The 56,114-nt window shown below is 45.3% G+C and overlaps 1 protein-coding gene across 1 annotated transcript; it reads left to right on the top strand.

Moving 5' to 3' along the window:
- Positions 1-15,564: 15,564 nt before the first annotated feature.
- LOC115126473 (PDZ and LIM domain protein 5-like) lies at positions 15,565-46,930 on the top strand (the record flags this gene model as incomplete). Its single annotated transcript, XM_065015453.1, has 9 exons — positions 15,565-15,592; positions 29,477-29,661; positions 33,640-33,821; positions 33,911-34,062; positions 37,459-37,469; positions 38,183-38,227; positions 39,393-39,547; positions 42,138-42,174; positions 45,203-46,930. Coding segments are annotated over 9 exons (892 nt in total), but the record flags the coding sequence as incomplete, so codon positions are not given.
- Positions 46,931-56,114: the final 9,184 nt, after the last annotated feature.

Genomic DNA, 56,114 nt, shown 5'->3' with positions numbered 1-56,114 from the left:
CTGACTGTCTGGTATATACAGTACAGACTATACTATTTACGGACTATACACTGACTGTCTGGTATATACTGTACAGACTATACACCACACTGACTGTCTGGTATATACTGTACAGACTATACACCACACTGAGGTCTGGTATACTGTACAGACTATACACCACACTGACTGTCTGGTATATACTGTACAGACTATACACCACACTGACTGTCTGGTATATACTGTACAGACTATACACCACACTGACTGTCTGGTATATACTGTTACAGACTATACACCACACTGACTGTCTGGTATATACTGTACAGACTATACACCACACTGACTGTCTGGTATATACTGTACAGACTATACACCACACTGACTGTCTGGTATATACTGTACAGACTATACACCACACTGACTGTCTGGTATATACTGTACAGACTATACACCACACTGACTGTCTGGTATACTGTACAGACTATACACCACACTGACTGTCTGGTATATACTGTACAGACTATACACACACTGACTGTCTGGTATATACTGTACAGACTATACACCACACTGACTGTCTGGTATATACTGTACAGACTATACACCACACTGACTGTCTGGGTATATACTGTACAGACTATACACCACACTGACTGTCTGGTATATACTGTACAGACTATACACCACACTGACTGTCTGGTATATACTGTACAGACTATACACCACACTGACTGTCTGGTATATACTGTACAGACTATACACCACACTGACTGTCTGACTATACACCACACACTATATACTGTACAGACTATACACCACACTGACTGTCTGGTATATACTGTACAGACTATACACCACACTGACTGTCTGGTATATACTGTACAGACTATACACCACACTGACTGTCTGGTATATACTGTACAGACTATACACCACACTGACTGTCTGGTATATACTGTACAGACTATACACCACACTGACTGTCTGGTATATACTGTACAGACTATACACCACACTGACTGTCTGGTATATACTGTACAGACTATACACCACACTGACTGTCTGGTATATACTGTACAGACTATACACCACACTGACTGTCTGGTACATACTGTACAGACTATACACCACACTGACTGTCTGGTATATACTGTACAGACTATACACCACACTGACTGGCATATCTGGTATATACTGTACAGACTATACACCACACTGACTGTCTGGTATATACTGTACAGACTATACACCACACTGACTGTCTGGACTATATACTGTGGCACAGACTATACACCACACTGACTGTCTGGTATATACTGTACAGACTATACACCACACTGACTGTCTGGTATATACTGTACAGACTATACACCACACTGACTGTCTGGTATATACTGTACAGACTATACACCACACTGACTGTCTGGTATATACTGTACAGACTATACACACACTGACTGTCTGTATATACTGTACAGACTATACACCACACTGACTGTCTGGTATATACTGTACAGACTATACACCACACTGACTGTCTGGTATATACTGTACAGACTATACACCACACTGACTGTCTGGTATATACTGTACAGACTATACACCACACTGACTGTCTGGTATATACTGTACAGACTATACACCACACTGACTGTCTGGTATATACTGTACAGACTATACACCACACTGACTGTCTGGTATATACTGTACAGACTATACACACACTGACTGTCTGGTATATACTGTACAGACTATACACCACACTGACTGTCTGGTATATACAGACTATACACTGACTGTCTCATATACTGTACAGACTATACACACACACTGACTGTCTGGTATATACTGTACAGACTATACACCACACTGACTGTCTGGTATATACTGTACAGACTATACACCACACTGACTGTCTGGTATATACTGTACAGACTATACACCACACTGACTGTCTGGTATATACTGTACAGACTATACACCACACTGACTGTCTGGTATATACTGTACAGACTATACACCACACTGACTGTCTGGTATATACTGTACAGACTATACACCACACTGACTGTCTGGTATATACTGTACAGACTATACACCACACTGACTGTCTGGTATATACTGTACAGACTATACACACACACTGACTGTCTGGTATATACTGTACAGACTATACACCACACTGACTGTCTGGTATATACTGTACAGACTATACACCACACTGACTGTCTGGTATATACTGTACAGACTATACACCACACTGACTGTCTGGTATATACTGTACAGACTATACACCACACACTGACTGTCTGGTATATACTGTACAGACTATACACCACACTGACTGTCTGGTACATACTGTACAGACTATACACCACACTGACTGTCTGGTATATACTGTACAGACTATACACCACACTGACTGTCTGGTATATACTGTACAGACTATACACCACACTGACTGTCTGGTATATACTGTACAGACTATACACCACACTGACTGTCTGGTATATACTGTACAGACTATACACCACACTGACTGTCTGGTATATACTGTACAGACTATACACCACACTGACTGTCTGGTATATACTGTACAGACTATACACCACACTGACTGTCTGGTATATACTGTACAGACTATACACCACACTGACTGTCTGGTATATACTGTACAGACTATACACCACACTGACTGTCTGGTATATACTGTACAGACTATACACCACACTGACTGTCTGGTATATACTGTACAGACTATACACCACACTGACTGTCTGGTATATACTGTACAGACTATACACCACACTGACTGTCTGGTATATACTGTACAGACTATACACCACACTGACTGTCTGGTACTATACTGTACAGACTATACACCACACTGACTGTCTACATATACTGTACAGACTATACACCCACACTGACTGTCTGGTATATACTGTACAGACTATACACCACACTGACTGTCTGGTATATACTGTACAGACTATACACCACACTGACTGTCTGGTATATACTGTACAGACTATACACCACACTGACTGTCTGGTATACTGTACAGACTATACACCACACTGACTGTCTGGTATATACTACACCACAGACTATACACAGACACACTGACTGTCTGGTATATACTGTACAGACTATACACCACACTGACTGTCTGGTATATACTGTACAGACTATACACCACACTGACTGTCAGACTATATACTGTACAGACTATACACCACACTGACTGTCTGGTATATACTGTACAGACTATACACCACACTGACTGTCTGGTATATACTGTACAGACTATACACCACACTGACTGTCTGGTATATACTGTACAGACTATACACCACACTGACTGTCTGGTATATACTGTACAGACTATACACCACACTGACTGTCTGGTATATACTGTACAGACTATACACCACACTGACTGTCTGGTATATACTGTACAGACTATACACCACACACTGACTGTCTGGTATATACTGTACAGACTATACACCACACTGACTGTCTGGTATATACTGTACAGACTATACACCACACTGACTGTCTGGTATATACTGTACAGACTATACACCACACTGACTGTCTGGTATATACTGTACAGACTATACACCACACTGACTGTCTGGTATATACTGTACAGACTATACACCACACTGACTGTCTGGTATATACTGTACAGACTATACACCACACTGACTGTCTGGTATATACTGTACAGACTATACACCACACACTGACTGTCTGGTATATACTGTACAGACTATACACCACACTGACTGTCTGGTATATACTGTACAGACTATACACCACACTGACTGTCTGGTATATACTACAGACTATACACCACACAGACTATACACCCACACTGACTGTCTGGTATATACTGTACAGACTATACACCACACTGACTGTCTGGTATATACTGTACAGACTATACACACACTGACTGTCTGGTATATACTGCTACAGACTATACACCACACTGACTGTCTGGTATATACTGTACAGACTATACACCACACACTGACTGTCTGGTATATACTGTACAGACTATACACCACACTGACTGTCTGGTATATACTGTACAGACTATACACCACACTGACTGTCTGGTATATACTGTACAGACTATACACCACACTGACTGTCTGGTATATACTGTACAGACTATACACCACACTGACTGTCTGGTATATACTGTACAGACTATACACCACACACTGTCTGGTATATACTGTACAGACTATACACCACACTGACTGTCTGGTATATACTGTACAGACTATACACCACACTGACTGTCTGGTATATACTGTACAGACTATACACCACACTGACTGTCTGGTATATACTGTACAGACTATACACCACACTGACTGTCTGGTATATACTGTACAGACTATACACCACACACTGACTGTCTGGTATATACTGTACAGACTATACACCACACTGACTGTCTGGTATATACTGTACAGACTATACACCACACTGACTGTCTGGTACAGACTATACACCACACTGACTGTCTGGTATATACTGTACAGACTATACACCACACTGACTGTCTGGTATATACTGTACAGACTATACACCACACTGACTGTCTGGTATATACTGTACAGACTATACACCACACTGACTGTCTGGTATATACTGTTACAGACTATACACCACACTGACTGTCTGGTATATACTGTACAGACTATACACCACACTGACTGTCTGGTATATACTGTACAGACTATACACCACACTGACTGTCTGGTATATACTGTACAGACTATACACACACTGACTGTCTGGTATATACTGTACAGACTATACACCACACTGACTGTCCACAGACTATACACACTGACTGTCTGGTATATACTGTACAGACTATACACCACACTGACTGTCTGGTATATACTGTACAGACTATACACCACACTGACTGTCTGGTATATACTGTACAGACTATACACCACACTGACTGTCTGTCTGGACTATATACTGTGTACAGACTATACACCACACTGACTGTCTGGTATATACTGTACAGACTATACACCACACACTGACTGTCTATACTGTACAGACTATACACACACTGACTGTCTGGTATATATACTGTACAGACTATACACCACACTGACTGTCTGGTATATACTGTACAGACTATACACCACACTGACTGTCTGGTATATACTGTACAGACTATACACCACACTGACTGTCTGGTATATACTGTACAGACTATACACCACACTGACTGTCTGGTATATACTGTACAGACTATACACCACACTGACTGTCTGGTATATACTGTACAGACTATACACCACACACTGACTGTCTGGTATATACTGTACAGACTATACACCACACTGACTGTCTGGTATATACTGTACAGACTATACACCACACTGACTGTCTGGTATATACTGGTACAGACTATACACCACACTGACTGTCTGGTATATACTGTACAGACTATACACCACACTGACTGTCTGGTATATACTGTACAGACTATACACCACACTGACTGTCTGGTATATACTGTACAGACTATACACCACACTGACTGTCTGGTATATACTGTACAGACTATACACCACACTGACTGTCTGGTATATACTGTACAGACTATACACCACACTGACTGTCTGGTATATACTGTACAGACTATACACCACACTGACTGTCTGGTATATACTGTACAGACTATACACCACACTGACTGTCTGGTATATACTGTACAGACTATACACCACACTGACTGTCTGGTATATACTGTACAGACTATACACCACACTGACTGTCTGGTATATACTGTACAGACTATACACCACACACTGACTGTCTGGTATATACTGTACAGACTATACACCACACTGACTGTCTGGTATATACTGTACAGACTATACACCACACTGACTGTCTGGTATATACTGTACAGACTATACACCACACTGACTGTCTGGTATATACTGTACAGACTATACACCACACACTGACTGTCTGGTATATACTGTACAGACTATACACCACACACTGACTGTCTGGTATATACTGTACAGACTATACACCACACTGACTGTCTGGTATATACTGTACAGACTATACACCACACTGACTGTCTGGTATATACTGTACAGACTATACACCACACTGACTGTCTGGTATATACTGTACAGACTATACACCACACACTGACTGTCTGGTATATACTGTACAGACTATACACCACACACTGACTGTCTGGTATATACTGTACAGACTATACACCACACTGACTGTCTGGTATATACTGTACAGACTATACACCACACTGACTGTCTGGTATATACTGTACAGACTATACACCACACTGACTGTCTGGTATATACTGTACAGACTATACACCACACTGACTGTCTGGTATATACTGTACAGACTATACACCACACTGACTGTCTGGTATATACTGTACAGACTATACACCACACTGACTGTCTGGTATATACTGTACAGACTATACACCACACTGACTGTCTGGTATATACTGTCTGTACAGACTATACACCACACTGACTGTCTGGTATATACTGTACAGACTATACTATACACCACACTGACTGTCTGGTATATACTGTACAGACTATACACCACACTGACTGTCTGGTATATACTGTACAGACTATACACCACACTGACTGTCTGGTATATACTGTACAGACTATACACCACACTGACTGTCTGGTATATACTGTACAGACTATACACCACACTGACTGTCTGGTATATACTGTACAGACTATACACCACACTGACTGTCTGGTATATACTGTACAGACTATACACCACACACTGACTGTCTGGTATATACTGTACAGACTATACACCACACTGACTGTCTGGTATATACTGTACAGACTATACACCACACTGACTGTCTGGTATATACTGTACAGACTATACACCACACTGACTGTCTGGTATATACTGTACAGACTATACACCACACACTGACTGTCTGGTATATACTGTACAGACTATACACCACACTGACTGTCTGGTATATACTGTACAGACTATACACCACACTGACTGTCTGGTATATACTGTACAGACTATACACCACACACTGACTGTCTGGTATATACTGTACAGACTATACACCACACTGACTGTCTGGTATATACTGTACAGACTATACACCACACTGACTGTCTGGTATATACTGTACAGACTATACACCACACTGACTGTCTGGTATATACTGTACAGACTATACACCACACACTGACTGTCTGGTATATACTGTACAGACTATACACCACACTGACTGTCTGGTATATACTGTACAGACTATACACCACACTGACTGTCTGTACATACTGTACAGACTATACACCACATGACTGTCTGGTACAGACTATACACCACACTGACTGTCTGTATATACTGTACAGACTATACACCACACTGACTGTCTGTACAGACTATACACCACACTGACTGTCTGGTATATACTGTACAGACTATACACACACACTGACTGTCTGGTATATACTGTACAGACTATACACCACACTGACTGGTCTGGTATATACTGTACAGACTATACACCACACTGACTGTCTGGTATATACTGTACAGACTATACACACACACTGACTGTCTGGTATATACTGTACAGACTATACACCACACTGACTGTCTGGTATATACTGTACAGACTATACACCACACTGACTGTCTGGTATATACTGTACAGACTATACACACACTGACTGTCTGGTATATACTGTACAGACTATACACCACACTGACTGTCTGGTATATACTGTACAGACTATACACCACACTGACTGTCTGGTATATACTGTACAGACTATACACCACACTGACTGTCTGGTATATACTGTACAGACTATACACACACACTGACTGTCTGGTATATACTGTACAGACTATACACACACACTGACTGTCTGGTATATACTGTACAGACTATACACCACACTGACTGTCTGGTATATACTGTACAGACTATACACCACACTGACTGTCTGGTATATACTGTACAGACTATACACCACACTGACTGTCTGGTATATACTGTACAGACTATACATCACACTGACTGTCTGGTATATACTGTACAGACTATACACCACACTGACTGTCTATACTGTACAGACTATACACACTGACTGTCTGGTATATACTGTACAGACTATACACCACACTGACTGTCTGGTATATACTGTACAGACTATACACCACACACTGACTGTCTGGTATATACTGTACAGACTATACACCACACTGACTGTCTGGTATATACTGTACAGACTATACACCACACTGACTGTCTGGTATATACTGTACAGACTATACACCACACTGACTGTCTGGTACAGACTATACACCACGCTGACTGTCTGGTATATACCGTACAGACTATACACCACACTGACTGTCTGGTATATACTGTACAGACTATACACCACACTGACTGTCTGGTATATACTGTACAGACTATACACCACACTGACTGTCTGTCTGTACAGACTATACACTACACTGACTGTCTGGTATATACTGTACTATACACCACACTGACTGTCTGGTATATACTGTACAGACTATACACCACACTGACTGTCTGGTATATACTGTACAGACTATACACCACACTGACTGTCTGGTATATACTGTACAGACTATACACCACACTGACTGTCTGGTATATACTGTACAGACTATACACCACACTGACTGTCTGGTATATACTGTACAGACTATACACCACACTGACTGTCTGGTATATACTGTACAGACTATACACCACACTGACTGTCTGGTATATACTGTACAGACTATACACCACACTGACTGTCTGGTATATACTGTACAGACTATACACCACACTGACTGTCTGGTATATACTGTACAGACTATACACCACACTGACTGTCTGGTATATACTGTACAGACTATACACCACACTGACTGTCTGGTATATACTGTACAGACTATACACCACACTGACTGTCTGGTATATACTGTACAGACTATACACCACACTGACTGTCTGGTATATACTGTACAGACTATACACACACTGACTGTCTGGTATATACTGTACAGACTATACACCACACTGACTGTCTGGTATATACTGTACAGACTATACACCACACTGACTGTCTGGTATATACTGTACAGACTATACACCACACTGACTGTCTGGTATATACTGTACAGACTATACACCACACTGACTGTCTGGTATATACTGTACAGACTATACACACACTGACACTGTATATACTGTCAGACTATACACCACACTGACTGTCTGGTATATACTGTACAGACTATACACCACACTGACTGTCTGGTATATACTGTACAGACTATACACCACACTGACTGTCTGGTATATACTGTACAGACTATACACCACACTGACTGTCTGGTATATACTGTACAGACTATACACCACACTGACTGTCTGATACAGACTATACACCACACACTGACTGTCTGGTATATACTGTACAGACTATACACCACACACTGACTGTCTGGTATATACTATACACTGACTGTCTGGTATATAGACTATACACCACACTGACTGTCTGGTATATACTGTACAGACTATACACCACACTGACTGTCTGGTATATACTGTACAGACTATACACCACACTGACTGTCTGGTATATACTGTACAGACTATACACCACACTGACTGTCTGGTATATATACAGACTATACACCACACTGACTGTCTATACATACACCACACTGACTGTCTGGTATATACTGTACAGACTATACACCACACTGACTGTCTGGTATATACTGTACAGACTATACACCACACTGACTGTCTGGTATATACTGTACAGACTATACACCACACTGACTGTCTGGTATATACTGTACAGACTATACACCACACTGACTGTCTGGTATATACTGTACAGACTATACACAGACTATACACACACTGACTGTCTGGTATATACTGTACAGACTATACACCACACTGACTGTCTGGTATATACTGTACAGACTATACACCACACTGACTGTCTGGTATATACTGTACAGACTATACACCACACACTGACTGTCTGGTATATACTGTACAGACTATACACACCACTGACTGTCTGGTCTGGGTACAGACTATACACCACACTGACTATACACCACACACTGACTGTCTGGTATATGGTACAGACTATACACCACACTGACTGTCTGGTATACACACTGACTGTCTCGTATATAGACTATACACCACACACTGACTGTCTGGTATATACTGTCAGACTATACACCACACTGACTGTCTGGTATATACTGTACAGACTATACACCCACACTGACTGTCTGGTATATACTGTACAGACTATACACCCACACTGACTGTCTGGTATATACTGTACAGACTATACACCACACTGACTGTCTGGTATATACTGTACAGACTATACACCACACTGACTGTCTGGTATATACTACAGACTATACACCACACTGACTGTCTGTATATACTGTACAGACTATACACCACACTGACTGTCTGGTATATACTGTACAGACTATACACCACACTGACTGTCTGGTATATACTGTACAGACTATACACCACACTGACTGTCTGGTATATACTGTACAGACTATACACCACACACTGACTGTCTGGTATATACTGTACAGACTATACACCACACACTGACTGTCTGGTACAGACTATACACCACACACTGACTGTCTGGTATATACTGTACAGACTATACACCACACACTGACTGTCTGGTATATACTGTACAGACTATACACCACACACTGACTGTCTGGTATATACTGTACAGACTATACACCACACTGACTGTCTGGTATATACTGTACAGACTATACACCACACTGACTGTCTGGTATATACTGTACAGACTATACACCACACTGACTGTCTGGTATATACTGTACAGACTATACACCACACTGACTGTCTGGTATATACTGTACAGACTATACACCACACTGACTGTCTGGTATATACTGTACAGACTATACACCACACTGACTGTCTGGTATATACTGTACAGACTATACACCACACTGACTGTCTGGTATATACTGTACAGACTATACACCACACACTGACTGTCTGGTATATACTGTACAGACTATACACCACACTGACTGTCTGGTATATACTGTACAGACTATACACCACACTGACTGTCTGGTATATACTGTACAGACTATACACCACACTGACTGTCTGGTATATACTGTACAGACTATACACCACACTGACTGTCTGTACTGGACTATACACCACACTGACTGTCTGTATATACTGTACAGACTATACACCACACTGACTGTCTGTATATACTGTACAGACTATACACACACACTGACTGTCTGGTATATACTGTACAGACTATACACCACACTGACTGTCTGGTATATATACAGACTATACACCACACTGACTGGTACAGACTATACACCACACTGACTGTCTGGTATATACTGTACAGACTATACACCACACTGACTGTCTGGTATATACTGTACAGACTATACACCACACTGACTGTCTGGTATATACTGTACAGACTATACACCACACTGACTGTCTGGTATATACTGTACAGACTATACACCACACTGACTGTCTGGTATATACTGTACAGACTATACACCACACACTGACTATATACTGTACAGACTATACACCACACACTGACTGTCTGGTATATACTGTACAGACTATACACCACACTGACTGGTCTATACTGTACAGACTATACACCACACTGACTGTACTGTACACCAGACTATACCACCACACTGACTGTCACATATGTCTGTACAGACTATACACACACACTGACTGTCTGGTATATACTGTACAGACTATACACCACACTGACTGTCTGGTATATACTGTACAGACTATACACCACACTGACTGTCTGGTATATACTGTACAGACTATACACCACACTGACTGTCTGGTACAGACTATACACCACACTGACTGTCTGGTATATACTGTACAGACTATACACCACACTGACTGTCTGGTCTATACTGTACAGACTATACACCACACTGACTGTCTGGTATATACTGTACAGACTATACACCACACTGACTGTCTGGTATATATATGTACAGACTATACACCACACTGACTGTCTGGTATATACTATACAGACTATACACCACACACTGACTGTCTGTATATACTGTACAGACTATACACCACACTGACTGTCTGGTATATACTGTACAGACACCACACTGACTGTCTGGTATATACTGTACAGACTATACACCACACTGACTGTCTGGTATATACTGTACAGACTATACACCACACTGACTGTCTGGTACAGACTACACTGACTGTCTGGTATATACTGTACAGACTATACACCACACTGACTGTCTGGTATATACTGTACAGACTATACACCACACTGACTGTCTGGTATATACTATACACCACAGACTATACAGACTATACACACTGACTGTCTGTATATACTGTACAGACTATACACACACACTGACTGTCTGGTATACTGTACAGACTATACACCACACTGACTGTCTGGTATATACTGTACAGACTACACACACTGACTGTCTGGTATATACTGTACAGACTATACACCACACTGACTGTCTGGTATATACTGTACAGACTATACACCACACTGACTGTCTGGTATATACTGTACAGACTATACACCACACTGACTGTCTGGTATATACTGTACAGACTATACACCACACTGACTGTCTGGTACAGACTATACACCACACTGACTGTCTGGTATATACTGTACAGACTATACACCACACTGACTGTCTGGTATATACTGTACAGACTATACAGACTATACACCACACTGACTGTCTGGTATATACTGTACAGACTATACACCACACTGACTGTCTGGTATATACTGTACAGACTATACACCACACTATACACCACACTGACTGTCTGGTATATACTGTACAGACTATACACCACACACTGACTGTCTGGTATATACTGTACAGACTATACACCACACTGACTGTCTGGTATATACTGTACAGACTATACACCACACTGACTGTCTGGTATATACTGTACAGACTATACACCACACTGACTGTCTGGTATATACCGTACAGACTATACACCACACACTGACTGTCTGGTATATACTGTACACCACACTGACTGTCTGGTATATACTGTACAGACTATACACCACACTGACTGTCTGGTATATACTGTACAGACTATACACCACACTGACTGTCTGGTATATACTGTACAGACTATACACCACACTGACTGTCTGGTATATACTGTACAGACTATACACCACACACTGACTGTCTGGTATATACTGTACAGACTATACACCACACTGACTGTCTGGTATATACTATACACCACACTGACTGTCTGGTATATACTGTACAGACTATACACCACACTGACTGTCTGGTATATACTGTACAGACTATACACCACACTGACTGTCTGGTATATACTGTACAGACTATACCACACACTGACTGTCTGGTATATACTGTACAGACTATACACCACACTGACTGTCTGGTATATACTATACACCACACTGACTGTCTGGTATATACTGTACAGACTATACACCACACTGACTGTCTGGTATATACTGTACAGACTATACACCACACTGACTGTCTGGTATATACTGTACAGACTATACACACACACTGTCTGGTATATGGTACAGACTATACACCACACTGACTGTCTGGTATATACTGTACAGACTATACACCACACTGACTGTCTGGTACAGACTATACACCACACTGACTGTCTGGTATATACTGTACAGACTATACACCACACTGACTGTCTGGTATATACTGTACAGACTATACACCACACTGACTGTCTGGTATATACTGTACAGACTATACACCACACTGACTGTCTGGTCTGTACAGACTATACACCACACTGACTGTCTGGTATATACTGTACAGACTATACACCACACTGACTGTCTGGTATATACTATACACCACACTGACTGTCTGGTATATACTGTACAGACTATACACCACACACTGACTGTCTGGTATATACTGTACAGACTATACACCACACTGACTGTCTGGTATATACTGTACAGACTATACACCACACTGACTGTCTGGTATATACTGTACAGACTATACACCACACACTGACTGTCTGGTATATACTGTACAGACTATACACCACACTGACTGTCTGGTATATACTGTACAGACTATACACCACACTGACTGTCTGGTATATACTGTACAGACTATACACCCACAGACTGGTATATACACCACACACTGACTGTCTGGTATATACTGTACAGACTATACACCACACTGACTGTCTGGTATATACTGTACAGACTATACACCACACTGACTGTCTGGTATATACTGTACAGACTATACACCACACTGACTGTCTGGTATATACTGACTACAGACTATACACAGACACACTGACTGTCTGGTATATACTGTACAGACTATACACCACACACTGACTGTCTGGTATATACTGTATAAACTATACACCACACGCTGACCTTTATTTTTCTTGTAGTGTTGTCTACAGGCACTCAATCGAGATTACCTGAATATTATAGAAGATGATTAATAAACATGGACAATTCACAACAGTCTGGGCTACATAGCAATATCAGAAGCAATGGATATGAAATAGTTGAGTGGGTTTAAAAGCTCAGAGAGCGAGGAGGGAGGGGGGGTGGACTGCTGGTGCCTGTAGACAACACACAAGGTCAGTCTCTAACTATCCTCTTGTACCTGTTGCGCACAGCGGCTGTTTTAATTACGTGTCGTGTTAATTTGTTTGCACTGATGAAGGCATAAGGCAGAAACGTATTGCTGTTTGATTTTATTTTATTTTATTAGCCCGACTTTCACTGGTTGTATTCTGTTGAACATGGATTAACTCAGCGTTATTTGGTGCATCTCTGCCTCCTTGAGTGAGTAATTCTTCTTCATGGGTTTTGAGTATGTAGTTTTGGAACTCATACATATGTTTTCTCTCCCGGCCGCCTTTCATTCTAGCCTGAAGCGCTGACCCTCATACTGGCTTTCCACCTGTCTGACAAAACGGGACATTTTAGAGTGGCCTTTTCTTGTCCCTCGGCACAAGGTGCACCTGTGTAATGATCATGCTGTTTAATCAGCTTCTTGATATGCCACATCTGGTGAGGTGGATGGATTCTCTTGGCAAAGGAGAAATGCTCACTAACAGGGATGGTAAAACAATTTGTTCACAACATTTGAAAGAAATAAGCTGTTTTTTGGGCATATGGAACATTTCTGTGTTATTTTATTTCAGCTCATGAAACCTGCGACCAACACTTTAAATGTTGCGGTTTTATATATTTTTTGTTCAGTATAAATGAAGGTTTTATAGGATCTACTACTGTGACTTTCTAACACTTCTTTTCCCATCTTTTCTTTCAGAGCTTTCCATGCGGTTGGCGATCAGAAGGTAAGAGTGTCTAGCTACATCCCAAACACCACCCTTATTCCCTGTATAGTGCACTACTCTATCTGGGATGCATCCCAAACACCACCCTTATTCCCTGTATAGTGCACTACTCTATCTGGGTTGAATCCCAAACACCACCCTGATTCCCTGTATAGTGCACTACTCTATCTGGCCTGCATCCCAAACACCACCCTTATTCCCTGTATAGTGCACTACTCTATCAGGCCTGCATCCCAAACACCACACTTATTCCCTGTATAGTGCACTGACTCTATCAGGCCTGCATCCCAAACACCACCCTTATTCCCTGTATAGTGCACTACACTCTATCAGGCCTGCATCCCAAACACCACCCTTATTCCCTGTATAGTGCACTACTCTATCAGGCCTGAATCCCAAACACCACCCTATTCCCTGTATAGTGCACTACTCTATCAGGCCTGAATCCCAAACACCACCCTATTCCCTGTATAGTGCACTACTCTATCTGGCCTGAATCCCAAACACCACCCTATTCCCTGTATAGTGCACTACTCTATCAGGCCTGAATCCCAAACACCACCCTTATTCCCTGTATAGTGCACTAATCTATCAGGGCTCGGGCCAAAATTAGTAATCTACACATGGAAAAGGGTTTCATGTCTGTGTTGTCTTAACCTCACACCTCCTGAAACACTGTGATGCTTCTGCAATGTGAATCAACAGATCCCTGTCTTCACTAGGCAGTAAAGAAACAGTCCTGTCTGGTCTTCACTAGGCAGTAAAGAAACAGTCCTGTCTGGTCTTCACTAGGCAGTAAAGAAACAGTCCTGTCTGGTCTTCACTAGGCAGTAAAGAAACAGTCCTGTCTATGACAGTACTTAGATAGTCGCCCCCTTCAGGCTGTTTATTGCATTGTGGTGTCGGATGAGAGGGAATCACTTTGTTTGTCTTCTAATGGCCTCCCTTAACAACATACCACCATCTCTTCCTCCTCCTACCACCACCTCCTCCTCCTCCTACCACCACCTCCTCCTCCTCCTCCTACCTCCTCCTCCTACCTCCTCCTCCTCCTACCTCCTCCTCCTACCGCCTCCTCTTCCTCCTCCACCATCTCCTACCACTTCCTCCTCCTACCGCCTCTTCCTACCACCATCTCCCTCCTCCTCCTACCACCACATCCTCCTCCTCCTACCACCACCTCCTCCTCCTACCTCCACCTCCTCCTCCTACCACCACCACCTCCTCCTCCTACCTCCTCCTCCTCCTCCACCATCTCCTCCTCCTCCTACCACCACCTCGTCCTCCTACCGCCTCCTCTTCCTCCTCGACCATCTCCTACCACTTCCTCCTCCTACCGCCTCCTCTTCCTCCACCATCTCCTACCACTTCCTCCTCCTACCGCCTCCTCCTCTTCCTCCTCCACCATCTCCTACCACTTCCTCCTCCTACCGCCTCCTCCTACCTCCTTCTACCGCCTCCTCCTCCTACCATCTCCTCCTCCTACCGCCTCCTCCTCTTCCTCCTCCACCATCTCCTACCACTTCCTCCTCCTACCGCCTCCTCCTACCTCCTTCTACCGCCTCCTCCTCCTACCATCTCCTCCTACCGCCTCCTCCTTCTACCATCTCCTCCTCCTCCTCCTACCATCTCCTCCTCCACCATCTCCTCCTCCTACCATCTCCTCCTCCTCCTCCTACCACCTCCTCCACCACCTCCTCCACCACCTCACAGTTAAATTAACTCCATCATAGTGATTTAATCCCCCATCAGGCTGTCTGCTGGCTCGTAGCACACATTGCATAAGCATCAGACAGGAGTTTGATGTGTTGAATGAAATGATTATAGTATTAGTTAAACAGATGTGTGTGTGGCCCTAAAGAGCTTTGCACAATCCCAGACTCAAGAATATGTCAAAAGGCAACATAAACTTTCATTTCGACCCAATTTATTCATTATCGTGCAAAGTTCATAGTTCGAGCCCTAGTATATAAATGCCTGTATTATTTGAATTGAGGACCATACAAGTAAACGTGGCTGTCCTAGTCTCTCTGACACGAATGAGACATCCCAGCTGAAAAAAAACGCTGTACAACTCAAAACGTTCAGTGAACATTTTGGAATCTATTTAAGTGTGTTAAGTGTCATAGCCAAGCTGACAGAGACAGAGGAAGATCCTAGCCAAGCTGACAGAGACAGAGAAAGATCCTAGCCAAGCTGACAGAGGAAGATCCTAGCCAAGCTAACAGAGACAGAGGAAGATCCTAGCCAAGCTGACAGAGGAAGATCCTAGCCAAGCTGACAGAGGAAGATCCTAGCCAAGCTAACAGAGGAAGATCCTAGCCAAGCTAACAGAGGAAGAACCTAGCCAAGCTGACAGAGGAAGATCCTAGCCAAGCTGACAGAGACAGAGGAAGATCCTAGCCAAGCTAACAGAGACAGAGGAAGATCCTAGCCAAGCTAACAGAGGAAGATCCTAGCCAAGCTGACAGAGACAGAGGAAGATCCTAGCCAAGCTAACAGAGACAGAGGAAGATCCTAGCCAAGCTGACAGAGACAGAGGAAGATCCTAGCCAAGCTGACAGAGACAGAGGAAGATCCTAGCCAAGCTAACAGAGACAGAGGAAGATCCTAGCCAAGCTGACAGAGACAGAGGAAGATCCTAGCCAAGCTGACAGAGACAGATGAAGATCCTAGCCAAGCTAACAGAGGAAGATCCTAGCCAAGCTAACAGAGACAGAGGAAGATCCTAGCCAAGCTGACAGAGACAGATGAAGATCCTAGCCAAGCTAACAGAGACAGAGGAAGATCCTAGCCAAGCTGACAGAGGAAGATCCTAGCCAAGCTGACAGAGACAGAGGAAGATCCTAGCCAAGCTAACAGAGACAGAGGAAGATCCTAGCCAAGCTAACAGAGACAGAGGAAGATCCTAGCCAAGCTGACAGAGGAAGATCCTAGCCAAGCTGACAGAGACAGAGGAAGATCCTAGCCAAGCTAACAGAGACAGAGGAAGATCCTAGCCAAGCTAACAGAGACAGAGGAAGATCCTAGCCAAGCTAACAGAGACAGAGGAAGATCCTAGCCAAGCTGACAGAGGAAGATCCTAGCCAAGCTGACAGAGACAGAGGAAGATCCTAGCCAAGCTGACAGAGACAGAGGAAGATCCTAGCCAAGCTGACAGAGGAAGATCCTAGCCAAGCTAACAGAGACAGAGGAAGATCCTAGCCAAGCTGACAGAGGAAGATCCTAGCCAAGCTGACAGAGACAGAGGAAGATCCTAGCCAAGCTGACAGAGGAAGATCCTAGCCAAGCTAACAGAGACAGAGGAAGATCCTAGCCAAACTAACAGAGACAGAGGAAGATCCTAGCCAAGCTAACAGAGACAGAGGAAGATCCTAGCCAAGCTGACAGAGACAGATGAAGATCCTAGCCAAGCTGACAGAGACAGAGGAAGATCCTAGCCAAGCTAACAGAGGAAGATCCTAGCCAAGCTAACAGAGACAGATGAAGATCCTAGCCAAGCTGACAGAGACAGATGAAGATCCTAGCCAAGCTAACAGAGACAGAGGAAGATCCTATCCAAGCTGACAGAGGAAGATCCTATCCAAGCTGACAGAGGAAGATCCTATCCAAGCTGACAGAGACAGAGGAAGATCCTAGCCAAGCTGACAGAGGAAGATCCTAGCCAAGCTAACAGAGACAGAGGAAGATCCTAGCCAAGCTAACAGAGACAGAGGAAGATCCTAGCCAAGCTAACAGAGACAGAGGAAGATCCTAGCCAAGCTGACAGAGGAAGATCCTAGCCAAGCTGACAGAGACAGAGGAAGATCCTAGCCAAGCTGACAGAGACAGAGGAAGATCCTAGCCAAGCTGACAGAGGAAGATCCTAGCCAAGCTGACAGAGGAAGATCCTAGCCAAGCTAACAGAGACAGAGGAAGATCCTAGCCAAGCTGACAGAGGAAGATCCTAGCCAAGCTGACAGAGACAGAGGAAGATCCTAGCCAAGCTGACAGAGGAAGATCCTAGCCAAGCTGACAGAGACAGAGGAAGATCCTAGCCAAGCTGACAGAGGAAGATCCTAGCCAAGCTAACAGAGACAGAGGAAGATCCTAGCCAAGCTAACAGAGACAGATGAAGATCCTAGCCAAGCTAACAGAGACAGAGGAAGATCCTAGCCAAGCTGACAGAGAAAGATGAAGATCCTAGCCAAGCTAACAGAGACAGAGGAAGATCCTAGCCAAGCTGACAGAGACAGAGGAAGATCCTAGCCAAGCTAACAGAGACAGAGGAAGATCCTAGCCAAGCTGACAGAGACAGAGGAAGATCCTAGCCAAGCTGACAGAGGAAGATCCTAGCCAAGCTGACAGAGACAGATCCTAGCCAAGCTGACAGAGACAGAGGAAGATCCTAGCCAAGCTAACAGAGACAGAGGAAGATCCTAGCCAAGCTGACAGAGACAGAGGAAGATCCTAGCCAAGCTAACAGAGACAGAGGAAGATCCTAGCCAAGCTAACAGAGACAGAGGAAGATCCTAGCCAAGCTAACAGAGGAAGATCCTAGCCAAGCTAACAGAGACAGAGGAAGATCCTAGCCAAGCTGACAGAGACAGAGGAAGATCCTAGCCAAGCTGACAGAGACAGATGAAGATCCTAGCCAAGCTAACAGAGACAGAGGAAGATCCTAGCCAAGCTGACAGAGACAGATGAAGATCCTAGCCAAGCTGACAGAGACAGAGGAAGATCCTAGCCAAGCTGACAGAGACAGAGGAAGATCCTAGCCAAGCTGACAGAGGAAGATCCTAGCCAAGCTGACAGAGGAAGATCCTAGCCAAGCTGACAGAGGAAGATCCTAGCCAAGCTGACAGAGGAAGATCCTAGCCAAGCTGACAGAGGAAGATCCTAGCCAAGCTGACAGAGACAGAGGAAGATCCTAGCCAAGCTAACAGAGGAAGATCCTAGCCAAGCTGACAGAGACAGAGGAAGATCCTAGCCAAGCTGACAGAGGAAGATCCTAGCCAAGCTAACAGAGACAGAGGAAGATCCTAGCCAAGCTGACAGAGACAGATGAAGATCCTAGCCAAGCTGACAGAGACAGAGGAAGATCCTAGCCAAGCTAACAGAGGAAGATCCTAGCCAAGCTAACAGAGACAGATGAAGATCCTAGCCAAGCTGACAGAGACAGATGAAGATCCTAGCCAAGCTAACAGAGACAGAGGAAGATCCTAGCCAAGCTGACAGAGGAAGATCCTAGCCAAGCTGACAGAGACAGAGGAAGATCCTAGCCAAGCTGACAGAGGAAGATCCTAGCCAAGCTAACAGAGACAGAGGAAGATCCTAGCCAAGCTAACAGAGACAGAGGAAGATCCTAGCCAAGCTGACAGAGACAGAGGAAGATCCTAGCCAAGCTGACAGAGGAAGATCCTAGCCAAGCTAACAGAGACAGAGGAAGATCCTAGCCAAGCTGACAGAGGAAGATCCTAGCCAAGCTGACAGAGACAGAGGAAGATCCTAGCCAAGCTGACAGAGGAAGATCCTAGCCAAGCTAACAGAGACAGAGGAAGATCCTAGCCAAGCTGACAGAGGAAGATCCTAGCCAAGCTGACAGAGACAGAGGAAGATCCTAGCCAAGCTGACAGAGGAAGATCCTAGCCAAGCTAACAGAGACAGAGGAAGATCCTAGCCAAGCTAACAGAGACAGAGGAAGATCCTAGCCAAGCTAACAGAGACAGAGGAAGATCCTAGCCAAGCTGACAGAGAAAGATGAAGATCCTAGCCAAGCTGACAGAGACAGAGGAAGATCCTAGCCAAGCTAACAGAGGAAGATCCTAGCCAAGCTAACAGAGACAGAGGAAGATCCTAGCCAAGCTGACAGAGACAGAGGAAGATCCTAGCTAAGCTAACAGAGACAGAGGAAGATCCTAGCCAAGCTGACAGAGACAGAGGAAGATCCTAGCCAAGCTGACAGAGGAAGATCCTAGCCAAGCTGACAGAGACAGAGGAAGATCCTAGCCAAGCTGACAGAGACAGAGGAAGATCCTAGCCAAGCTAACAGAGACAGAGGAAGATCCTAGCCAAGCTGACAGAGACAGAGGAAGATCCTAGCCAAGCTAACAGAGACAGAGGAAGATCCTAGCCAAGCTGACAGAGACAGAGGAAGATCCTAGCCAAGCTAACAGAGACAGAGGAAGATCCTAGCCAAGCTAACAGAGGAAGATCCTAGCCAAGCTGACAGAGACAGAGGAAGATCCTAGCCAAGCTGACAGAGACAGAGGAAGATCCTAGCCAAGCTGACAGAGACAGAGGAAGATCCTAGCCAAGCTGACAGAGACAGATGAAGATCCTAGCCAAGCTAACAGAGACAGAGGAAGATCCTAGCCAAGCTGACAGAGACAGATGAAGATCCTAGCCAAGCTGACAGAGACAGAGGAAGATCCTAGCCAAGCTGACAGAGACAGAGGAAGATCCTAGCCAAGCTGACAGAGGAAGATCCTAGCCAAGCTGACAGAGGAAGATCCTAGCCAAGCTGACAGAGGAAGATCCTAGCCAAGCTGACAGAGGAAGATCCTAGCCAAGCTGACAGAGGAAGATCCTAGCCAAGCTGACAGAGACAGAGGAAGATCCTAGCCAAGCTAACAGAGGAAGATCCTAGCCAAGCTGACAGAGACAGAGGAAGATCCTAGCCAAGCTGACAGAGGAAGATCCTAGCCAAGCTAACAGAGACAGAGGAAGATCCTAGCCAAGCTGACAGAGACAGATGAAGATCCTAGCCAAGCTGACAGAGACAGAGGAAGATCCTAGCCAAGCTAACAGAGGAAGATCCTAGCCAAGCTAACAGAGACAGATGAAGATCCTAGCCAAGCTGACAGAGACAGATGAAGATCCTAGCCAAGCTAACAGAGACAGAGGAAGATCCTAGCCAAGCTGACAGAGGAAGATCCTAGCCAAGCTGACAGAGACAGAGGAAGATCCTAGCCAAGCTGACAGAGGAAGATCCTAGCCAAGCTAACAGAGACAGAGGAAGATCCTAGCCAAGCTAACAGAGACAGAGGAAGATCCTAGCCAAGCTGACAGAGACAGAGGAAGATCCTAGCCAAGCTGACAGAGGAAGATCCTAGCCAAGCTAACAGAGACAGAGGAAGATCCTAGCCAAGCTGACAGAGGAAGATCCAGCAAGCTGACAGAGACAGAGGAAGATCCTAGCCAAGCTGACAGAGGAAGATCCTAGCCAAGCTAACAGAGACAGAGGAAGATCCTAGCCAAGCTGACAGAGGAAGATCCTAGCCAAGCTGACAGAGACAGAGGAAGATCCTAGCCAAGCTGACAGAGGAAGATCCTAGCCAAGCTAACAGAGACAGAGGAAGATCCTAGCCAAGCTAACAGAGACAGAGGAAGATCCTAGCCAAGCTAACAGAGACAGAGGAAGATCCTAGCCAAGCTGACAGAGAAAGATGAAGATCCTAGCCAAGCTGACAGAGACAGAGGAAGATCCTAGCCAAGCTAACAGAGGAAGATCCTAGCCAAGCTAACAGAGACAGAGGAAGATCCTAGCCAAGCTGACAGAGACAGAGGAAGATCCTAGCTAAGCTAACAGAGACAGAGGAAGATCCTAGCCAAGCTGACAGAGACAGAGGAAGATCCTAGCCAAGCTGACAGAGGAAGATCCTAGCCAAGCTGACAGAGACAGAGGAAGATCCTAGCCAAGCTGACAGAGACAGAGGAAGATCCTAGCCAAGCTAACAGAGACAGAGGAAGATCCTAGCCAAGCTGACAGAGACAGAGGAAGATCCTAGCCAAGCTAACAGAGACAGAGGAAGATCCTAGCCAAGCTGACAGAGACAGAGGAAGATCCTAGCCAAGCTAACAGAGACAGAGGAAGATCCTAGCCAAGCTAACAGAGGAAGATCCTAGCCAAGCTAACAGAGACAGAGGAAGATCCTAGCCAAGCTGACAGAGACAGAGGAAGATCCTAGCCAAGCTGACAGAGACAGATGAAGATCCTAGCCAAGCTAACAGAGACAGAGGAAGATCCTAGCCAAGCTGACAGAGACAGATGAAGATCCTAGCCAAGCTGACAGAGGAAGATCTAGCTGACAGAGGAAGAAGCCTGACAGAGAAGAGCCAAGCTGACAGAAGATCCTAGCCAAGCTGACAGAGGAAGATCCTAGCCAAGCTGACAGAGACAGAGGAAGATCCTAGCCAAGCTAACAGAGACAGAGGAAGATCCTAGCCAAGCTAACAGAGGAAGATCCTAGCCAAGCTGACAGAGACAGAGGAAGATCCTAGCCAAGCTGACAGAGGAAGATCCTAGCCAAGCTAACAGAGACAGAGGAAGATCCTAGCCAAGCTAACAGAGACAGAGGAAGATCCTAGCCAAGCTAACAGAGACAGAGGAAGATCCTAGCCAAGCTAACAGAGACAGAGGAAGATCCTAGCCAAGCTAACAGAGGAAGATCCTAGCCAAGCTAACAGATGAAGATCCTAGCCAAGCTGACAGAGGAAGATCCTAGCCAAGCTGACAGAGACAGAGGAAGATCCTAGCCAAGCTGACAGAGGAAGATGAAGATCCTAGCCAAGCTAACAGAGACAGATGAAGATCCTAGCCAAGCTGACAGAGACAGAGGAAAATCCTAGCCAAGCTAACAGAGACAGAGGAAGATCCTAGCCAAGCTAACAGAGGAAGATCCTAGCCAAGCTGACAGAGACAGAGGAAGTTCCTAGCCAAGCTGACAGAGACAGAGGAAGATCCTAGCCAAGCTGACAGAGGAAGATCCTAGCCAAGCTAACAGAGACAGAGGAAGATCCTAGCCAAGCTGACAGAGACAGAGGAAGATCCTAGCCAAGCTGACAGAGACAGAGGAAGATCCTAGCCAAGCTAACAGAGACAGATGAAGATCCTAGCCAAGCTAACAGAGGAAGATCCTAGCCAAGCTAACAGAGAGAGGAACAGCTGACAGAGACAGATGAAGATCCTAGCCAAGCTAACAGAGACAGAGGAAGATCCTAGCCAAGCTGACAGAGGAAGATCCTAGCCAAGCTGACAGAGACAGAGGAAGATCCTAGCCAAGCTAACAGAGACAGAGGAAGATCCTACCCAAGCTAACAGAGACAGAGGAAGATCCTAGCCAAGCTAACAGAGACAGAGGAAGATCCTAGCCAAGCTGACAGAGGAAGATCCTAGCCAAGCTGACAGAGACAGAGGAAGATCCTAGCCAAGCTGACAGAGACAGAGGAAGATCCTAGCCAAGCTGACAGAGGAAGATCCTAGCCAAGCTAACAGAGACAGAGGAAGATCCTAGCCAAGCTGACAGAGGAAGATCCTAGCCAAGCTGACAGAGACAGAGGAAGATCCTAGCCAAGCTGACAGAGGAAGATCCTAGCCAAGCTAACAGAGACAGAGGAAGATCCTAGCCAAGCTCAGAGACTAGCCAAGCTAACAGAGACAGAGGAAGATCCTAGCCAAGCTAACAGAGACAGAGGAAGATCCTAGCCAAGCTGACAGAGACCTAGCCAAGCTGACAGAGAAGGAGGAAGATCCTAGCCAAGCCAGAGCTAGCCAAGCTGACAGAGAGGAAAGAGACAGAGGAAGATCCTAGCCAAGCTGACAGAGACAGATGAAGATCCTAGCCAAGCTAACAGAGACAGAGAAACAGCCAAGCTGACAGAGGAAGATCCTAGCCAAGCTGACAGAGACAGAGGACGATCCTAGCCAAGCTAACAGAGGAAGATCCTAGCCAAGCTGACAGAGACAGAGGAAGATCCTAGCCAAGCTAACAGAGACAGAGGAAGATCCTAGCCAAGCTGACAGAGACAGAGGAAGATCCTAGCCAAGCTGACAGAGACAGATGAAGATCCTAGCCAAGCTAACAGAGGAAGATCCTAGCCAAGCTGACAGAGACAGAGGAAGATCCTAGCCAAGCTGACAGAGACAGAGGAAGATCCTAGCCAAGCTGGCAGAGACAGAGGAAGATCCTAGCCAAGCTGACAGAGACAGAGGAAGATCCTAGCCAAGCTGACAGAGACAGATGAAGATCCTAGCCAAGCTAACAGAGACAGAGGAAGATCCTAGCCAAGCTGACAGAGACAGATGAAGATCCTAGCCAAGCTGACAGAGGAAGATCCTAGCCAAGCTAACAGAGACAGAGGAAGATCCTAGCCAAGCTGACAGAGACAGAGGAAGATCCTAGCCAAGCTAACAGAGACAGAGGAAGATCCTAGCCAAGCTAACAGAGACAGAGGAAGATCCTAGCCAAGCTGACAGAGACAGAGGAAGATCCTAGCCAAGCTGACAGAGACAGAGGAAGATCCTAGCCAAGCTGACAGAGGAAGATCCTAGCCAAGCTGACAGAGGAAGATCCTAGCCAAGCTGACAGAGGAAGATCCTAGCCAAGCTGACAGAGGAAGATGAAGATCCTAGCCAAGCTAACAGAGACAGAGGAAGATCCTAGCCAAGCTGACAGAGACAGATGAAGATCCTAGCCAAGCTGACAGAGACAGATGAAGATCCTAGCCAAGCTGACAGAGAAGGAGGAAGATCCTAGCCAAGCTAACAGAGGAAAATCATAGCCAAGCTAACAGAGACAGAGGAAGATCCTAGCCAAGCTGACAGAGACAGATGAAGATCCTAGCCAAGCTAACAGAGACAGAGGAAGATCCTAGCCAAGCTGACAGAGGAAGATCCTAGCCAAGCTGACAGAGACAGAGGACGATCCTAGCCAAGCTAACAGAGGAAGATCCTAGCCAAGCTGACAGAGACAGAGGAAGATCCTAGCCAAGCTAACAGAGACAGAGGAAGATCCTAGCCAAGCTGACAGAGACAGAGGAAGATCCTAGCCAAGCTGACAGAGACAGATGAAGATCCTAGCCAAGCTAACAGAGGAAGATCCTAGCCAAGCTGACAGAGACAGAGGAAGATCCTAGCCAAGCTGACAGAGACAGAGGAAGATCCTAGCCAAGCTGACAGAGGAAGATCCTAGCCAAGCTGACAGAGACAGAGGAAGATCCTAGCCAAGCTGACAGAGACAGAGGAAGATCCTAGCCAAGCTGACAGAGACAGATGAAGATCCTAGCCAAGCTAACAGAGACAGAGGAAGACAGCCAAGCTGACAGAGAAGATCCTAGCCAAGCTGACAGAGGAAGATCCTAGCCAAGCTAACAGAGACAGAGGAAGATCCTAGCCAAGCTGACAGAGACAGAGGAAGATCCTAGCCAAGCTAACAGAGACAGAGGAAGATCCTAGCCAAGCTAACAGAGACAGAGGAAGATCCTAGCCAAGCTGACAGAGACAGAGGAAGATCCTAGCCAAGCTGACAGAGACAGAGGAAGATCCTAGCCAAGCTGACAGAGACAGAGGAAGATCCTAGCCAAGCTGACAGAGGAAGATCCTAGCCAAGCTGACAGAGGAAGATCCTAGCCAAGCTGACAGAGGAAGATCCTAGCCAAGCTGACAGAGGAAGATCCTAGCCAAGCTGACAGAGACAGAGGAAGAAGCTAACAGAGGAAGATCCTAGCCAAGCTAACAGAGGAAGATCCTAGCCAAGCTGACAGAGGAAGATCCTAGCCAAGCTGACAGAGACAGATGAAGATCCTAGCCAAGCTAACAGAGACAGAGGAAGATCCTAGCCAAGCTGACAGAGACAGATGAAGATCCTAGCCAAGCTGACAGAGGAAGATCCTAGCCAAGCTGACAGAGGAAGATCCTAGCCAAGCTGACAGAGGAAGATCCTAGCCAAGCTGACAGAGGAAGATCCTAGCCAAGCTGACAGAGGAAGATCCTAGCCAAGCTAACAGAGGAAGATCCTAGCCAAGCTGACAGAGGAAGATCCTAGCCAAGCTAACAGAGACAGAGGAAGATCCTAGCCAAGCTAACAGAGGAAGATCCTAGCCAAGCTGACAGAGGAAGATCCTAGCCAAGCTAACAGAGACAGAGGAAGATCCTAGCCAAGCTAACAGAGACAGAGGAAGATCCTAGCCAAGCTAACAGAGGAAGATCCTAGCCAAGCTAACAGATGAAGATCCTAGCCAAGCTGACAGAGGAAGATCCTAGCCAAGCTGACAGAGACAGAGGAAGATCCTAGCCAAGCTAACAGAGGAAGATGAAGATCCTAGCCAAGCTAACAGAGACAGATGAAGATCCTAGCCAAGCTGACAGAGACAGATGAAGATCCTAGCCAAGCTGACAGAGGAAGATCCTAGCCAAGCTGACAGAGACAGATGAAGATCCTAGCCAAGCTGACAGAGGAAGATCCTAGCCAAGCTGACAGAGGAAGATCCTAGCCAAGCTGACAGAGGAAGATCCTAGCCAAGCTGACAGAGGAAGATCCTAGCCAAGCTAACAGAGGAAGATCCTAGCCAAGCTGACAGAGGAAGATCCTAGCCAAGCTAACAGAGGAAGATCCTAGCCAAGCTAACAGAGACAGAGGAAGATCCTAGCCAAGCTAACAGAGACAGAGGAAGATCCTAGCCAAGCTAACAGAGACAGAGGAAGATCCTAGCCAAGCTAACAGATGAAGATCCTAGCCAAGCTGACAGAGGAAGATCCTAGCCAAGCTAACAGAGACAGAGGAAGATCCTAGCCAAGCTAACAGAGACAGAGGAAGATCCTAGCCAAGCTAACAGAGACAGAGGAAGATCCTAGCCAAGCTGACAGAGACAGAGGAAGATCCTAGCCGAGCTAACAGAGGAAGATCCTAGCCAAGCTGACAGAGACAGAGGAAGATCCTAGCCAAGCTAACAGAGACAGAGGAAGATCCTAGCCAAGCTAACAGAGTCAGAAGTAGTGCACTACTATGGGTAGTCGATGAGTCAGAAGTAGTGCACTACTCTGGGTAGTCGATGGGTCAGAAGTAGTGCACTACTATGGGTAGTCGATGAGTCAGAAGTAGTGCACTACTATGGGTAGTCGATGGGTCAGAAGTAGTGCCCTACTATGGGTAGTCGATGGGTCAGAAGTAGTGCACTACTCTGGGTAGTCGATGGGTCAGAAGTAGTGCACTACTCTGGGTAGTCGATGGGTCAGAAGTAGTGCACTACTCTGGGTAGTCGATGGGTCAGAAGTAGTGCACTACTCTGGGTAGTCGATGGGTCAGAAGTAGTGCACTACTCTGGGTAGTCGATGGGTCAGAAGTAGTGCACTACTCTGGGTAGTCGATGGGTCAGAAGTAGTGCACTACTATGGGTAGTCGATGAGTCAGAAGTAGTGCACTACTATGGGTAGTCGATGGGTCAGAAGTAGTGCACTACTATGGGTAGTCGATGAGTCAGAAGTAGTGCACTACTATGGGTAGTCGATGGGTCAGAAGTAGTGCACTACTATGGGTAGTCAATGAGTCAGAAGTAGTGCACTACTATAGGTAGTCGATGGGTCAGAAGTAGTGCACTACTATGGGTAGTCGATGAGTCAGAAGTAGTGCACTACTATGGGTAGTCAATGAGTCAGAAGTAGTGCACTACTATGGGTAGTCAATGGGTAAGAAGTAGTTGGGAAGTGTCCCAGTTGGATGTGTTGAGCTCTCTCCTCCCTCCACGGAGAGAGAGACGGAGCTGGCCTTGGCAAGGCCTCGTTCTTGCAACACAGACTGTAATTATGATGTAATGAGCCCTGTTTAGGCTAACCTCTCTTAACGACATACCTCCTCCTCCTCAACCGAGCTGGTTTCCAAGCAGCAGATATGGGTGTGTGTGTGTGTGTCTCTGTGTGTGTGTGTGTGTCTCTGTGTGTGTGTGTGTGTGTGTGTGTGTGTGTGTGTGTGTGTGTGTGTGTGTGTAGTATAGTACACACGTATGCTTAGCTAGGGACCGCACAATTAATACACAAATGCATGTGTGTTTGTCTTAACTGCATGTTATTTGCTGTGGGTTTTTTCCCCCCTGTCTCCCCTGTCTCCCCCCCTCTCTCACACCCTGTAGGATTCACTCGCCCCCGCCTCGGTTCAGCCCAAATACTCCTTCGCCCCCAGCACCGCTATCAACAAGATGGCGCGACCATTCACGCCGGGCGGCGGTAACACGGTCATTAAACCAGTGACATACGCCCCTAAAGTAAACACCCCGGCCTCAGCGCCCCCCGCCAGCATGCTACAGCCACACAACGGGTAGGTACACAAACAAACACAACCAAACATGCAAACACGACTCCTCCTCTGAGAGAGGGGACAGACCAAACACGACTCCTCCTCTGAGAGAGAGGACAGACCAAACACGACTCCTCCTCCTCTGAGAGAGAGGACAGACCAAACACGACTCCTCCTCTGAGAGAGGGGACAGACCAAACATGACTCCTCCTCTGAGAGAGGGGACAGACCAAACACGACTCCTCCTCTGAGAGAGGGGACAGACCAAACACGACTCCTCCTCTGAGAGAGAGGACAGACCAAACACGACTCCTCCTCTGAGAGAGAGGACAGACCAAACACGACTCCTCCTCTGAGAGAGAGGACAGACCAAACACGACTCCTCCTCTGAGAGAGAGAGGACAGACCAAACACGACTCCTCCTCTGAGAGAGGGGACAGACCAAACACACGACTCCTCCTCTGAGAGAGAGAGGACAGACCAAACACGACGACTCCTCTGAGAGAGAGGACAGACCAAACACGACTCCTCCTCTGAGAGAGAGGACAGACCAAACACGACTCCTCCTCTGAGAGAGAGAGAGGACAGACCAAACACGACTCCTCCTCTGAGAGAGAGGACAGACCAAACACGACTCCTCCTCTGAGAGAGAGAGAGGACAGACCAAACACGACGACTCCTCTGAGAGAGAGGACAGACCAAACACAACGACTCCTCTGAGAGAGAGGACAGACCAAACACGACGACTCCTCTGAGAGAGAGGACAGACCAAACACGACGACTCCTCTGAGAGAGAGGACAGACCAAACACGACGACTCCTCTGAGAGAGAGGACAGACCAAACACGACTCCTCCTCTGAGAGAGGACAGACCAAACACGACTCCTCCTCTGGGAGAGAGGACAGACCAAACACGACTCCTCCTCTGAGAGAGAGGACAGACAAAACACGACTCCTCCTCTGAGAGAGAGGACAGACCAAACACGACTCCTCCTCTGAGAGAGAGGACAGACCAAACACGACTCCTCCTCTGAGAGAGAGGACAGACCAAACACGACGACTCCTCTGAGAGAGAGGACAGACCAAACACGACGGACCAAATGTTTTCACGGGATTTGAGTTAAACAAGTCATTCAGGTAACTCTCTCAGGTAACTCTCTGGGGAGTAGAAATTGCTGACTGCACATTTTAAGAGGGAAGGTTAAGTTGTCGTATGATTTGAGGATCTAATCAGAAGATGTCTTGTCCTGGTCTGTTGGGACCAGACTGTTGAGTAGAATACAGGAAATAAAATGGACTTCTATCAGCCGAATGCTTCAACTATGTCTTATTGGCTAGAGAGAGAACATTCTCTTTGTCTTATTGGCTAGAGAGAGAACATTCTCTTTGTCTTATGGGCTAGAGAGAGAACATTCTCTTTGTCTTATTGGCTAGAGAGAGAACATTCTCTTTGTCTTATTGGCTAGAGAGAGAACATTCTCTTTGTCTTATTGGCTAGAGAGAGAACATTCTCTTTGTCTTATTGGCTAGAGAGAGAACATTCTCTTTGTCTTATTGGCTAGAGAGAGAAAATTATCTTTGTCTTATTGGCTAGAGAGAGAACATTCTCTTTGTCTTATTGGCTAGAGAGAGAACATTCCCTTTGTCTTATTGGCTAGAGAGAGAACATTCTATTTGTCTTATTGGCTAGAGAGAGAGAGAACATTCTCTTTGTCTTATTGGCTAGAGAGAGAGAACATTCTCTTTGTCTTATTGGCTAGAGAGAGAGAGAACATTCTCTTTGTCTTATTGGCTAGAGAGAGAGAGAACATTCTCTTTGTCTTATTGGCTAGAGAGAGAACATTCTCTTTGTCTTATTGGCTAGAGAGAGAACATTCTCTTTGTCTTATTGGCTAGAGAGAGAGAGAACATTCTCTTTGCCAGTATCCCATTGAGACTGTTCTGAGGGCAAAAGAGGCGGGTGGGTTTGCAACTCTATATTAGGAAGGTGTCCTTAATGTTTTGTACACTCAGTATATAGCTCTGGTCAAAGGTCGTGCCCTACTTATAAAGTACGGGGGGCCTTAAACTACCCAGGGTGGTCTGACCAGGTGTTATTGTTCCAGATGGGTGGGGGGGGCCTTAAACTACCCAGGGTGGTCTGACCAGGTGTTACTGTTCCAGATGGGGAGGGGGGGCTTAAACTACCCAGGGTGGTCTGACCAGGTGTTACTGTTCCAGATGGAGGGGGGCCTTAAACTACCCAGGGTGGTCTGACCAGGTGTTACTGTTCCAGATGGGGTGGAGGCTTAAACTACCCAGGGTGGTCCGACCAGGTGTTACTGTTCCAGATGGGAAGGGGGGCCTTAAACTACACAGGGTGGTCTGAGCAGGTTTTACTGTTCCAGATGGGAAGGGGGGCCTTTAAACTACACAGGGTGGTCTGACCAGGTTTTACTGTTCCAGATGGGAAGGGGGCTTAAACTACCCAAGGTGGTCTGACCAGGTTTTACTGTTCCAGATGGGAAGGGGGGCCTTAAACTACACAGGGTGGTCTGACCAGGTGTTACTGTTCCAGATGGAGGGGGAATATCCAGGCTTTTATACAAACCCCTTTGGAAGATTCCTTCAATCAGAGGAGTAGGTAGAAATCCAGAGTCCTCTGATGATGATTTCTAGATAACCTGGCAGTTTGGGGAAAGTTTGAAGGAGTTTGCTAACCTTGTTCCATGCCTGATACTTGGTTCACGGTCCGGGGGGTTTACGGTTGGGGGAAGGGATAGGATGGTTGGGGGAAGGGATAGGATGGTTGGGGAAGGGATAGGATGGTTGGGGGAAGGGATAGGATGGTTGGGGGAAGGATAGGATGGTTGGGGAAGGGATAGGATGGTTGGGGGAAGGGATAGGATGGTTGGGGGAAGGGATAGGATGGTTGGGGGAAGGGATAGGATGGGGAAGGGATAGGATGGTTGGGGAAGGGATAGGATGGTTGGGGAAGGGATAGGATGGTTGGGGGAAGGGATAGGATGGGGAAGGGATAGGATGGTTGGGGGAAGGGATAGGATGGTTGGGGGAAGGGATAGGATGGTTGGGGAAGGGATAGGATGGTTGGGGAAGGGATAGGATGGTTGGGGGAAGGGATAGGATGGTTGGGGAAGGGATAGGATGGTTGGGGGAAGGGATAGGATGGTTGGGGGAAGGGATAGGATGGGGAAGGGATAGGATGGGGAAGGGATAGGATGGTTGGGGGAAGGGATAGGATGGTTGGGGGAAGGGATAGGATGGTTGGGGGAAGGGATAGGATGGGGAAGGGATAGGATGGTTGGGGGAAGGGATAGGATGGTTGGGGGAAGGGATAGGATGGTTGGGGGAAGGGATAGGATGGTTGGGGAAGGGATAGGATGGTTGGGGGAAGGGATAGGATGGTTGGGGGAAGGGATAGGATGGTTGGGGGAAGGGATAGGATGGTTGGGGAAGGGATAGGAAGGGTTAAGGTCTGACTTTTTGGAAAGGTCTAGATGGTGTCTGTGACTGTATTTAGCTGTGCTCAGATCCTTTCGTTTAGAATCTGCTGAGCTGTCAGGATGGTTTTTACTGTGGTGGTGGTGCCGTTACCGAACTAGCCTTACTTGGAGAAGTCACACGGACCTGAACCCCTGGCCTGTATAGCGCTCATTCTTCCACGGTCTAAAACACGTCATAGATAGAGAGAGATATAAAGGTTAGAAACACGAGCAAGTTGTTATGAACAGTTGAGGCCACGTCTGTATTCTGTGTCTCAAGCACAGCATTACCGAGAAAGAGAGAATGAGGGTTTATAACACTAGAAACGGTTGACGCTATTGTGAAAAAGCTCCAACTTCAACCAGTGTTTTTTTACAAGACCATATGAATCTCATCTAGGAAGAGTCATACAATTGTTGTAAACAGTTTTAAAGATGCAGTATAAAGTTGTTTTTGAAAAGTTTTTGAAATTACACACTTAAGTACTTTAAGTTTAAAGGAGTGGTCTGTCCTCCAGCGGTCTGTCCTCCAGTGGTCTGTCCTCCAGCCGTCTGTCCTCCAGCGGTCTGTCCTCCAGCCGTCTGTCCTCCAGCCATCTGTCCTCCAGCGGTCTGTCCTCCAGCGGTCTGTCCTCCAGCCGTCTGTCCTCCAGCCGTCTGTCCTCCAGCCGTCTGTCCTCCAGCCGTCTGTCCTCCAGCCGTCTGTCCTCCAGTAGTCTGTCCTCCAGCCATCTGTCCTCCAGTAGTCTGTCCTCCAGCCGTCTGTCCTCCAGTAAATCTGTCCTCCAGTAAATCTGTCCTCCAGTAGTCTGTCCTCCAGTCGCCTGTCCTCCAGTAGTCTGTCCTCCAGTCGTCTGTCCTCCAGTCGCCTGTCCTCCAGCCGTCTGTCCTCCAGCCGCCTGTCCTCCAGCCGCCTGTCCTCCAGCCGCCTGTCCTCAGTCGTCTGTCCTCCAGTCGTCTCCTTCACACAGCTGTTTCCTTTATGAAAGAGGATAACTCCTACTGTTCTTGTTCAGAACGAATCTGTGACCTGCTACAAGGCAGGGTTATATGGGATACCATTTTGGGTCTTGGCGTTTTTCAGTAAAAAATAAGATGCACACCAAATAACACTATTTGACGCATCAGCTAAGCATTGACCAATCAAGAACCTGAATATGACTGAATGTCACATTTTACGAATTGAACACGTTCATAATTTTTACAATTTCATATCTAACAGCGATTCACCAGTTCGTTATGATGCTGGTAATGTTTTGTCTTTACGTACCTGCCGTTTGCCAAACGAGTCAGACTCTGGGACGGTGTTGGTCAGGAAGAAAAGATAGCTGATAGATGCAGACAATGTTTTCTCCTAAATCATATCAAAATGATATCTGTTTCAGTAGCTATATTTGGCTAACTATCTAGCTAGACGTTGTCGTCTAAAAATACCTCTAATTTCTAAGACAGTTTTTGTATTTGGTTGGTAATGGTCACATTAACGTTAGCTTGCGCAACAAGGCTAGGTAACTGACTAGCTTGTTTACTTCGTGATCTAGCTGGCCAGTTAAGTTGCTGCCTAGCTAATACTTAGTCATTGCTAATAATATTGAAAATGATTGCAGTTTCTGGTCATTGTTTTAAGGCTGGTTGCATTGCTTCCAGACAGGTACCAAGCTAAAGATAGCTAGCTGACGCGTCGAATAGTGTTAATTCGACGTAACTTTTTTTTAACCTGTAAATACGCAAACAGCGTTCCATAGGGTTAGGATCAATCCCATTTCCATTCAGGAAGTAAACGGAAATTCGATTGTTTCTCATCGAGAAACTTTGAGGAAAATTGGAATTACCAGTTCACTTCCTGAGTTGAAATGGAATATATCCCAACCCTTCTGGCAGATTTTTTACTTCTTCAGAAAACCAGGTTGAATTTGAGGCCTTTCCACTACACAGTAGTAATCTAGTTTATAGGCAGTGATAGATTGTCTGGGTGATACAAGAACAAAGCAGGGAACGTGTCCAATGTCTAGGGCATGTTGTACACTAGCAGGTCCGGTGTATTTGCACACAGAGCTGTCATGATGTCATCAGTCCAATCACACACCATTTATTACGGCATTGTTATAGAACGCAAGCGACATAATTTAGCTTTCTGGTCGGTCGTAAATAACTTTACTTTCTGCGTAGATATTGGAATTGTACACCATTTGATGGATTTAAATATACAGGTCAGGATAATTATTGTAAAAAATAAAAAAGAGAAATAAATAAATAGTTTTAGAGAAGTTAGGCAAACACTAATGCAGACATCAACTTGAAACGGATCTGTTCTGAATCAGGAGAGGAGACTGGGACACGCCTGCGTTCCAGATGTGTCACACAGCCTGCCTTTTGTGTGACAGCCATCGGAACACCCCATGCTGTCACTCTGACAACCCGTCAACAATGAAACCCTGTGTGTCACTCTGACAGAACCCGTCAACAATGAAACCCTGTGTGTGTTTTCACCCCACTGCAAGATACTCTGCATCCCACAATGTCTCTGTCTCCTCACTGTTGACTGTTCTCTGCAACTATTGTCGATTTGAGCAAGTTCTAACAAAACTGTTGTCTTGTTTTTCCAAACTGCCCCCCATCTTCTTTCTGTTCTCTCCTTCTCCTTTCTCCTCTCCTTCTCCTTCTTTCTCTCTTTTTTTCTCCTTCTCTTCTTCTCCTCCTCTCCTTCTCTTCTCCTCTCCTCTCTCCTCCTTCTTCTTCTCTCTTCTTCTCCTCCTCTCCTTCTCTTCTTCTCCTCCTCTCTCCTTCTCTTCTTTCCTCCTCTCTCCTTCTCTTCTTCTCCTCCTCTCTCCTTCTCTTCTTCTCTCCTCTCTCTTCTCTTCTTCTCCTCCTCTCTACTTCTCTTCTTCTCCTCCTCTCTACTTCTCTTCTTCTCCTCCTCTCTCCTTCTCTTCTTCTCCTCCTCTCCTTCTCTTCTTCTTCTCCTCCTCTCCTTCTCTTCTTCTCCTCTCTCTCCTTCTCTTCTCCTCCTCTCTCCTCTCTTTCTCCTCCTCTCTCCTTCTCTTCTCCTCCTCCTCTCCTTCTCTTCTTCTCCTCTTCTTCTCCTCCTTCTCCTTCTCTTCCTCCTCTCTCCTTCTCTTCTCCTCCTCTCTCCTTCTCTTCTTCTCCTCCTCTCTACTTCTCTTCTTCCTCTCCTCTCTACTTCTCTTCTTCCTCTCCTCTCCTCTTCTTCCTCCTCCTCTCCTTCTCTTCTCTTCTTCTCCTCCTCTCTCCTTTTCTTCTCCTCCTCTCTCCTTCTCTTCTTCTCCTCTCTCCTTCTCTTCTTCTCCTCCTCTCTCCTTCTCTTCTCCTCCTCTCTCCTTCTCTTCTCCTCCTCTCTCCTTCTCTTCTCCTCCTCTCTCCTTCTCTTCTCCTCTCTCCTTCTCTTCCTCTCTCCTTCCTCCTTCTCCTCCTCTCCTTCCTCCTCCTTCTCTTCTCCTCCTCTCTCCTTTTCTTCTCCTCCTCTCTCCTTCTCTTCTCCTCCTCCTTCTCTTCTCCTCCTCTCTCCTTCTTCTCCTCCTTCTCCCTTCTCTCCTCCTCCCTCTCTCCTTCTCTTCTCCCTCTCTCCTTCTCCTCCTCTCTCCTTCTCTTCTCCTCTCTCCTTTTCTTCTCCTCCTCTCTCCTTCTCTTCTTCTCCTCCTCTCTCCTTCTCTTCTTCTCCTTCTCTTCTTCTCCTCCTCTCTCCTTCTCTTCTCCTCCTCTCTCCTTCTCTTCTCCTCCTCTCTCCTTCTCTTCTCCTCCTCTCTCCTTCTCTTCCTCTCTCCTTCTCTTCTCCTCCTCTCTCCTTCTCTTTCCTCCTCTCTCCTTCTCTTCTCCTCCTCTCTCCTTCTCTTCTTCTCCTCTCTCTTCCTTCTCCTCCTCTCCTCTTCTTCTCCTTCTCTTCTTCTCCTCCCTCTCTCCCTTCTCTCCTTCTCCTCCTCTCTCCTTCTCTTCTTCTCCTCCTCTCTCCCTTCCTTCCTCTCCTCTCTCCTTCTCTTCTCCTCCTCTCTCTCCTTCTCTTCTCCTCCTCTCTCCTTCTCTTCTCCTCCTCTCTCCTTCTCTTCTCCTCCTCTCTCCTTTTCTTCTCCTCCTCTCTCCTTCTCTTCTTCTCCTCCTCTCTCCTTTTCTTCTCCTCCTCTCTCCTTCTCTTCTTCTCCTTCTCTTCTTCTCCTCCTCTCTCCTTCTCTTCTTCTCCTCCTCTCTCCTTCTCTCCTTCTCCTCCTCTCTCCTTCTCTTCTTCTCCTCCTCTCTCCTTCTCTTCTCCTCCTCTCTCCTTCTCTTCTTCTCCTCCTCTCTCTCCTCTGTTCTCTCCTTTCTTCTTCTCTTCCTTCACTCCGCAGATGAATGAGAAGTCAGTAAACTCTCTTTACTTCCTTTTTACTTGAATGTTAAATCATAGACTTCCTGTCAGTATCTGAGCTAGTGGTTAGTAATGATTAGTGAAGGTTTTTCTCTTAGCAGTAGTAACGGTAACATAGTTCAGCAGACACATAGTTCACCAGTCACATAGTTCACCAGTCACATAGTTCACCAGTCACATAGTTCACCAGTCACATAGTTCACCAGTCACATAGTTCAGCAGTCACATAGTTCACCAGTCACATAGTTCACCAGTCACATAGTTCACCAGTCACATAGTTCAGCAGTCACATAGTTCAGCAGTCACATAGTTCATTAATTCTTTATCTAACAGTATGTCTCTCATTCTCCTGTCATTTGTTGTTACCTCTGTCTTCTACTACTCTCCTCTTCCTCCTGCCCTCCCTCCTTTCCTCTCCTCTTCCTCCTGCCCTCCCTACTTTCCTCCTCTCTTCCCCTCCGTACTCTCATCGTCTCCTCTCTTCTGCTCCTCTTCCTCCTGCCCCCCTCCCTCCTCTCAACCTCTATTCCTGCCCGCCCTCCCTCCCTCCCTCCTCTCATCCTCTCCTCTCTTCTGCTCCTCTTCCTCCTGCCCTCCTCCCTCCTCTCATCCTCTCCTCCTCCCTCTCCTCTTCCTCCTGCCCCTTCCCCCCTTATTTTCTTCATCCATGCCCCATCTACTCCTTGTCCTCCTCCTCCCTGCAGAGATGATCAAGCTTTCTATGACCACCAGATTTACCAACACGAGAAGTAAGAGACAGATGCATTATGGTCCAACCCATTTGTCCGCTGGTCACTAGAGCCATGCTAGAGGGGACATATTGACACGGTGTCAGAGGGGACATATTGACACGGTGTCAGAGGGGACATATTGACGCGGTGTCAGAGGGGACATATTGACGCGGTGTCAGAGGGGACATATTGACGCGGTGTCAGAGGGGACATATTGACGCGGTGTCAGAGGGGACATATTGACGCGGTGTCAGAGGGGACATATTGACGCGGTGTCAGAGGGGACATATTGACGCTGGCAAGGTCAGAGGGGACATATTGACGCCGTGTCAGAGGGGACATATTGACGCGGTGTCAGAGGGGACATATTGACGCGGTGTCAGAGGGGACATATTGACGCGTTGTCAGAGGGGACATGTTGACGCGGTGTCAGAGGGGACATGTTGACGCGGTGTCAGAGGGGACATGTTGACGCGGTGTCAGGGGGACATGTTGACGCGGTGTCAGGGGGACATGTTGACGTGTCAGGAGGTGTCAGAGGGGACATGTTGACGCCAGGTGTCAGGGGACATGTTGACGCGGTGTCAGAAGGGGACATGTTGACGCGGTGTCAGGGGGACATGTTGACGCTGTGTCAGAGGGGACATGTTGACGGTGTCAGGGGGACATGTTGACGCGGTGTCAGGGGGGACATGTTGACGCCGGTGTCAGGGGACATGTTGACGCGGTGTCAGGGGGACATGTTGACGCGGTGTCAGGGGGGACATGTTGACGCGGTGTCAGGGGGGACATGTTGACGCGGTGTCAGGGGGGACATGTTGACACGGTGTCAGAGGGGACATGTTGACACGGTGTCAGAGGGGACATGTTGACACGGTGTCAGAGGGGACATGTTGACACGGTGTCAGAGGGGACATGTTGACACGGTGTCTATATAGTAGTGTGTCTATATAGTAGTGTGTCTATATAGTAGTGTCTATAGTAGCGTGTTGTGGGAACGTTGAGCGTGTAATGTGCATGGTCCGTTTAACGTTATATTAACATTGTGGTGACGTTGGGGTGTGTACTAGGCACGGTTTGTTATGTTAACGTTGTTGGAATGTTGTTGGAACGTTGAGCGTGTACTGTGCATGGTCCGTTCAACATTGTATTAACGTTGTGGTGATGTTGGGGTGGGTACTAGGCACGGTCTGCGGGTGGATGGCATCCCCATGTTCATCCCCAACGACCGCAGCAAGAAGAGGCTGATCGAGGACACTCAGGATTGGCAGCCCCACACAGGCACTACCCAGTCCCGCTCCTTCCGCATGCTGGCCCAGCTCACAGGCACCGACTACAGTGAGTCAGTGGTCGAGAGAGAGAAGACCCTCTTCAACATTAAAAATATCAACAAATTGGCGAGGGCACTAGAACAGTCTGCAGCACCCGGGCCTCACCTTGCTGTACTTGGAAATCAAATGTCTCCTGTTTGCTGATGATCTGGTGCTTCTGTCCCCAACCAAGGAGGGTCTATAGCAGCACCTAGATCTGTCCCCAACCAAGGAGGGTCTTTGGCAGAACCTAGATCTGTCCCCAACCAAGGAGAGTATAGAGCAGCACCTAGATCTGTCCCCAACCAAGGAGGGTCTTTGGCAGCACCTAGATCTGTCCCCAACCAAAGAGGGTCTAGAGCAGCACCTAGATCTTCCGCACAGATTTTGTCAGACTTGTGCCCAGACAGCGAATCTCAGTAAGACAAAAATAGTTGTTTAAAAAAAAAAAGTCCAGTAGCCAAGACGACAAATGTAAAAATAGACACTGGCTGCCCTAGAGCACATAAAGAATGACACCTCCTTCAGCCTAAACATCAGCACCACAGGTAACTTCCACAAGGACTTGAAGGATCTAAGAGACAAGGCACGAAGTGCCTTCTACACCATCAAAAGGAACATAAAACTCTACATCCCAATTAGGATCTGGCACAAAATACTTCAATCTGTTATTGAACCCATTGCCCAGAATGGTTGTGAGGTCTGGGGTCTTACTAACCAACCAAAAATTCACAAAATCCACCACAAATCCCTCACCTACCGAGAGATATACATGAAGATGAATCTCCTCAGCCAGCTGGTTCTGGGGCTCTGTTCACAAACAGACCCCACAGAGCCCCAGGACAGAAAACACATTTAGACTAAACCATATTATGAGGAAGCAAAAAGATAACAATTTTACATACTGGAAAGGATCAACAAAAAAACAGAGCAAACTAGAATGTTATTTGGCCCTAAACAAAGAGTACACATTGGCAGAATACCTGACCACTGTGACTGACCCAAACTTGAGGAAAGCTTTGACTATGTACTCGGTGAGCATAGCCTTGCTATTGAGAAAGGCCGCCGTAGGCAGACATGGCTCTCAAGAGAAGGCAGGCTATGTGCTCACTGCCCACAAAATGAGGTGGAAACTGAGCTGCACTTCCTAACCTCCTGCCCAATGTATGACCATATTAGAGACACATATTTCCCTCAGATCACACAGATCCACAAAGATTTAGAAAATAAATGAAACATTGATAAACTCCCATATCTGTTCCGGCGAAGTACTGCAATGTGCCGTCACAGCAGCAAGATCTGTGGCCTGTTGTCATGAGAAAAGGGCAACCAGTGGAGAACAAAACAACATTGTAAATAGAAACTATATGTATCTGTTTATCTTCCCTTCCACACTTCAACTACTTGAACATCGTTACAATACTGTACATAGACAATAATATACCATTTAACATTTCTCTATTCTTTAAAACATGGAAGTGTAGTTGAGAGAAAGGTGTCAGTGGTCCAAAGAGGACGAGAAGCCCAGGAGAGAGGGAGAGAATGTTTACACGGGGCCCCAGATGGGACTAGAGGCCCAGGAGAGAGGGAGAGAATGTTTACACGGGGCCCCAGATAGGACTAGAGGCCCAGGAGAGAGGGAGAAAATGCTTACGCGGGGCCCCAGATAGGACTAGAGGCCCAGGAGAGAGGGAGACATTTTTTACGCGGGGCCCCAGATAGGACTAGTGTCCCAGGAGAGAGGGAGAGAATGTTTACACGGGGCCCCAGATGGGCCTAGAGGCCCAGGAGAGAGGGAGAGAACATTTACACAGGGCCCCAGATGGGTCTAGAGGCCCAGGAGAGAGGGAGAGAATGTTTACACGGGGCCCCAGATGGGACTAGAGGCCCAGGAGAGAGGGAGAAAATGCTTACGCGGGGCCCCAGATAGGACTAGAGGCCCAGGAGAGAGGGAGACATTTTTTACGCGGGGCCCCAGATAGGACTAGTGTCCCAGGAGAGAGGGAGAGAATGTTTACACGGGGCCCCAGATGGGCCTAGAGGCCCAGGAGAGAGGGAGAGAACATTTACACAGGGCCCCAGATGGGACTAGAGGCCCAGGAGAGAGGGAGAGAATGTTTACACGGGGCCCCAGATGGGACTAGAGGCCCAGGAGAGAGGGAGAGAATGTTTACGCAGGGCCCCAGATGGGACTAGAGGCCCAGGAGAGAGGGAGAGAACATTTACACGGGGCCCCAGATGGGACATGAGGCCCAGGAGAGAATGTTTACACAGGGCCCCAGATGGGACTAGAGGCCCAGGAGAGAGGGAGAGAACATTTACACGGGGCCCCAGATGGGACATGAGGCCCAGGAGAGAATGTTTACACAGGGCCCCAGATGGGACTAGAGGCCCAGGAGAGAGGGAGAGAACATTTACACGGGGCCCCAGATGGGACTAGAGGCCCAGAAGAGAGGGAGAGAATGTTTACACGGGGCCCCAGATGGGACTAGAGGCCCAGGAGAGAGGGAGAGAAAGTTTGCACAGGGCCCCAGAAAGGAGTCAATAGTTGTATCTTAACATCAGTGTAAAATGTAATCGGGTCGTTCTGATACTGTGTTTCCCCCTGGCTCTCTCAGTGCAGGACCCAGACGATGAGACAATGAAGAGGGCCAGGTAAACAGCCTATGTGTTTATAAAGCCTGTGTGTTTATAAAGCCTGTGTGTTTATAAAGCTATGCCTGTGTGATATCTACACCTGACTCTGGTTTAGTCTGTCTGATATCTACAGCTGACTGGTTTAGTCTGTGTGATATCTACACCTGACTGGTTTAGTCTGTGTGATATCTATAGCTGACTCTGGTTTAGTCTGTCTGATATCTACAGCTGACTCTGGTTTAGTCTGTGTGATATCTACATCTGACTCTGGTTTAGTCTGTGTGATATCTACAGCTGACTGGTTTAGTCTGTGTGATATCTACATCTGACTCTGGTTTAGTCTGTGTGATATCTACAGCTGACTGGTTTAGTCTGTGTGATATCTGACTCTGGTTTAGTCTGTGTGATATCTACAGCTGACTGGTTTAGTCTGTGTGATATCTACATCTGACTCTGGTTTAGTCTGTGTGATATCTACAGCTGACTGGTTTAGTCTGTGTGATATCTACATCTGACTCTGGTTTAGTCTGTGTGATATCTACAGCTGACTGGTTTAGTCTGTGTGATATCTACATCTGACTCTGGTTTAGTCTGTGTGATATCTACAGCTGACTGGTTTAGTCTGTGTGATATCTACATCTGACTCTGGTTTAGTCTGTGTGATATCTACAGCTGACTGGTTTAGTCTGTGTGATATCTACATCTGACTCTGGTTTAGTCTGTGTGATATCTACAGCTGACTGGTTTAGTCTGTGTGATATCTACATCTGACTCTGGTTTAGTCTGTGTGATATCTATAGCTGACTCTGGTTTAGTCTGTGTGATATCTACACCTGACTGGTTTAGTCTGTGTGATATCTATAGCTGACTGGTTTAGTCTGTGTGATATCTACAGCTGACTGGTTTAGTCTGTCTGATATCTATAGCTGACTGGTTTAGTCTGTGTGATATCTACATCTGACTCTGGTTTAGTCTGTCTGATATCTATAGCTGACTGGTTTAGTCTGTGTGATATCTACACCTGACTGGTTTAGTCTGTGTGATATCTATAGCTGACTGGTTTAGTCTGTGTGATATCTACAGCTGACTCTGGTTTAGTCTGTGTGATATCTACATCTGACTGGTTTAGTCTGTGTGATATCTACTGCTGACTGGTCACATCTAGTTGGTGTGTGAGTTATACAGGTGGTTTGGTGAGTTATACAGGTGGTTTGGTGAGATAGACAGGTGGTTTGGTGAGTTATACAGGTGGTTTGGTGTGTGAGATATACAGGTGGTTTGGTGAGATAGACAGGTGGTTTGGTGAGATAGACAGGTGGTTTGGTGAGTTATACAGGTGGTTTGGTGAGATATACAGGTGGTTTGGTGACATATACAGGTGGTTTGGTGAGATATACAGGTGGTTTGGTGAGATAGACAGGTGGTTTGGTGAGATATACAGGTGGTTTGGTGAGATAGACAGGTGGTTTGGTGAGATAGACAGGTGGTTTGGTGAGATATACAGGTGGTTTGGTGAGATATACAGGTGGTTTGGTGAGATATACAGGTGGTTTGGTGAGTGAGATATACAGGTGGTTTGGTGAGTTATACAGGTGGTTTGGTGAGATATACAGGTGGTTTGGTGAGTTATACAGGTGGTTTGGTGAGATATACAGGTGGTTTGGTGAGATATACAGGTGGTTTGGTGAGATATACAGGTGGTTTGGTGAGATATACAGGTGGTTTGGTGAGATAGACAGGTGGTTTGGTGAGATAGACAGGTGGTTTGGTGAGATACAGGTGGTTTGGTGAGATATACAGGTGGTTTGGTGGGTGAGATATACAGGTGGTTTGGTGAGTTATACAGGTGGTTTGGTGAGATAGACAGGTGGTTTGGTGAGATATACAGGTGGTTTGGTGAGATATACAGGTGGTTTGGTGGGTGAGATATACAGGTGGTTTGGTGGGTGAGATATACAGGTGGTTTGGTGAGATATACAGGTGGTTTGGTGAGATAGACAGGTGGTTTGGTGAGTTATACAGGTGGTTTGGTGAGTGAGATATACAGGTGGTTTGGTGAGATATACAGGTGGTTTGGTGAGATAGACAGGTGGTTTGGTGGGTGAGATATACAGGTGGTTTGGTGGGTGAGATATACAGGTGGTTTGGTGAGATAGACAGGTGGTTTGGTGGGTGAGATATACAGGTGGTTTGGTGGGTGAGATATACAGGTGGTTTGGTGAGATATACAGGTAGTTTGGTGAGTTATACAGGTGGTTTGGTGAGATATACAGGTGGTTTGGTGAGATATACAGGTGGTTTGGTGAGATATACAGGTGGTTTGGTGAGATAGACAGGTGGTTTGGTGAGATAGACAGGTGGTTTGGTGAGTTATACAGTTGGTTTGGTGAGATATACAGGTGGTTTGGTGAGATAGACAGGTGGTTTGGTGAGATATACAGGTGGTTTGGTGAGATATACAGGTGGTTTGGTGAGATATACAGGTGGTTTGGTGAGATATACAGGTGGTTTGGTGGGTGAGATATACAGGTGGTTTGGTGAGATAGACAGGTGGTTTGGTGAGATATACAGGTGGTTTGGTAAGATATACAGGTGGTTTGGTGAGATAGACAGGTGGTTTGGTGAGTTATACAGGTGGTTTGGTGAGATATACAGGTGGTTTGGTGAGATATACAGGTGGTTTGGTGAGATATACAAGTATTTTTCCAGGACCACTTTCCCGTAATGAGTTGTGATGTGGATTTACCGTAATGAGTTGTGATGTAGTTTTACCGTAATGAGTTGTGATGTGGTTTTACCGTAATGAGTTGTGATGTAGTTTTACCGTAATGAGTTGTGATGTAGTTTTACCGTAATGAGTTGTGATGTAGTTTTACCGTAATGAGTTGTGATGTAGTTTTACCGTAATGAGTTGTGATGTAGTTTTACCGTAATGAGTTGTGATGTAGTTTTTCCATTGCATGGTGAATTCTCTGTCTGTTCGACATATTTCTGTCTTCATTTCCTCCCACTTTTCTCTCTCTTCTCTTTCTCTCGGGGTGGTTAGGGAAAAGTTCCTTACAGAGATTCAGAGCCCCCGTTACGCCCGTCTGAGGGACTGGCACCACGAGAGGTCCGCACGCGCCCTCAACATCAAGTCCTGAGCATCACCATGGCAACATGCAAAGCCGGGCCTGAGCCCTAAGCGATCGATAGCCATCACGACGACGACTCAAACGATGATAGCCCGATATTCAACGAATGGCAGATAACCCGTCAGATATACAGAGGGAGGAAGAAGAAACAAGTTCATTTGATCGATCAAATAGAGGATCTATCTCATCAATACGTCTGTCACCTTCACGTCTCCTCCTTGACTTGAGGAGTCAGTGTTGATAACCTTGTGTTTGTAGCAGACCTGGGAGTCAACACATACGTCAAATACATTGATTGATTGATTGATTGATCAAATACCTGAGGTGTGTCGGGTGGGGGGTTAACTTCGCGCCTGTCCCAAATCAAGTGCACCTCAAGATTTCTACAGTATTTGACGTATGTATCTGACCCAGGGCTGGGTTGTATGTTAGGAGGGGAGGGGGGGTACACAGCTGTTGGAACAGCACTGTTCAGGTTGTTCTTCCTGTTCTATTCTTTATTCTGTTGTTCTGATTCTGTAGTTCTAGTTCTGATTCTGTAGTTCTAGTTCTGATTCTGTAGTTCTAGTTCTGATTCTGTAGTTCTAGTTTTGATTCTGTAGTTCTGATTCTGTAGTTCTAGTTCCGATTCTGTAGTTCTAGTTTTGATTCTGTAGTTCTAGTTCTGATTTTGTAGTTCTAGTTCCGATTCTGTAGTTCTAGTTCCAATTTTGTAGTTCTAGTTCCGATTCTGTAGTTCTAGTTCCGATTTTGTAGTTCCGATTTTGTAGTTCTGATTCTGTAGTTCTAGTTCTGATTTTGTAGTTCTAGTTCTGATTTTGTAGTTCTAGTTCTGACTTTGTAGTTCTTGTTCTGATTCGGTAGTTCTATTTCTGATTTTGTAGTTCTAGTTCTGATTTTGTAGTTCTAGTTCTGATTTTGTAGTTCTAGTTCTGATTTTGTAGTTCTAGTTCTGATTCTGTAGTTCTTGTTCTGATTCTGTAGTTCTAGTTCTGACTTTGTAGTTCTTGTTCTGATTTTGTAGTTCTTGTTCTCATTTTGTAGTTCTTGTTCTTGTTCTCATTTTGTAGTTCTTGTTCTCATTTTGTAGTTCTAGTTCTCATTTTGTAGTTCTAGTTCTCATTTTGTAGTTCTTGTTCTCATTTTGTAGTTCTTGTTCTCATTTTGTAGTTCTTGTTCTGATTCTGTAGTTCTTGTTCTGATTCTGTAGTTCTTGTTCTGACTTTGTAGTTCTTGTTCTGATTTTGTAGTTCTAGTTCTGATTTTGTAGTTCTAGTTCTGATTTTGTAGTTCTAGTTCTGATTTTGTAGTTCTAGTTCTGATTTTGTAGTTCTAGTTCTGATTTTGTAGTTCTTGTTCTGATTTTGTAGTTCTTGTTCTGATTTTGTAGTTCTTGTTCTGATTTTGTAGTTCTTGTTCTGATTTTGTAGTTCTTGTTCTGATTTTGTAGTTCTTGTTCTGATTTTGTAGTTCTAGTTCCGTCGTCTTTTGATCTGTAAACTCTGTCTTTATTAGATCTGTGTTTTCAGGTCTATCTTTTTTTCTGTTTTCATGTTCTGAACGCAACTTGTTCTTCAGGCACCTCCCTCTGATAAGAGAAATAAATCTGTACTGCTGTTATCTGAAAACAGCTCCTCCTCCCCCTGCTTTCTGTCATGTATCTTTCTTCCTTCTTTGCTGTACTCCACTATACTGTCCCCTATACTGTCCCCTATACTGTCCACCATACTGTACTGTCCACTACACTGTCCACTATACTGTCCCCTATACTGTCCACCATACCTTACTGTCCACTACACTGTCCACTATACTGTCCACTATACTGTCCACTACACTGTCCCCTATACTGTCCCCTATACTGTCCCCTATACTGTCCACTATACTGTCCCCTATACTGTCCCCTATACTGTCCACTATACTGTCCACCATACTGTACTGTCCACTATACTGTCCACTATACTGTCCACTATACTGTCCCCTATACTGTCCACTATACTGTACTGTCCACTATACTGTCCACTATACTGTCCCCTATACTGTCCCCTATACTGTCCACTATACTGTACTGTCCACCATACTGTCCCCTATACTGTCCACTATACTGTCCACTATACTATACTGTCCCCTATACTGTCCACTATACTGTCCACTATACTGTCCCCTATACTGTCCACTATACTGTACTGTCCCCTATACTGTCCACCATACTGTCCCTTATACTGTCCACTATACTGTCCACTATACTGTCCCCTATACTGTCCACTATACTGTACTGTCCCCTATACTGTCCACTATACTGTCCACTATACTGTACTGTCCCCTATACTGTCCACTATACTGTCCACTATACTGTCCACTATACTGTACTGTCCCCTATACTGTCCACTATACTGTCCACTATACTGTACTGTCCCCTATACTGTCCACTATACTGTCCACTATACTGTACTGTCCCCTATACTGTCCACTATACTGTACTGTCCACCATACTGTCCCCTATACTGTCCACTATACTGTCCCTATACTGTCCACCATACTGTCTCCTATACTGTCCACTATACTGTACTGTCCACTGTACTGTCCACTATACTGTACTGTCCACCATACTGTACTGTCCACTATACTGTCCTCTATACTGTACTGTCCACTATACTGTCCCCTATACTGTCCCCTATACTGTCCACTATACTGTACTGTCCACCATACTGTCCCCTATACTGTCCACTATACTGTACTGTCCCCTATACTGTCCACTATACTGTACTGTCCACTGTACTGTCCACTATACTGTACTGTCCACTGTACTATCCCCTATACTGTCCCCTATACTGTACTGTCCACTATACTGTACTGCCCACTATACTGTCCACTATACTGTACTGTCCACTATACTGTCCCCTATACTGTCCCCTATACCGTACTGTCCACCATACTGTCCCCTATACTGTCCACTATACTGTACTGTCCCCTATACTGTCCACTATACTGTCCACTATACTGTACTGTCCCCTATACTGTCCACTATACTGTACTGTCCCCTATACTGTCCACTATACTGTACTGTCCCCTATACTGTCCCCTATACTGTACTGTCCCCTATACTGTCCACTATACTGTACTGTCCACCATACTGTCCCCTATACTGTCCACTATACTGTCCACTATACTGTACTGTCCCCTATACTGTCCACTATACTGTCCACTATACTGTACTGTCCCCTATACTGTCCACTATACTGTACTGTCCCCTATACTGTCCACTATACTGTCCACTATACTGTACTGTCCCCTATACTGTACTGTCCCCTATACTGTACTGTCCACTATACTGTCCACTATACTGTACTGTCCCCTATACTGTCCACTATACTGTACTGTCCACTATACTGTCCACTATACTGTACTGTCCCCTATACTGTACTGTCCCCTATACTGTCCTGTCCCCTATACTGTCCACTATACTGTACACCATACTGTCCCCTGTACTGTCCCCTATACTGTACTGTCCCCTATACTGTACTGTCCCCTATACTGTCCCCTATACTGTCCACTATACTGTACTGTCCACCATACTGTCCCCTATACTGTCCACTATACTGTACTGTCCCCTATACTGTCCACTATACTGTACTGTCCCCTATACTGTCCACTATACTGTACTATCCCCTATACTGTCCACTATACTGTACTGTCCACTATACTGTACTCCACTATACTGTTCTCCACTATACTGTCCACTATACTGTCCACTATACTGTACTGTCCACTATACTATACTCCACTATACTGTCCACTATACTGTACTCCACTATACTGTACTCCACTATACTGTACTCCACTATACTGTCCACTATACTGTCCACTATACTGTACTCCACTATACTGTACTCCACTGTACTCCACTATACTGTACTCCACTATACTATACTGTACGCCACTATACTGTACTGTCCACTATACTGTACTCCACTATACTGTACTCCACTATACTGTACTCCACTATACTGTCCACTATACTGTACTGTACGCCACTATACTGTACTGTCCACTATACTATACTGTCCACTATACTGTACTCCACTATACTATACTGTACTGTCCACTATACTGTACTCCACTATACTGTACTGTCCACTATACTGTCCACTATACTGTCCACTATACTGTACTGTCCACTATACTATACTCCACTATACTGTCCACTATACTGTACTCCACTATACTGTCCACTATACTGTACTCCACTATACTGTCCACTATACTGTACTCCACTATACTGTACTCCACTGTACTCCACTATACTGTACTCCACTATACTATACTGTACGCCACTATACTGTACTGTCCACTATACTGTACTCCACTATACTGTACTCCACTATACTGTACTCCACTATACTGTCCACTATACTGTACTGTACGCCACTATACTGTACTGTCCACTATACTATACTGTCCACTATACTGTACTCCACTATACTATACTGTACTCCACTATACTGTCCACTATACTGTCCACTATACTGTACTGTACGCCACTATACTGTACTGTCCACTATACTATACTGTCCACTATACTATACTGTCCACTATACTGTACTCCACTATACTGTACTCCACTGTACTGTACGCCACTATACTGTACGCCACTATACTGTACTCCACTATACTGTACTGTCCACTATACTGTACTGTCCACTATACTGTACTGTCCACTATACTGTACTCCACTATACTGTACTCCACTATACTGTACTGTACGCCACTATACTGTACTGTCCACTATACTGTACTGTCCACTATACTGTACTGTCCACTATACTGTACTGTCCACTATACTGTACTCCACTATACTGTACTCCACTATACTGTACTCCACTATACTGTACTGTACGCCACTATACTGTACTGTCCACTATACTGTACTGTCCACTATACTGTACTGTCCACTATACTGTCCACTATACTGTACGCCACTATACTGTACTGTCCACTATACTGTACTCCACTATACTGTCCACTATACTGTACTGTCCACTATACTGTACTGTCCACTATACTGTCCACTATACTGTACTGTCCACTATACTGTACTCCACTATACTGTACTCCACTATACTGTACTGTACGCCACTATACTGTACTGTCCACTATACTGTACTGTACTCCACTATACTGTCCACTATACTGTACTGTCCACTATACTGTACTCCACTATACTGTCCACTATACTGTACTCCACTATACTGTACTCCACTGTACTCCACTATACTGTACTCCACTATACTGTACTATACTGTACTCCACTATACTGTACTCCACTATACTGTACTCCACTATACTGTACTCCACTATACTGTACTCCACTATACTGTACTGTCCACTATACTGTACTCCACTATACTGTCCACTATACTGTACTCCACTATACTGTACTCCACTATACTGTACTCCACTATACTGTCCACTATACTGTCCACTATACTGTACTCCACTATACTGTACGCCACTATACTGTACTGTCCACTATACTGTACTCCACTATACTGTACTCCACTATACTGTCCACTATACTGTACTCCACTATACTGTCCACTATACTGTACTCCACTATACTGTACTCCACTATACTGTACTCCACTATACTGTCCACTATACTGTCCACTATACTGTACTCCACTATACTGTACGCCACTATACTGTACTGTCCACTATACTGTACTCCACTATACTGTACTCCACTATACTGTACTCCACTATACTGTACTCCACTATACTGTCCACTCCACTGTACTGTACTCCACTATACTGTACTGTCCACTATACTGTCCACTATACTGTACTCCACTGTACTGTCCACTATACTGTCCACTATACTGTACTCCACTATACTGTCCACTATACTGTACTCCACTATACTATACTGTATGCCACTATACTGTACTGTCCACTATACTGTACTCCACTATACTGTCCACTATACTGTACTCCACTATACTGTCCACTATACTGTACTCCACTATACTATACTGTACGCCACTATACTGTACTGTCCACTATACTGTACTCCACTATACTGTCCACTATACTGTCCACTATACTGTACTCCACTATACTGTACTCCACTATACTGTACTCCACTATACTGTCCACTATACTGTATTGTCCACTATACTGTACTCCACTATACTGTACTCCACTATACTGTACTCCACTATACTGTACTCCACTATACTGTACGCCACTATACTGTACTGTCCACTATACTGTACTCCACTGTACTGTCCACTATACTGTACTCCACTATACTGTCCACTATACTGTACTCCACTATACTGTACTCCACTGTACTCCACTATACTGTACTCCACTATACTATACTGTACGCCACTATACTGTACTGTCCACTATACTGTACTCCACTATACTGTCCACTATACTGTACTCCACTATACTGTACTCCACTATACTGTCCACTATACTGTACTGTACTCTACTATACTGTACGCCACTATACTGTACTCCACTATACTGTACTCCACTATACTGTCCACTATACTGTACTCCACTATACTGTACTGTCCACTGTACTGTCCACTATACTGTCCACTATACTGTACTCCACTATACTATACTCCACTATACTGTACTGTCCACTATACTGTACTCCACTATACTATACTCCACTATACTGTACTGTACGCCACTATACTGTACTCCACTATACTGTCCACTATACTGTACTCCACTATACTGTACTGTCCACTGTACTGTCCACTATACTGTCCACTATACTGTACTCCACTATACTATACTCCACTATACTGTACTGTACGCCACTATACTGTACTCCACTATACTGTACTGTCCACTATACTGTACTCCACTATACTATACTCCACTATACTGTACTGTACGCCACTATACTGTACTCCACTATACTGTCCACTATACTGTACTCCACTATACTGTACTGTCCACTGTACTGTCCACTATACTGTCCACTATACTGTACTCCACTATACTATACTGTACTGTACGCCACTATACTGTACTCCACTATACTGTCCACTATACTGTACTCCACTGTACTGTCCACTATACTGTACTCCACTGTACTGTCCACTATACTGTACTCCACTATACTGTCCACTGTACTGTCCACTATACTGTACTTCACTATACTGTTCTCCACTGTACTGTACTCCACTATACTGTACTCTGCAATACTATACTACCATGCTATACTGCACATCACAATACCATAATACTCTACTGTACTCTGCAATACTATACTACCATACTATGCTGTAGTCTGCAATACTATACTACCATACTATACTGTACACTACAATACCATAATACTCTACTGTACTCTGCAATACTATACTACCATACTATGCTGTAGTCTGCAATACTATACTACCATACTATGCTGTAGTCTGCAATACTATACTACCATACTATGCTGTACACTACAATACTATAATACTATACTGTACTCTGCAATACTATACTACCATACTATGCTGTAGTCTGCAATACTATACTACCATACTATGCTGTACACTACAATACTATAATACTATACTGTACTCTGCAATACTATACTACCATACTATGCTGTAGTCTGCAATACTATACTACCATACTGTGCTGTACCCTACAATACCATAATACTATGCTGTAGTCTGCAATACTATGCTACCATGCAATACTACAATCTGACCACTTTCACATACTGTACATCTTTCACTGCTGTAAATGTCGTAATGAGATGGTAATTGGTTCCAGAGATGGCCGTAAGACACATGTTACTGAGACGGATGCTACTAACGCTACAGATGGTGTAGCCAAACTTGATTCAGCCGTGTGACGATTTCTGTCGGAGTGGATGGTTGGTTGGGAGGGGGGGGGGATCACAACTTAGTCCAGGGTTCCTGTGTGGCGCAGAGGTCTAAGGCACTGCGTCTCGGGGCTAGAGGCGTCACTATAGACCCTGGTTCGGTTCCAGGCTGTATCACAACCGGCCGTGATTGGGAGTTCCGTAGTGCGGTGCACAATTTGCCCACAGCGTCATCCGGGTTCGAGTTTGGCCGGAGTTAAAAATAACAAATTCTCATTTATATTCATTCCTTTAATTACGTCGAGACACGATCACGCCTCTTTCAAGTGGAAATACTTGATGACCTAAATAGATGACCTAAATGAAATACAGTTTAAGTCGGAAGTTTACATACACCTGAGCCAAATACATTTAAACTCAGTTTTTCCACAATTCCTGACATTTAATCCTAGTAAGTTGGGTGAATGTTGGCCCATTCCACCTGACAGAGCTGGTGTAACTGAGTCAGGGTTGTAGGCCTCCATGCTCGCACACGCTTTTTCAGTTCTGCCCTCAAATGTTCTATAGGATTGAGATCGGGGCGTTGTCTGCTTGCAAGCATCCCCCTTTTTCCTCCAAACACAACGATGGTCATTATGACCAAACAGTTCTATTAATGTTTAATCAGACCAGAGGACATTTCTCCAAAAGCTAATTGGAGTCAGGAGTCAGCTAACCTGGAGTCCAATCAAAGAGACCAGATTGGAGATGTTGGTTAGAGCTGCCCTATAAAAAACACTCACAAGAAGCATTGCCTGATGTGAACCATGCCTCGAACTAAAGAGATCTCAGAAGACCTAAGATTAAGAATTGTTGACATGCAAAAGCTGGAAAGGGTTCCAAAAGTACGACGGGAAAATGAATTCCCAAGTTCATCAAGACGTTTTGCAGGAGAACGTAAGTCTATCTGTTCGCCAATTGAAGCTCAATGACCTCAAGAAAGCAGTTCACACCAGACATCCCAAGAATATTGCTGAACTGAAACAGTTTTGTAAAGAGGAATGGTCCAAAATTCCTCCTGGCCGTTGTGCAGGTCTGATCCTCAACTACAGAGAAAACGTTTGGTTGAGGTTATTGCTGCCAAAGGAGGGTCAACCAGTTATTAAATCCAAGGGTTCACATACTTTTCCCACCCTGCACTGTGAGTGTTTACACTGTGTGTTCAATAAAGACATGAAAACATATAATTGTGTGTTATTAGTTTAAGCAGACCGTGTTTGTCTATTGCTGTGACTTAAAATTTGATCTGATCTTCATCTATGACCAATTTATGCAAAAGTCCAGGTTATTAGTCGCTCTGGATAAGAGCGTCTGCTAAATGACTTAAATGTAAATGTATTCCAAAGGGTTCACGTACTGTTTCTGGCCACTGTAGATCCATCAAATGTATTGCTCGATTGCAAACAGATTGCTAATACTATTTAGCATACTTGTTCCATCCTGCACTGTAAATGTTTACATGGTGTGTTCAATAAAGACATGAAAACATATAATTGTGTGTTATTAGTTTAAGCAGACCGTGTTTGTCTATTGTTGTGACCTATATGAAGATCAGATCAAATTCTATGAACAATTTATGCAGAAATCCAGTTCATTCCAAAGGATTCACATACTTTTTCCTTGCCCATATACAAACCTCAAGTCAGTGTGCTGTTTGGAGGAGCACAGCTATACCGCGTAACAATCCCCAGTCCACTTTCTGTAAGTGGTGGTATAGTCACGGAGAGAGAGAGAGAGAGATGATGATGGAAGCAATCTTCGCAATGATTTGACCATTTATGCTCCTTCCATTTTCAAAAATGAACACAGAACTCCCTCAATGATAAGGATGATGATGTCAGCCTCTTCTGAGTCGCCATGGTAACCCTAAAGCACATGGTCTTTAAGGGAGTGTGGTTTTTTTTTTATTCTCCCCCCCAGCGTCAAGGCCTCTCTGTCACCTGCTAAGGCCCAGACCCAGACAGCAGACAAACCTGACGGTGAGTCTCTGCAAGTCAGAGTTCAAATGACAGGTTCTGGTCATTAATAACATAAATCCAAAGCCTTTTATTTATTCGTTAGATGCATTATAACATGTTTTATAAGCTTTGAAATATCTATTATAGCACATATTATAAGCATAGTTATACATTGTAACACGTGCTATAAGCATTTATACATTCCCATGGTTCCTTATAAGACACTATAGGAGTCTTCCTGTTGAATGCGTTGCATTGCTCTGCCTCCAGCCTCTAAGACTCCAGCTACAGTCACGGCTGGTCCTCTGCACGTCCTCCGTGGGTGACCGACCCAGGGTTCGCTGACCGTTACGCCCAGACAAGACCAGTACGGTTCTGACCCAGCACAGACAGCCGGCCCAGCCAACGCCATGCAGAACCGCTCCTCTATCCTACAGGCGGCTCAACAGGCACCGGAGGACAGCGGAAGGACCCCTCTCTGTGGAGCCTGCAACAAGATCATTAGGTGGGAACCCTAGGACTGTACTGCCCTCTGTCTGTTAGATTAATAACTACAAGGCCTTTAATTACTACTGCCCCTTGTTAATAAATACAAGGCCTTTAATTACTACTGCCCCCTGTTAATAACTACAAGGCCTTTAATTACTACTGCCCCCTGTTAATAACTACAATGCCTTTAATTACTACTGCCCCCTGTTAATAACTACAAGGCCTTTAATTACTACTGCCCCCTGTTAATAACTACAAGGCCTTTAATTACTACTGCCCCCTGTCTGTTAGATTAATAACTACAAGGCCTTTAATTACTACTGCCCCCTGTTAATAACTACAAGGACTTTAATTACTACTGCCCCCTGTCTGTTAGATTAATAACTACAAGGCCTTTAATTACTACTGCCCCCTGTTAATAACTACAAGGCCTTTATTTACTACTGCCCCCTGTCTGTTAGATTAATAACTACAAGGCCTTTAATTACTACT

The sequence above is a fragment of the Oncorhynchus nerka genome, unplaced genomic scaffold, assembly GCF_034236695.1.
Source record: "Oncorhynchus nerka isolate Pitt River unplaced genomic scaffold, Oner_Uvic_2.0 unplaced_scaffold_1422, whole genome shotgun sequence".
Lineage (NCBI taxonomy): Eukaryota > Metazoa > Chordata > Actinopteri > Salmoniformes > Salmonidae > Oncorhynchus > Oncorhynchus nerka.
This window is presented reverse-complemented; position numbering and strand designations above follow the sequence as displayed.